This window comes from Halichoerus grypus, chromosome 3 (assembly GCF_964656455.1).
Source record: "Halichoerus grypus chromosome 3, mHalGry1.hap1.1, whole genome shotgun sequence".
In the NCBI taxonomy this organism is placed as follows: Eukaryota; Metazoa; Chordata; class Mammalia; order Carnivora; family Phocidae; genus Halichoerus; species Halichoerus grypus.
Genome location: NC_135714.1, coordinates 18103814 through 18175902, shown reverse-complemented (window position 1 = coordinate 18175902; position 72089 = coordinate 18103814).

The following is a 72089-nucleotide window of genomic DNA, read 5'->3' as shown; positions in this document are numbered from 1 at the left end:
TGTAAACAGGAGAAACAATGAAATGCTGAAATGCGGGGGTGATGGGTGGGGAGGTGGTCTCCCCGTGCAGACTCTGAACCATTTGCTAACCCATCAGTATGGTATTCTATCAGCTTCAAACTCTGCAGTGTATAGTTTGCTCTTCTGTTTCTGGGGTTACTCTTCTGTTTTGCTTCCTTTTGATCAATCTCAGGGTATTTTCTGCTGGCTAAGCTACCTGCCTATCAGCATGTCTGCTTTTTGAACAATATCAGCCCTTGAGACAAGAGCCTAAAAGAACTTAGGTTAAGTGTAATGGAAATCAGGCAACTGGCCTCAATATAGTGCTATGTTCTACTCCTCTCTTCTTTTTCTCTTTGCCTTGTTTTCTTGTGAATCTGTGTTTGGGGAAAAAAATCTATCTATATTTGCTTCAAGAAAATATTTGTGTTCTCTTAGCTTGTAGGACGCTGAGAAATGGAGTGATTCAGCAGGGACTCAAGGTGTGAAGGAAGATCTGGAAAAACAAGAGAGTACAAATCTCATTTGAGAAACCAATGGGTCTCCTGCCTTGATAAAACTATCTTAATTGATACTATTTTTTCAAATTATTGGAAATAAATAGCCTTAAAATTGTACGTTGTTCTGTATTAATAACATTTCTATTTCCCACCTATGCTTTCTTATATGTCACCTTGATTTTTACTGTGGATTAGTAGTCTCTCCGTGTTCCCATGGTTCTTTGCCTGATTCCCATTTTCTACCCTATCAGCCTTCATTGCAATGTTGTTTTGCTCAGAAAAACTTTGCTAGAGTATTTAATAATTGTCCTTCCTATGCCAGAAGTTATTATACTGATCACTTTGAGAGATAATATTTACTTTTTGGTCTGCATCTACTTGTTCAGTGCATTCCTAATTGCAGTCACAGCAATTATCAGAGCTAATTCTTGAAAGTTGAGCAATCCCGGTCCTTGGCTCCTATCTATAGGTTTTCCTTCACTTTTACAAATAATGATTTATGCAAAGTCACCAAGACAGCTATTGCTTCAATGCAAGGTTTATTATCTCCAAGATGAACAGACAAGTCATTAAGCACTCATGGAAGGATTAGTGTAGAGAAAGATCACCACATTGTGATTTTCTGGTTACATGGTTCAATACAATGATGGTTTAAGGAAGTAAAAGCCAATTTTAGCACTGCCATTATGGAACTGTGTATGTCATCAATGGGCAGTTATAAAAGCTGTGACTGATAGGAATTTCCCTACCATAATAGTTCCTTCCATCACATACCCACTAAGTGAGTCACGTAGAAGAACTTCTAAAGAGTGTGATTGATTCCTTGGGTTTTAGTTTATGATATATTTCTTATATGAGCCAAGGCTATCAAGTAATGAGATAGATTCCATGACAGCTTTGTGCAATTAGCCTCATTACTTTATAGCCACATTTTATGTGTACCTCTCTTAGTGTACAGGGTATGTGTTTGTGGGTCTGTGGTTGTATCCGTTGTCCACACAGAGCAGGCCATTTTAGTTGTACACCTAATGTGCCATAGAGTGGGCAAAGCACATGGGTAATAATTTGTGAATGAATGAACAAATGGATGAATGCACCATCATCCTCAAAAATGTCTAACTGGCTTCCTTGTTTCCTTCCCCTACCCATCCACTTTAATTTATTTGAAACAGTGATGCAAGTTAGTTTTTTTTCTTACCCAAAAGATTCAAATTCTTGCCCCATTTTCTTCAGAATAAATCTCTGTCTTACCAGTGTGATGCTAGAGATCTTCTGTGGCCTGATGTCAACCCCTCTCGCCAGCCTGGCTTCCTACTTCCTCTCCCCACAGCCCTCCACCTCAGTCAGGGCTCTCTCTCAGGCCAGATGGATCTCTACCTTTCTGTCTGTATTCACACTAGGATCACCCCTCTCCATCTTACCTTTGTCAGCCTTCCTAAAGTCCTAATGGCATATAGTAGGAATAACAACAACAACAACAAAAAGAGTAGTAGTTGTGGTAGTAGTAGTAGCAGTCATAGCAGCCGTCATAGTCATAGTTGTAGTAGTAGGGCTCATAGTAGAGCAGTCGGAGTAGTAGTCATAGCACAGTCATACTCATGGTTGTAGTACAAGCAGTTGCCATCACCGTAGTCATAGTAGCAATAGCAGCAGTCATAGTCGTAGTAGTAGTAGTACTCATGGTAGAGTAGTCGTCATAGTAGTAGTAGCAGTCATAGCAGCCATCATAGTGGTAGTATCAGTAGTTGCCATCTCTCTCATCACAGTAGTACTAGCAGCAGTCATAGTTGTAGTAGTAGTAGTACTCATAGTAGAGTAGTCATAGAAGCAGTAATAGTCATAGTTTTAGTAGTAGCACTCATTGTAGAGTAGTCATAGTAGTAGTAGTTGTCTTAGCAGCAGTCATAGTTGTAGTAGTAGTATAGTAGAGTGGTCATAGTAGTTGTAGTAGTAGTCATAACAGCCACTATAGTCATAGTTGTAGTAGCAGTAGTTGCCATCACTGTCGTCATACTAGTAATAGCAACAGTCACAGCTGTAGTAGTAGTACTCATAGTAGAGTAATCGTCATGTAGTAGCAGTCATAGCAGCCATCATAGTCATAGTTGTAGTAGTAGGGCTCATAGTAGAGCAGTCGGAGTAGTAGTCATAGCACAGTCATAGTCATGGTTGTAGTAGAAGCAGTTGCCATCACCGCAGTCATAGTAGCAATAGCATCATAGTCTTAGTAGTAGTAGTACTCATAGTAGAGTAGTCGTCATGTAGTAGCAGTCATAGCAGCCCTCATAGTCATAGTTGTAGTAGTAGGGCTCATAGTAGAGCAGTCGGAGTAGTAGTCATAGCACAGTCATAGTCATGGTTGTAGTAGAAGCAGTTGCCATCACCGTAGTCATAGTAGCAATAGCAGCAGTCATAGTCGTAGTAGTAGTAGTACTCATAGTACAGTAGTCGTCATAGTAGTAGCAGTCACAGCAGCCACCACATTCATAGTTGTGGTAGCAGTAGTTGTTGTCATGGTAGTATTAGTTGTCACAGTGGCAGTCATAGTTGTAGTAATAGTGGTTGTCGTAGTAATCATAGATGTCGTAGTCATGGTTGTAGTAGTAGTGGTACGCACTCATAGTAGTAGCAGAACTGGTATTTGTACAGTTGACATAGTTTAGTAAAGAACACAGGTCTGGGTTAGATGTCTGAGTGTTAATCAAACTTTTCACATTTCCTAAAATAAGGAAATCACTTAATCTCTCTGGACCTTCATAGCCTTATCTTTAAAAGTAAATGCTGAACAAAATCAGCTCTGACTACAGAGCATTTACCCCATACCAGAAAGGATACTCAGCATTTTGCATGTCTTACTTAATTCTTTCCATGTCTTTTGAGGTAGGACCTATTATTTTCTTGACAGTTTACTGAAGAGGAAACTAAGCTCAGAGTTACTTCTCAGGGTAACTGACCCAAGTTATTTAACCAAATTCACACAGCATGGGAGGGGTTGGGCCGTAATTCAAATCCAAGCAGCCAGACTCCAGACCCTGGCTTATGACCACTGTGAATTTACTCCTTTCCAAGAGCCACTAAAAATCTTGCCTCTTATACTGAGCTTTCCTTAACCACTAAAAACTTCAATATTCTATCGCATTTATTATTAAGACACTTGTTTGATAGTAACATTATTAAGTGTTCATTAGGTACTAAGCATCTAACAAAATGGCATTAATTCATTTAATTTTTGTAATTTGATATTTCACATCTCCTCTGTAATGTTGTTATTAAAATCATTTGTATGGCTTTGTTTCCCATATTCCTTTGTATGCCTAGTTTGTACACACAAAATATTCCTTAAACATAGTAAGTGCTTATCAGAAGCACTCCTATTGCTTGTTGTGGGTGATAATGGTGATGACATTGATCATAGATAAGTATATTATAAGCATATGTGATAACTTTAGTTTGAACATACATTATGTGAAGAAAGTCAGTGAATCTCTAGATTTTAGAAGGATAAAATGAAAACTATTTTGTTAGATGCATCTGCCACCAGACTAAGAAAGGGGATCCTTGGGTTGAGACACCTGCTTTGTCACAATGCTCTGTGTCATCTTGGGGTTGTCACTCGCTGCTATGTTTCTCACTTGAATTATCTATGAAAGTGAGAAATAGCAAAATATTGGGCTAGTTGGCCTCAGAGAGGTGACAAGACCCAAATAAGATAATGTAGGTAAAGCTGTTCCCTACATGCACACAACGAACTGCTGACATCAATGAGGGTTATATCTCAAGTGATAGCTTCTTAATCCCAAATTGTGAACATCACTGTAGCATATATTTTCTTCCTAAAATGCATTCAATTACAACTATAAATTTGTAAGTTGCCTGTTTAAAGCCTTAGTTAAAATTACTGGACGTGCAATAATAAAGGGAAAACAACAAGCTGCCTTGAGCTGTGATTCATGGATTGTTCATCAGATTCACTTGCCAACCTCACCACTTAAAGTGTGAAGGCAAGTTTCATCAGCACCCCCAAAATAAAATGCACAATTTCATGCCCCTCCCTGGACCTGGGGAGTCAGGATATGAGTTTTTGTAAGGTCCTCCGGTGATACGTGTTCACAGAAACTGTAAATCACCTGCCATAAGTGCTTCAATTACCCTACACATTTGTCTCAGTGACAGCTAATTTGAATTCTCACTTTAACAAAATAAACTAATACCAAATTCCAGGGATATCCAAGATCACACCCCCAACAGGTCAAAGCCACAGATTTTAAATCCCAGGAACCCCAAAGGTTGCAGGTAATGGGCTACATACCTAAAATATGCTGCCACTACCAATAACTGGAGCTATGCAAGTATCCTCTCCACCAACTGATGCTGCTTTATCGTGGGGGGGGGGGGCAGCGGGGGCGGCATTCTTAGATAAAAAATTGTACTCTCCTTGGACTAACTCACCTACTGGCACCTAAAGGCATGGAAAGGAGAAGAAACAATTAGCTGATGAATGCAGGATGGATAGGAGGCCAATTTTCCCTTTGAAAAAAACTGTTTCCCAAATGAAGATCATGGCATATCTTGGTGAGTTACTGATCTACCATGTCCACAGGGGCTCAGCTCATGCACACTGATGGTCTTTGAGGATGTTGTTCACACCTGTGGAATGTGGGTGAACTAATGAAGCAAATCTTTGGTTCGTTAAATCAATCACAAACTTTTGGGGCATAATTATTGTCAACAGTCCCCTAATTCTCATATAATATTTGGGCATAAAGCCTCATTACCATTTTACCAAAGTAGAAATTTTATTACTTCAATATAGTCCACTGAGAAACAGAACTGGGACTGAAAAAATAATTGAAAATATTTTGCTTTATCTTCCATTCTCCAAATTTAATTATTTTTCAAAGGAATGTTTATATGAAGTCCCAATGGGTATTTAAGACTGGTCAAGTACAGAGGAGCAGTGAAATGGAGTAGAGGCAATTATCCACATAATTTGGGATAATTTGCTTCCACCTGAATTGTAAATTGAGATAATAATGGGAATAAGAGTTCCATGAGAACATGGATTTTTGTCCACATTTTTCATTAATCATATAATTTATATAATAAGCAATGATTTTGTTCTCTTGTGCCCCAAGCTCAAAAAGCTAGCACACAGTAGGTGCTCAGTAAAAATTCTCTGAATACATAAATTCCAAAATTCCTTCAATCTCTAATTTCTTGTCAGAAAACCTAATATCTGGAGATTTATCATAGCACCTCACAGAATTTTCATAAGCCAAAGATGCAGGCAACTAAATCATGTTTCTGTGTACTGACCATTTACAATTGTCTCTTTATGTCACTGGATTTTCTGATTATTCGACTAATCTATTCCGTTTATGAAGATTTTAATATCATGAGAGATGACATGAAATAATCGGGAAGAACACAGATATCGAAGCTAGACTTTCATCTGAGTTCTAACGCTGACACCAACTGCAAAATCTCAAGCAAGTTTTTCACCTTCTAACTTTCTAATCTTTAAAAAAGAGGGACAATACTGTTTCCTTTACAAGAATATAGAACTTCCATGTGATAACTTAAATGAAAGCACTTAGGCTAGCGCTCAAATATATCAGTTATTATCATCGCTAATGTTAAAGTTATGTGTGTAAACACAACCGAGTAAATGTTACTACAAGTCAATGACTATTTGCCCCAAGTCTTAGAATATGGTGGAAGTTGGAAAGGATTAGAAGTGGAGAAAAGGCAGGGTAAAACATTCAAACCAGGCAAGGAAAAAGGATCCTACTAAAAGAGGTAAGATCTACCTCTCCACCTGAGAGTCAATTCATCCAGTCTTACAAGGAAGGTCATTAAACCTCACATTTCTTAGCCATCCTGAAAGACTTGCTCTAATACTTTCTCCTTACCCACACTGCATAATTTTACTGCATTTTCTGCTGAACTTCATTTGTGGCATTTTGATACAGATTTAAGAGACAAATCAATCTCAGGAGAAGATCTTTATGAGACTAAACTTTTCCACAAAATTCTACAAAATGAAGGCTATTTATGGTTGAAGTAAAGATTACAGCTATGCCTACAGCTTAACTGTGTGCTCAATATTATTATAACCTGGGTGAAATTGGAGACTGTGTATAACCATCAGACTTTCAGCAAAATGTGAATTCATTCACTCATTGATTCATTCATTCATGCATTCAACCAGCAAACCTTCATTAAGCGTTTACTACATTCCTAACTCTGTGCTGAGTGCTGGGGATAGATACATTACTAAGACTTCCTCCTCTCTTCAAAAAGTTGGCAGGACAACTAACCCATTACAATACACAGTTATATTTCTTACACTGGAGGTAAGTGTAGGTGCCTGTGAAACACAAAGGGAGGTCCTTTAAACCAAAATGAATCTGATAATACTGGGAATATTGGTTTTGAGTGGTCTATTAAGAAGAACAATGTTAACAACTCAAGCCATCAAGGAGAACAATTTGAGGAGATTTTGGTTTGAGAGTACCACAGTGCCAGACAATGATGTGCAGAGGAAACCAAAAGGCAAGGAGGTGAATGCCCCCAGGTAAGTTAAAACAGTCCCATGTCCTCTATCCCCATCTCTTATTGCCATGCTCTAGGCATCCCTCACAGAAGGGAAGTTAAAGTACTTAACCACTGGGGCCCCTGGGTGGTTAAGCAACTTACTCTTGGTTTCGGCTCAGGCCCTGATACCAGGGTCTTGAGATCAAGCCCTGCGTCAGGTTCCTGCTCAGCGTGGAGTCTGCTTAAAAGACTCTCTCTCCTTTTGCCCCTCTCTTTTGCTCACTCTCTCTCTCAAGTAAGTAAATCTTTTAAAAACAGAAGTACTTAACCACAAATCCCACTTCATTTATAGCTGAATAAATGAAAGCTCTAAATAATTAAGTGAGTGGTTAAGGTCACAGAGTCATTTGGTAGCGGAAAAAGTTAGAAGCCCCTGAGGTCTCTGGGACCTTTGCTAAATACCTTATTCCCAAGCTTATGGAATCCATGGACCCACCTTTCTGGCTCACCAGAATCTTGCAGAGAGAAGGGTGATTTCACATCACTCTAGCACACCCAACACCTGACCTTACTCCCACACTCCACCACCAATCTGGATTGATTAGCAGTTCCCACATCTTGTTCACATCCTATAATTATACCAAGAACAGGGCATTATAGCAGATTTTTATTTTGTTTTGTTTTTACATAGGCCTCTTTCCACCACGCTATAAACTCTTGGAGGGGAGAACAGCTTCTCTCTTATTCTTTTTTGCATGTACAGCATTTATGTTAGCTCAGTGTTCATTGAAAGAATCGATGAATCCATCCACCTATATTTGGTTACTGCTTTCCTCAGTTCCCTGAATTCAGTCCATGCTATAGAGCACCCTCAAAAATTCTAGAACAACCTTCCCCCAAATTTTCCACACCTTGGTTTGAACTCCCTCTACTGGTGAATCCAGTAAAATCTCTATGACTACTGATCGAGCTTACAATGTTCACTGAGAAAAAGAGAATGCTACCAAGCAGAAAAAAAGTCTAAAATGGACAGCATTTCCTGAGGGAGCATTAAACTTCATCTTTAAGACATCATTGCTTTGTGCAAGGAAACACTATAAAAAAGAGTGAACCTTATCATCCGTTCCACTGTAGTTGAGCCAAGGAGTAAAGAGCAGGGATTGAGAAACCTCCTTTGACGAGATAGGAAGATGACTAATGAACTAGAAGATATCTGGGGTGTGTGATCCTTAATTGTACATTTCATTGCTTTTACTATTTTCTATTACAACTTTATAGCTGGCTAACTGTGTTTTCCAAGAGCCAATACTTGGCAGTAAGAATTTGTTTAAGAAAATAAAAAGAACTGCTCAACTTCTTTAGAAACTTTTTTCCCTTTAATAGATTTTTTCTTTCTCTCCTGAAGAAGCAATTCTTTTAAGAACAAGCACACTAAGTTTATTTCCAAAATGAATAGGAAACTTAATGTCTCAGACTCATTTTCCCCTTACTTTTTTTTTTAAGATTTATTTATTTATTTTGGAGAGAGAGAGCCCATGTGAACAGGGCAAGGGACAGAGGAAGAGGGAAAGAGAGAATCCCAAGCAGACTCCCCACTGAGCATGGAGCCCAAGGTGGGGCTTGATCCTATGACCCTGAGATCATGACATGAGCTGAAATCAAGGGTCAGTCACTTAACTGACTGAGCCGCCCAGACGCCCCCCCCATTTTCCCCTTACCTTCTTAAGCATTCTCCTTCCTTGTACTTCAATATAGAGCAATATCATGAGTCATAAGACTGATCCCTAATTATTACAAATGAAATAATTGTGGGGCATGGAAATTTATTTCACTCTCAGACTACTGAGGAAATTCAAGCATTTTATATGTCATGAATAGTTACTGGCTTTGAATAGTGCAGAATTCCATGACTCTTCATTCCACCCAAGAAGTTTTCAGATGAGGCCAGTTAAAGTACAAAAGTTCTTAAGGCCAAATACTTATATAAACTTAAGTGGAAAAGAAAACAAAAGAGAAGGGCATAAACATTTAGCATTTACTATGCTTGAGAGTCTCATAAATGTGTCTAATTTTTATGCCAATTTATCTTCATGGAAACCCTGTGAATTAAGTATTTATATTTTTTGTTTTACGAAAGAGGGACTAGGCGTAGAGAGGTTAGGTTACTTGCCAAAGGTCACACAATGAGTAACAGAGCCAGTTTAGAAAGTCAGGTCTGTTGATCATAGAAAGGGAGAGTGGAATGGTGCTTGCCAAAGGCAAGGGGGTGGGGGGTACGGGAGAGGCATTAGTGGAAGGGTACAAAGGTACATTATGCAGACAAATTTGTTATCAACGACCTCTCATAAGTCTCAAATTAGTAATAATGGGTACTGTCGAAGTAATTTCTATTCATCCTTCCTTGCTCAATGGAAAATTTTCAGGATCTCCCTCCCCTGAAATTTCCAGCAGGTGCTTATAAATTTGTTCTTCATTCTGTAGATAACGTGCACACTAAAGTATTTTATCTCCTAAAAGAAAAAAGAGAGAGAAAGAGAATTCAGGTCTGTTGGACTCTAGTGCCTCTTGATAGTGATTAAAGGCATTTTTAGCATGGAATGTTAGAGCCAGAATGAATTTTAGATGTCCTCTCTTTTTCTGTCCTCTTAGTGATAGGAACAGTGAGGCCCAGAAGATCTTAAAACCTGTTTGTGTCAGATCTAGAGGAAACACATCCTGATCAATTCTTTGTGTAAAGCACAAATGACCCTTTGCATCATTTACCTGATATTTCAGTTGAAGTAGTTTGAATCTGAATCGCTTCAGACAGTGATCCAAATCTGTTTTGGCCTACACCTCCTATGTCCACATGTGCTAGCTGAATTGAACTAAGAATTTCCACAGAGTCAAGTTGGTGAGAACTGCCCCAAAGATCCATTTCACTGGTAAACACAACACACTCTAGTCATCCTTTAGTCCAATTCTTATTTTGAGGAGACAATATATCATTATACAATTTGAAAACATACATTAAAAAAATATATATTCTGGTCACTGATAAAATTTTCTTTCTGAGATTCTATTTGAAAAGTGTGCTGAACTTCTAAGTAAGTAATAGCAAAAAAAAAATGATTTCTTACATATTTAAATAAATGTATTATGTTCTCTGGCATTGCTATCTCATGTGGACCTCACAACCACCTTTTAGATGAGGAAAATTAAGCCTCAGAGGAGTTAAATGCCTTACCTTGCAAAGCCCAGTCTTTTGAGCCTAACCCTAGGACTCTTCCCATTGAGCTTGCTGCCAACTAGAAAATCGTACCTGGATGCCTACAGCCCTCACACACCTTCTCATTGCTCACATGCAGACAGGATCTTTTTAGACTAACACTCCTTCATCAATACTGACAAAGCTAATAAAGGAGAAAGAAAGGGCTGACATCAGAAAAGATGCCTTAGACTTTTCTTCTTCTCCTTCCGGGACCAAGCTCCCAGGAAGAAAAATGTCAGCTCTAGGAATCTGAAGTACAAAGGGTGTCATCACCCATAAAGGAAAGGAGAAATAGCCAAAGACACCCAAATTCTTATCTGAAGAGAATGAGGTTGAGTAGCGCTATCTCACCATTTCCCCTCTCATTGTGGGGTCAATGAACAAGTAGCGTCTTCCGTTTGGGGAACACTCACCTTACCACCTTCTCTTGGCCAATGAATACCTTCTTGTTCCTTCAGATCTCAGCTCCATAGCGGCTTCCACAGAAAAATGCTTTCCTGGTCTTCCAAGTTGGGTTAGACTTCACTTCTATAAGCTCTCCTGGCACCATACACCTTCTTAGCACTTGATTATAATTTTACATTTCTATTGGTATGACTTACAGATGAATGTCAGCCTCCTCTCCTGGATCTTAATTTCCATAAGGATAGAGACTATGTTTGGCCCACCATTGTTTTTCCAGCGCCTATGATAATATCTGTTGTCTAGCAGATGTCTATAAAGTATGTTCAACAAATGAACAAATCAATGACTCTGGAGCCAAAAGACTATGGAAGAAAAGACTATGATCAGATGCAGAGACAACTGGAAAATTTTCAATTACTCAATATGTTGAAACTTACCTGAATGAATGCAATGAGATATTTTAATTGTTGTTGTTATTATTTTGGTACATGTTTGGGCTTGTTTGGGGGTGGTGCAGAGAGGAGGTTAAGGAAGAGCTTAAGATAAGTAGAGAAAGAAATAAATTGGGAAATTATTTGATGTAATGCTTCTGGTTTTCTGCCCTAATAAATCAATAGTTGGGTGGTCAATACAATGAAGCATTCTTCGAGGACTGTATTTCTTATCCTCTCCCAAGAACAAAAAATCCAAATGGAGTATATTTCCAATTTACTCTTTGAATCCTTGAAATAGTATAAAACTTTGAACTCTGAAAGAATTTTCACAATCCAATCCCCTTTCATCATCATGCCCTATACTCAGTTTTTAAACATTTCATTCTCAATGTTATTATATTACAGTTCGCAACAGGAATGTTTAATTCCCCCAAACACCTGTTTTTGCTCAAACAAAGCAAAAACCATCAATGCAGTTCAAATTCGGTAAATCCCATCTACAATCCCCATTATTTTCATTGGAAAATAGTAAAGAATTTCTGAACCTGAGAACTGAATGCTCCATGCCGCCTCTGTGAAAGATTTTCCTCAGCAAAACCCAAAGCACTAGAGTGGACAATGATGAGATTAGAGTCTTCTAAAACTATTGTATTGTTTGAGCTATCAGATAGTGCTCATTTGACAATCTCTGTTTTAAGACCTAATGAAGATGTTTTAAGACCTAATGGCCAGGATATATGCAAATGAAACTCTGTTGAGAAAAACTGTATTGTCCGTATCATCAGAAGCCCTCATGTGGAAACAGATCATTTCTGTGGCTTGGGGTAGCTCATTATTCCTGCAAAGGGGAGAGGTGATAGAGTAGGAAGTGCAGTTGGAGAACATGGGCACCTGGAAGAAGCAGAGAGTCAACAAAGATAAAAGAGGGCACTTGACTGCTGAGATGGAGAGACAGAAAAGCCAAAGTCGCCTGAGCTTATCTCTGAGCTGTAAAATGAGCCCAGGATCAGATGAAAAACATCATTAATTTCAATGTAATTAATTATCATTAATAAGATGCTCTGGAGTGTGTGCTGCTTAGAGATAGTGGGAGCCCCTGGGCATGACCTATCGGGAGGCCGTATCTCAGGATCACATGGCTCTGGGTTCCTAGACAGAGCCAGGAAGGTAGAAGTTGCACTTAGCTAACTTTGTTTATTGACTTCACAGCTCTTTCAACAACACCACCTCCATTAAAAGAGATCAGAGAAGACAGTGCATGGCAGCCATAAAATTTATCTTTGTTGAATCAACAGAAAGGATTGCATTTCCTAAAGCCAATCCAGGCAACTAGTTCTCCTTAACAAACCCCCCTATGGATAAGTATGTGGTAGGAATGCCTTGATAAGTGGAAGAGCATCTTACAGGGTTTCAGTTCTACACTCAGCATGTAAAATCATGTATAGTCAAAACAGCTCTTGCTCTCACTGGTTTGGTGAGATGCTCCCACATGCTTGTGATGACTGTGCAATTGGTCCTCTTACTCCATGTGTGTGAGACTCAATTATGACACCCTTGGGCAGCATGAAGGCATAGACTGAAAGAGCAGAAGCAGCAACTGTTCAGGTTGAATTTTAAGTTTTTTCTCTCCAAGTCTCTCTCCTTCCCTCCCTCTCTTCACAAATAAATAAATTCAGGAAAATAAAATGTGCCTCTGATGCTATTACCCAAACTCTCCATTCTGTCTGGAAGATCATTTCTCATCTCTGTTCTCATACCTCACTGCCTTCACAGCCTGCTTATATCCCACACATCCTTTTGAGACTCCACTCAAGTCAATTCCCCTGACCCTCCAAGTCTAATGTAGTTGACCCACTTGTGGGTTCTCTTTGAATCTTTTGTGCCCCTCTATGCAATCACTTGTCATGCCTACAGTAATAATTGGCTTACATCGTTGCCGCTGCTCTAGACAAGGAGCTAGGCTGTGTGCCTTTTTGTATCATTAGCACTGAAAACAGTGCAGGGCATCTGGGAGTTATTCAGCAAATAAGGAAGAGAGGAAGGGAAGGAGAGAGGGAGGAAGAAGGAAAGGGAGGTAAAATGAGATATCTGTGTGACTTGAGCAAATTTTCATCCAAGTGGTGTCAATTTCCTCATCTGGAAAGTGATGGGGTGGCTACTTCCAATTTTGGAGAGTATTATTTTGTGATTCTAGACTTGGAATAACCTCACCAAGACCTAGCATCAGGCCAAAAAGAAGCAATTAAAGGAAATACTTCAGATAAGAAACAGGCTTTAAAAATAATCCAATCAGCAGAATGCATCTCAAAATATGTGCACAGCTCTGATCCACTATCTTGAACAGTTGGGAAGTAGCATGTTCAGCAGTGAAAAAATCTCTAGGGACTTGGCCAATATGAACTCACAGATGTTTCTATTGAAGTCAGCTGATGAGTTTCCTCCAAGCCATGCTTTAACCAGAGTCCTCAGTTCACCTCCAGGGCACAGACCACTCAGCCCCTGCACCCTTGGCTTATGAAACAGAAAATAGAAAAGAAAAGAAAAAAAGAGAGACGAAAGGAAAGACAGAATAATCTCTCCTAACACAGATATTACAACTCTCACCTAAGGGTACCAAGAGTTGGTGACCTCTCTCTTCCTAAAGAAAACTCTTCATTTGAAGTAAGAGGGCCAGAGAAATAGATTTACTCATTATTTTATGGTTTCTCTTCACTTATCATCCTTCTCTCTTTGTCAGAAAAGCCCTTCCACTATCCCCCGGCAGTGGATATAGAGACTGGAACGTGTATGGGTTTTTTTGTCAAGCGACATTTTTATTGAGGATATAGGGAGGCTGGAAGGATGTAGGGAAGAAATAAATAATCTGTTGAGTGTTGATTCTGCAGCTAATGCTGTATGTACAGTATGTCTTCAATGTTAAGCTTCACAAGATCCCTTCCAGGTATGATCAGCCTTTTACAAAGAGGAGGAACTGGAAGAAAAAGGATTTCAAAACAACTTGTCTAGGTTCTCCAATAGGTAAATGACAGAAGCAGAAGTTGAGCCTCAGCCTTGGGCAATGCAAAGCCACCAAAGCTCCCCCTGACCCAACTCCCACTTGCCCACTCAGCTCTTTCCTTGTTGCTGCAGAACTTCTCAACTGGAGTGCCAAGGGACATAAATCAGCAGGGGGCTGCACTCAGGTCTCTCAGGGCAACCTTTGGGGGCTGGGGAAGCAGGAGTCCCTGGGCCCATTGCTTCCAGTCACAAATGACTTCATCTGTTTAACCCAATGCTCCAAACAAATACGGTAGATGTGAAAAAGTTTGGGAAACACTCTATTCTTGTGTTCTGCCATGCTATTCATTGTGATGTTCCAGTCACACAGTTGTATAATACAAAAAGCTTAACACATACATATATGTGTATATTATGCCTGTGTGGATTTAGTCATGATGCATCCCCTCCACAGAATGCCTTGTCCTTTTTCTCTAGCTGGTTCATCCCTCCCACTTCCAGAGCAATTAGAATTTAACTTCAATGAAAGTCACATGTTCTTTTTTCTCAAGCACTTAGACTGTACCTCAGGTAGGGTACTCATCACATTGTGCTATAATTTACAGGTTTATATAGCTGTCTCACCCACTTAAAGCACAAGGGAGATATTCAGTAAAGATGTGTTAAATGAGGGCGCCTGGGTGGCTCAGTTGGTTAAGCGACTGCCTTCGGCTCAGGTCATGATCCTGGAGTCCCTGGATCGAGTCCCGCATCAGGCTCCCTGCTCGGCAAGGAGCCTGCTTCTCCCTCTAACCCTCCCCCCTCTCATGTACTCTCTCTCTCATTCTCGCTATCTCAAATAAATAAATAAATCTTTAAAAAAAAAAAAAAAAAAAAAAAAAAAAAGAAAAGATGTGTTAAATGAATAAATGCATGAAGTTGTGGAGGACAAAAATTGCATTGTAATCATTTTAGCCTTACCATGAGCTAGCTAAGGGGGTTAACAAACTATGGCCCCAGGATCAAATCTGGCCTGTGGTCTTTTTCTTTTCTTTCTTTCTTTCTTTTTTCTTTTTCTTTTTTTTGTTTTCTTTCCTCAATTAAGACTCTTTTTTTTTCAATTAAGACTACTTTTTTAGAGCAGTTTTAGGTTCACAGCAAAATTGAGGGAAAGATAAAGAGACTGCCTATATTTTCCTGGCCCCACCCATGCATGGTCTCCCCCATTAACAACCAGAGTGATACAGTTGTTACAACTGATGAATCTACATTGACATATCATAATCACTCCAAGTGGCCTGTTTTGTATAGCCAACAAGCTAAGAATGGTTTTTACATTTTTAAAGAGTGGTTAAAGGAAAAAAAAAAGAGAAAGAGAGAGAATATATGAAAGACATTTTATGTGGTCCACAAAGCCTAAAATAATGACATCTAGCCCTTTGCAGAAAAGTTTGCCAGCCCTCAATTGCTAAATCAAACAATCAAGATTCATCAATCAATTGATATAAAACACTGATGAAAGAAATTCAAGATGGTGCAAAGATGTGGAAAGACATTCCATGCTCATGGGTTGAAAGAACAAATATTGTTAAAATGTCTATACTACCAATCTATAGAGTTAATGCCATCCTTATCAAACTACCAACAGCATTTTCCACAAAACTAGATAGAACAAACAATCCTAAAATATGTATGGAACCACAAAAGACTTTGAATAGCCACAGCAATCGTGAAAAAGAAAAACAAAACTAGAGGTATCACAGTCCCAGATTTCAGGTTATATTACAAAGTGGTAGTAATTAAAACAGTAAGGTACTGGCATAAAAACAGATATTTGGATCAAAGGATTAGAATGGAAAACCCAGAAATAAACCCACAATTATATGGTTAATTAATCTTCTACAAAGGAGAAATGAATACACAGTGGGGAAAAGACAGTCTCTTCAACAAATGGTGTTGGGAAAACTGGACAGCCACAATGCAAAAGAATGAAACTGGACCACTTTCTTTCCCCATACACAAAAATAAAATCAAAATGGATTAAAGACCTAAATGTGAGACCTGAAACCATAAAAAATCCTTGAAGAGAGCCCAGGCAGTAATCTCTCTGACATCAGCTATAGCAACATTTTTCTAAATGGGTCTCCTGAGGCAAGGGAAATAAAAGCAAAAAATAAGCTATTGGGACTACATCACAATAAAAAGTTTCTGCACAGCAAAGGAAACAATCAATAAAGCTAAAAGATAACCGGGACGCATGGGTGGCTCAATTGGTTAAGCTTCTGCTTTCGGCTCGGGTCATGATCCCAGGGTTCTGGGATAGAGCTCCTGGTCTGGCTCCCTGCTCAGTGGGGAGTCTGCTTCTTCCTCTCCTGCCCCTCCCCCACTCATACATGCAAGCGTATGCTCTCACTCTCAAATAAATAAATATAATCTTTGAAAAAAAAACTAAAAGACAACCTACTGAATAGGAGAAGATATTTGCAAATGACATACCTGATAAAGGGTTAGTATACAAAATATATAAAGAACTGATACAATTCAATACCCAAAAAACAAATAATCCAATTTAAAAATGGGCAGAAGACATGAACAGACATTTCTCCAAAGAAGACATCCAAATGACCAACAGAGACACGAAAAGATGCTCAACATCACTCATCAACAGGGAAATGCAAATCAAAACTACAATGAGATACCTTCTCACACCTGTCAAAATGGTAAAATCAAAACATAAGAAACAGGTGTTGGCAAGAATGCGGAGAAAAAGGAACCCCCTTGCACTGTTGGTGGGAATGCAAATTGATGCAGCCACTGTGGAAAACAGTATGGAGGTCCTCAAAAAATTAAAAATGGAATTACCCTATGATCCAAGAACTGAACTAGTAGGTATTTACCCAAAAACACAAAAACAGTAATTCAAAGGGATACATGCACCCCAATGTTTATTGTACCATTATTTACAATAGCCAAACTATGAAAGAGGCCCAAGTGTCCATAGGTAGATGAATGGATAAAGAAGTAGTATATATATATGAAATATCATTCAGCCATAAAAAAGAATGAAATCTTGCCATTTGCAACAACATAGAGGGAGCTAGAGAGAATAATGCTAAGTGAAATAAGTCAGTCAGAGAAAGACACCATATGATCGCACTCATTTGTGGAAATTAAGAAACAAAATAAATGAGCAGAGGAAAAAGAGATTGAGAGATAGAGAGAGGAAAAAAAAAAAAAAAAACAAGAAACAGACTCTTAACTATAGAGAACAAACTGATAGTTACCAGAGGGGAGGTGGGTTGGGGGAATGAGGGAAATAGGGGATGCAGATTAAAGAGTACACTTATCATGATGAAAAAAATAAATGAGTAAAAGTACATCAAACAAAAAATAAAATAAATTTTGGAAAAGATTGATCAATTGATTTCATAAATATAGTATATATAAATAATTTTTCTTCTCAACTCTTTCCTTCTCAACTCTCAACTCTTCTTTCTCAGCCTAACCCTGCTTCTGGCCTCAATTATACCATGTTTTTTTCTTATTATTCCTCTATTTGATATTTCTTAACTTACTATTAAACTACAACACTACAACACACATACAAAAGAGGCAAAAGCCATAACTGCAGAGATCAATGAATTATCACTAAGTGAGCACACCCAGGTGACTACCATCCAGGTCAAGAAATAGAAGATTTCTAACAAATCAGAAGCCCCCATACCCCTTCCCAATTATTTCTTAAAGGTAACTATATCTATGATTTCTAACTCCATGGATTAGTTTTGCCATTTATATAAAAATTTTTATCTTTATATAAATGGAATAGAACAGCATATAACTATTTCTATCTCCATTTATTGCTCAATATTATGTTTGTGATATTTTCCTACTTGGTTATGGGTAACAGTTGTCTGTTCATTTTCATTGCTATATAATACTCCAATGTGCACACCAATGAGTGAGCTAGGGAGAGAGATTGAGAGATCTATTTTACTGTTGGTGGACATTGGTCTATTTTTCTAATTGAGGATGAACATGAATAATTCTGCTTTAAACATTCATATGCATGTAATTTGAAGATGTCTCTGACCATTCTTCAAACTCAATTGAGTTCCCATATGATCAAGACTCACTACTTCACCTCCTTCTGCTCAGCTCCTTCCTTAAAGTTATAGATCCTAGCATCATCTTAGGGAGGCAGAACAATGTGAGGTCAAGCTTAGAGTCTGGAGCTAGACCACCTCGATTTAAATCTGGATCTCCCATTACTACCTATGTCATCTTACATCAATTACTTAACCTTCTCTGCACCTTGGTTTTCATAGCTATAAATCAGGGTATTAGAGCTAATTGAGTTAATATTTGTAAACTGTTTAGAGCAGTATTTAGCACATTGTAAGTAACATATATGTGTCTCCTCAATATTCAAATAGTTACACGGAAACAATTGTTCCGAATGACACAAGTTGACTACTTTCTTCTATTTGAGGGATAAAAAAAAAAAAAAATCTAACTGTTCAGGAATTGGAAATCCAGATTAAACACTCACAAAAAATTACCATAGCCTCAAGTTTTTGTTTGGGAATATATTCTTTATGTACTCTACCCTTGATAGAGTAAAATTGAAAAGCCAGACATCTTACAGTTGCTCAATAAAAACTTCCTACTCTGAGTAAAATAAATCAATATTATGTCCCCAAAAAAGTAACAAAAAACTTTTGATCATTGTAGTATCAAAATTAAAATCAGCTAACGCAATAGCCAACTATTTCATTTAGCTAGTTTATTAAACTACCTGAGAAATATTCTCTAATTCAAGTTAAAAACCAAGTACGTATTTATTAAATCGTATTCTTAGTGCTGTACTGAACTCTCTGAAAGAACACAAGAGAAGTATAATATACCATATTTTCCCTCAAATGCTTGTGATTTTGTTATTCACTCATTTATGTTTGGCTATTGGGTTCTAGACACGTGTAAGGCTACCCTTCCACATATAAAACGATCAAAGAATATATGACGAGAACTAGTCAGATCCTAAAGCAGGGCTGTTTTTGTTCCCAAACCAAAACAAAATGCTTTTGTCAGAGTTGTACAAGCGAAAACAGCACCCCATGAACCTCATTTTAATTAGACCCATGTTTTACATGGATGAAATTAATGTTCAGATGAAATAATGCATTATGTTGATTTGGAGGCATTTTTATAAAATAAAAATTTTATTTTATCACATTTTTCCCAAGTTGGTGGAAAACCTCCATCTCTCTTGAGTCTGATGCAAGGCCAGCCTATTTAATAAGGGTAAGAAAATACCAGGTGGAAAGAGGAAAAGGAGTATAGGCAGTGATGTGGTAGTAAATGTTTAACAACTAGTTCTCTGAAGAAAAGGGCCTGATTTGTATCAATTGCCCACTTTCATGGTATAAATACTCCCAGCATGGCTGCTTTCAATAAGCCCCCAAGGGAGATGTCACTTAACATGGAGTTGGAAAGAGTCGCACACTATCAGCTATCATGAGCCAATGCAAGCTGGTTCCAGTGCACTAGTAAGTGCAGAGGAAAAGAATTTCAAATTCCCTCTGAAGAGCAACCTATCTTCCATTGCATGCCAGGCCTGACAATGAAGGTGTCCCACCGTTGTCTAGGGGAGTATACATAAGAACTAGGACTGATCAAATAGATTCTCTCTCCCAAGAATCAGAATCTTAAACAGGGCACAAATAAAGAACAAATGCTTTCTCCAATGCTTGGAAAAAGTCCTTGAAGGTTGTTGCTCTCCAAACCTAGTCAACCCCCCACCCTATGCGAAGGCTCTAGTCCATCTGATTTAGGACACCTGGGTCTTTCATGTTTTCCCATGGTTATATGAGCTTTCTTAAATCCTCCTAATCCTTGGTTCCCCTTAATCTGCCCAGAGTCCATCTCTGATTTATCCAAGAAGTAAAACAACAGATTTGGTATTTATTAGTTTATGATTACATGTGTTTAAATACTCGCTTCCCGATGGTCTTCTCCCAGACTCATTCTGAGTCTTACCAGGATGAAGGCAGCAAAAGAGTCAAATGTAATTTATTCACAAAGGCACAAGGTGACACGTGTTCTTTCCCACCTTTTCTCATTATGACGACTAATTATATCTAACAACAATCGAGAGTGGTTCAGGGTGATGGAGGGGTACTATATTAGAGTAAAAGCTAAGCCACTGTAACTGGGGGCTTGAAGCATAATGGAAGCTTAAAGTGAAAAGGACTTTATATTTCTGTCACATAACAGATCCAATGTGGGCAATCGAGGAAGGTGAGCTGCTCTGCTCTACTTGGTCATTCAAACACCCAGGCTTCTATCATCTTTCTGTTCCACATTTCCTGAGACACACTAGCCATGACTAAAGTTGGGTTTCTATCATAATCCATTTCCAGCCATCAGGAAGCAGATGGAGAACAGGGAGGAAGCATACTCACATTCCAAGGGCAAGAACTTTGCCATGTGAAAAAATGTATCTAACTGGTCATCCCCATATCTAGATACAACTCAGTTACAGTGCAAGAGAGAAAGAAAGCATTGCATTGAAAGAGCCTTCTAGAGCCATTTGCTGCTACTGTCTTTAAAAAAGAGTGCAAACACAAACCACAAATGTGAAAAGTGTTCCAAAAGATTAAAATAGAAATAGTCCAAGTCTATGTGTTTTCTGTGTAGTAAGTTCACATAGGCCAGCAGTTCTAAACCAGAAGTAGAATAATACACTAGAACATCTTAAATATTTATAAAATATATCATAATTTGTTACTAATAATCACCAAAGTATTAAAAGTTGAAAACAATTCATTTTTGAAAAATTAGGGCCAATTCAAGATTATTCCGATAGCAGCGTTTCCTAAACTTTGATCGTTCAAGAAATACTATCAGAATTTTCTCTCTAACTGTATTATTATGGTAGCATATCTGTACTATTATTTATTAGGGGACATTACTGTTATCTACTTAACATCTTTTCCTTTAAATGGACTCCTTTTTTTTTTTTAAAGATTTTCTTTATTTATTTGACAGAGAGAGAGAGACAGCGAGAGAGGGAACACAAGCAGGGGGAGTGGGAGAGGGAGAAGCAGGCTTCCCGCCGAGCAGGGAGCCCGATGTGGGGCTCGATCCCAGGACCCTGAGATCATGACCTGAGCCGAAGGCAGACGCTTAATGACTGAGCCACCCAGGGCTCCTCCTTTAAAGGGACTCATTTTTTACTTAGATAAATTTATTTATGAAAGAAACTTTCTCACTACTATAAATGAAAACCCAATATCACTTGCCAAAATAGAAAATAAACTTAAAAATAAATACAATTCGCAGACAATGTTGTTACATGTTAGCTATATACGGGTGCTAGCTGAGAACTCTGAGTCAGAGCTGGGCTTTGCTCTGTTCAAAAGGGAGATAGTAAGAGCTGAGATGTTTAAAGAAACACTGGTAACAAATTGAGTCTTCTCCCTTGATGTAATCTGAAGAATTGAAAGAGAATTTAAATAGGATTAAGTGACTATGTGCGTCAATGTTACTTGATTCCTATCTATGAACTACCTAAAACCACTCTTTGAGGAACCCTGCCCCAAGGAAAATGGTTTTTGCATATCCATTTGCACATGGATATGCTTTTTTTGGGGGGGGGGGGCGGTGAAGCTACAATTAGCACATTGAGAAGTTCTAATAATCATGCCAGGGCCATAGGCTTTGAATATCATCATTCATGTGTGCCCGGGTGGTAGAGGGGCAAGGAAATGCTGTCTAAATCCAGCTATTGTCTCACAGCCATGAACTGGGGGGAGAAAAAAAAAAAAAAGTCACAGTCACAGATGATTAGCCATCCATTACACGTGGGCCCCAAGTCTGAACCATCTCTCCCTCTTAGGTGCTGTTTATTTGGATGAGGTTGATTTCTAGACTTCAGAGGACTATTTTCTACTCCCAGATCTCTTTGACATGCTCTCTGGAATGTTTGTGTTAGATGCTGCCTCAAATGCTTTAATCAACACTCCTCCCATGAAAAGAAGATGATTTGAATATCTATTTGGTCAGCAAACCTAACCTATAATCACCTGGAGTCTCTGACTGCCTTTGAGATTCCTAAACTTAGTAGGAAAACATTTCCCTTTTAGAAAAAGACAGTTCCCTCAAGTGCCATCTGGCTATTAGAAGTCATAATGGCTACAAAGAGGAAGACTTCAACTCTCCCTAAAACTGGACCAGTGAAACTCTATGAAAGCAAAATAGCAGATCACGCCGTTCCAAACTATGGCACTTTGGCTTAAGTATTATTCTGAGCTGAAGGCAAGTGAGAAGAAGCAGATAGAAGAAAAAGTCTCTGCCCTCCCTCTACTTGCTGAAAAGCAGGATATAACTTGTAAAGGTGCCCATCTCCCCTCTCTACCAGGAAGGACAGAAGTTAATCACTGGAGACAACTTGAGACTTGTCAGCCCAGAGACTACACCAAAGGAATCTCTATAACAAACCTTGTGAAAACTTGCCCCTACCTGTCAGCGGTTGCCCATATAGTTACCTTCCCACAATGTACCCCCCCCCCCCGGAAGCTCAAAGTCCTTTCTCTTTGTCTTGTCACTTCTCTACAAAATTATTGTGCTACCCCCCCCCCCCGGAAGCTCAAAGTCCTTTCTCTTTGTCTTGTCACTTCTCTACAAAATTATTGTGCTTTATTAAGATGCCACCTAAGCTCAAGTTCTAACCACCCCCCTTGAATTACTCATTATGGAGTTCTCCCGTGTGTACCTGAGACACATATGTTAATAAACTTTTGTTTGTTTTTCTGTTGTTAATCTGTCTTTTGTCAGTCTAATTTACAGGGCGCCAGCCAATGAACCTATGATGGGAAAAGAAGAAAAAAATGTTTGTCTTCCCCTACCCAAGGATGCATAGACTAGATGTATAATTTCTTAGCAATAAAGATCAAGCTTTAACTTAAATATCTGGTTATCACAGTGAGGCACAAATTTAAATGTGAGTAAATTGCATTTGTCAAATGAGATGCACTCAGAGGTATCTGAAGAAACCGGTGTGATGATGGGGATAAAGGAATGATATCATTTATTGCATACCTACTCTGTTCCGGTCATTGTGCTATGTACATCATAAAGATTAGCTCATTTGTTTCTCTCAACTCTTTGAAGACTTGTAAAGTAATATGAAGATGTCTTATTCCATTTTTACTTCCCAATGTTAAGCCAATCACACACTCAGGGTCAGCATCCTCTGCAGGTTTCAGATACTGTCTTAATTTCAAACATCTAGCATTTGCCCCCTACACCACTTCCTTTCAAGTTGGAAGTGATAAGGTGCAATGAGGGAGTCATATCAAGATCATATATAACACTCTCCTCTGTACCCCCAACACCCGGATGTCTCCAAGGGCTCTCCTTCCTCACCATTGAGAATCATTGCCTTAGTAAATTGCTGTTACAAAGGGTAGTTTGAAATATTCTTCAGGTAAATACCACAGTTAAAATGGGAACCACTTCAAGACCTGGATCAGGAAATGGCCCATGAAGGTCTAATATCAGAGACCTCGGCTACATATCTAAGACTGCTCCTTACATTTAGAAATGGCACAAAAACCTTTTAAGATCATATTATGCTCTCTGCCTTTCTCTGAGTAGAGCCCAAGACTCCAAATGTTATGTGTCTCTCCATTCCATCTAAAGTAATTTTCCTGGTGTCCCAGGGACATATAGAGGAGGACATCTCAACATGCCCTCTGCCTTTAGAATTCTGTGATCCCATAATATAATCAGAATAGAAACCATCATTAATATCTGTCAGGTAACAGAACCCAAATATCTCAAAATGTGAAAGAATCCTATTATAGCCTTTCCAGTACTTCTCAAATGAGAAGAAATGACCTTATCTGGAGAATTATTTTCAGCTGCAATTTTTAGCCAACATAAACCAGGCTCAAAACCCAGAGCAATTGTATAAAGATCCTTAATTTACATTTAGAAAAATATATTTAAATCTCCTCACACATGTGTATGTATTTATTGTGTATAACTAAATTGCCTGATAACAGAAGGCTTAAAGAATGCTAGCAGTGGGGAAGAGTTGTAAGTGGGAAAATGTTGCATTAGTCTGGTTCTTTAATTACAAGCTGTTTGCACTGTGGGTTGCGTATCGATGTATTTTTGTTTGTGTATGTACAGGTTGATCCTGGATATTTGCAAATGAACTTGTGAATAGGAATAATAAAGAAGGTTTCATTATTCCTCCTAAAGAGAATCTTGTGATTTGATTCTTTTTCCAAAATCACAGAGACACAAAATTTCAGGGTTAGAAAGGAGGTTATGTAGTCCAATTATTTACTCAATTATTGAATCTTTCCTACAATGTGCTTGACAAATAGTCACTCAATTGCCATCTGAGTGCCAGGAGTCAAAGGGAATTTCTGGAAGAGTCTATGTGTTTGCAGTAGACAACTAATGCTTTAGCTCTCCATCTTGCATTCCATCTTCTGAAGAAGACACTTGGTTTTCCTTTGGGGAATTTTTCTTCCCCATTTAATGCTGTCTTAATAGGACCATCAGTTGAGATGTCCCCTTCTCGGTTAGCCAAGGAGTGCTCATGTGACCTGAACTATGACAGTCCAGATCCATCACCCAAGGATTTAAATTCTGAGTGAAAGAGGATATGAGAGAAAAGTGGTTGGAACCAATTTATCCTAATGGCAGCACCTTGAAGATCCTGGTTTCCTGAAAGATCAGATTCTTCAACTTTAATTTCAGATCGGTGAGCATCCAACACTTTCTCATAAATTCGATTTTTGCCTAGAACTAGGCAGAGCCAATTTATATTAATTGCAATCAAAAACTTTTATCCGATACCCCACTGGCCTTGTATTTATCCATCTGGGAGAAATAGAGACAGGCATAATTCCTCTTCAGTATTACAGTCCTTTGTATCTGTAACTACTTAGAATGCTCCTCTTCAATCATTCTTTCTTTCTTTATATGACCTTTTAAGAGACCAGTTCACTTTTCCTCCACTTCTGCTATGTGTCATACGTTTCTTTGTCCTCCCTCATTCTCCTTTTCTTCCACCACTGTCAAGGATTACTGAAAAATATCTGAAATATGGGACAATAAATGCTTGGCCAATTCTATTCCAGCATTTTTGTAACAGTTTGTTAGGGTTGTGCAGTAAGAACTATAAAACTATGTATACAATACCCAGGAAGTTGACATGTAGTGAGTAGAAGCTGGGATTTCCTGTGCCACTGAATGTCACTCTTCTGCACATCCTTTCTGTCACTCTTGGCAACTGAGGTATCTCAAGTCCCTTTGATCTGGCTTACACTTTGACTTCTAGTGTATACAATGTGGTGTTTCCGGCTCTCATCATCCTCGGGGCCTCAGTTACTGGCATTAGTTTCTAAGACCTACAGAATGTGTTTCCATTTCTGGCATATATTCCGTGTTTGGCTACCTGAATTTCTTTGAAAATATATGGACCTATGTTGCCATATAACTGGGAAGTAGAAGAAAACTCATAACTCCTTTCTTTGCATGTTATAATGATTTTCTCCTGTTATATATAACTCTCTTTCTTACTTTTTTTTAAAGATTTCTTTATTTTAGAGAAGGAGGAGGGGCAGAGGGAGAAGGAAAGAGAAACTTAAGCAGACTCTTAGCTGAGTGCAGAGCCTGATGAAGGGCTCAGTCTCACCATCCTGAGATCACAACCTGAGCTGAAACCAAGAGTCGGACGCTTAACCGACTGCACCATCCAGGTGCCCCTCTCTTTCTTACCTTTGAGACAAGGTAGAGAGTTGCTTCTGGCTTGCCTTGGAGTCTCTCTTTCCAGTCAATCCACAGACCCTTTCTGTGGTAAATCATCTGAGGGGATGAGCACCTCCCCTTGCCACTGGGAAGAAGCCCACTACTAGTCAACTTGCTCACTGTAGCATGTCCTGATTCCAGATGGATTTCAACATGATTTCAAGTCCTTTCAACACTTCTACTTGATCTTCTCTAAACATGTTCCAGCTGGTCTGTTCTACTCAATTCCATAAGTATGTACTGAGTACCTACTAAGTGCCAGGCTCTGTGGTTACAAAATTGAATTGGACATGGACCCTGCCCTTCAGGGCAGATGAACACATAAGCAATATGGCAACAAAAAGTGATGAATGCAATAGCACAATTGAACTTGCACAACATGGCCATGATTAAATCTGCTTGGTGAGCCTGGAGTGGAGAAAGGTGTCATAGAAGAAGTGACCTTGAGCTGGCTTTGGAAAGATGAATGGGAATATACCAGGTAGACAAGAGGGCATGCCACACATTTAAAAGTGAATGTGTCACCCCAGGTGTGCATAGAAAGGGGAATGCTCACTTTCTTCTATCCTCTATAATTGCAGACTATGATCATATTCATCTTTTTGGCAGCCACAACACACAGCTGGCTCACAGAGAACTAAAGCCACTATCTTTCTTGCATTGTTTTGCCACATTGATCCTCATCGTTCACGCCAGTGAGTCATTACTCTTTATCAAGGAAACAAAGGCAAGCCCTGAGCTCCTTCATCTGTCCCTCCTTGATCATGGCTCCTTGGTTCTGGAGAAGCAGCCTTGTATCTCTTGCACTGAGCAAGAGAACCCTTCCATCTTCACCAATTTCCCCTCCTCTCTCCTTCACTCATCTCCTTCTAAGACAACGTGCTCCCAACTTTGCAGGAGGCAAAAATCAGCTTTCGACAAGGTTTACGGAGGTTTAGATGCAGTTTCTACCCAGCTGTTGTCCCACGTTCTCCGAAACCAATCAAAAGAAAAGAAACCAAAAACATGTTTGCAAAAATCAAATTAAAGCCAAGCTCTGATGGAGTCACAGCTATCTACGCCCATACGGGCTGCCTGCCAAGAATGTTTTTAATATAATAATCGCTCATCCATAGACCCATAATAATTGATATTTGCAATTCGATAATGCTTCTTAACAATTTTTTATTTGTTTCCAATCTCCCCACTTCCCTCCTCACCTCATCCGCCCAACAACCTCCTGTGTCAGCACATTCGTGGCTCTTAATGACCCTCTCAGCAGCTACTGATCAAAGTCAAATTTTAATTACGATTCTAATTTTGGAAGTTTGCTTCCTTTTAATCTGAACTTTTAGAAGGGAGTCAAATGTGTGCTTGCAACGACTCACAGAAAACCCATCAAGCTCCAGGACTATTTAATTGGACGAGTTCAAGTAGTTTTGAGCTTCATGCTTCCTACCAGCTTATATCTACCAGGTGATGACACCTACAGAATGTAAAGTAGATGACTAATGACTGTAGTCCACCCTGAGGATGGGAGCATGAAAACGAGATGCAACCATAGGACCACAGAACTTTACTGTCATCATTTCAGAATGTTGGCTTTTCCTCCAATCTTCTCTTCTTCCCACAGTTTGGCCTGAGCCAAACCTCAAGCCTTCTCTGCTCCTTTGTGCTAATCCCATGATCCCTTCAAGAATATCCTGATTTAGCCTTTGGAAATTCTTAACAAGACCACCTCTAAAACTCCACCTTCTCTGCAGCCTTTCCTGGTCCTTCCTGATAAAAAAGACCTCTCCCCGGAAATCCTGGAGCACTTACTGTTGTCATAATTAATATCAAATAGCAATCATCATAATAGCATCCACTGAGTACATACTGTGTTGGCACATGAGAAGCGTTATCTTATTTTATCTTCCAATAACCCTACTGTGTACTACTATTGTCCCCATTTTATAGATGTAGAAATTGAGTCTCAGACATATTAAAATGTGTTCAAAGTCAAGTAACTACTTAATGGTAGAGAATTTGAATGCTATGTCTATTCACTGCAAACCACAAGGATTTATATTCCTCCCACATGCACACAAATAATCTCAATTAGAATGTAAGCCTGTGCAAGAAAGAAGTTATATCTCAGACTTCTTTGAATTTCCTAATGTTCACAAAGTTGTCATTCAATAAATATTTTTGGATGGAATGACTCCATCTTAGAATAAATGCAAACATATTTAGAAACTTGCTTATGAGGGGAAATAAGTGACTTTTTAAAAATTAGTTCTCTGCTTCTTAACAACTTCTTTAGAAATCTGGCATTTCAAAAAGACAGCTAAGGTGGTGCCTATCCAGCACTCCAAACCTTTAATGGAAAGACAAAAATATAGACATACACATCAACAGTATCATGATTAGCCAGCCTTTATTAAGTACCTAATATGTGGGAGGTGCTATAGAGGACATGAAGATGAAAATAACTGCTCTTGCCATCAAAGTAGCTTACCATCCAGTTTAGGGGCACGATGAAAAACCAGTATTTGCTTTGCTAACCCTGATTGCCTTCTGAAAAGGTAAGGTAATGATAATGGCAGAGTTTTTGTTCTGGAGAGTATTTGGATGAATAAGTGTGTGCATTTAGAGTAGGAGCCAGAGGGAGAACTCAATTGTTATGAATAACAATTTATAACACGGAGAGGAATTACAGATAGACTCTAGAATGAGAGGAGAAGGCAAGAGAGATCAACTGTCAGTAACAACGTTTGAGGAGGGAAAAAAATGTATGCTGTGAATTCTAAATTGTTTGCTGTAGGGTGCAAAGTGTAAAGCCTTCCTCTATGAAATCATCAGTAAAGTTTACATTGACTGCTCATAATTTTATGTCTGTGAATTTTTCTGGGAAATAAAAATATGTTTAATTGTACATCTGTGTCAAAGCAACACAGTCCAGGGACATCATGAAAGATGTAGGGGGCCTCATAGATTCACCAAAGCTAACAGGAAAGAACAGCTTCTGTTCAAGATAATCATAGGATCTATGCCCAACCCCTTCCCTCCCCTTCCTATGGAGATGCTTGTGTTTACTCTCTTCTGCTTGGCTTGGACTTCCTAGTTCTTTATCACAGGCCCAGAACCCTGGCCCTGGACCCCATTGTTTTGATGTAATTCTCTTCTAGCTTCTTGGGCCCTGTACTGGGCTGAATAGTGTACTCCAAATATTTGTTTTCACCTAGAACCTCAAAATGTGACCATTTTGGGAAATAGGGTTTTTGCAGATGTAATCAAGTAAAGATGAGGTCATACTGGATTTGGGTGGACCCTAATCTCATGACTGGTATCCTTTTAAGAAGAGAGGAATTTGGACACAGACACTCAGGGAGAGCTCCACATAATGATGCAGGCAAAGATTGAAGTGATGTGTCTACAAGCCAAGCAATACCAAGATTGCCAGCAACCACCAGAAGCTAGGAGAGAGGCACAGAACAGATTCTCTCTCAGTGCTACCAGAAGAAAATACACCTGCCAACACCTAGATTTTAGACTTCTGACCTCCAGAATGATAAGAGAATACATTCCTGTTGATTTAAGTCACCCAGTTACAGCAGCCCTAGAAAACTAATGCAGACCCTTATTTTCCTAACTCATGGTCTGGCATCCTCCAATACTCAACGAGACAATCTTCCACTGACCCAGACCATAGAACCCAATTCTAGTCAGACCTGCCCAGGGAACTGTGAACATTCCGTTGATATCCCAATAGGACATTATTTAGTTTGCCCAAGACGCTGACGAGGAAAACAATGAGGTATGTTTTCTTTTTTTTCTATCACAACACTTCCTAATTCTCTATAAAATAATAGCACACAGGACTCTTCAGGGGTTTAGAGCTGCTGCATGATAAAACCACTGTAGGAATTTAGTAGCCCTGTCATGTTGACAGACGGTAAGTACAATGTGGCAAACTTCATTTATACTTGAAAACACAGATGATAGGACTGTCACTGTCCATGAGCTCCTATGTACTTACTCCATACACCGTAGAGACAATAAATACACACTTGATTAGACTTAGGATGTTGCTCTGTCACATGGGCATTTCTTTAAATGACCTCGTCCAAGAATCGTCACATGTGACACGCTCAAGATGAATGCCATGCAGCTTGATAAATGACCATTCAGTCATTTGAAAAATATTTACTGTGTGCATATTATAGGCCATAGTATTTGGGAATTAATTTCTTTGAAGACATGGACTAGGGGTACAGTTGAGGAGAGAGACGTGAACACTCACTTATAATTCATGGAGATGAGTGTTATGGTATTGAGCCTCAAGAACTCATAGATTTAACTGAAGCTTTGCATATCCAGGAATGAGCTCAAGACCCTTCTACAAATTTGGATTGCCCAGTTCCATTGTTGATTTGGTGTGAGAGTGTAGCTAACTGCCCAGCGTTAACATCAGCACATGGCTTTGTTGTTCTCCATCCATCTTGTGTACACACTTACTCCAGTGAGTGATAAAACCTGTTTCTTTGTGGAAAATGATCCTCAAGTGAGAAATAAAACTTTAGTGTGAGAAGAACAAGGCGATAACTTGCTTTGTGCTACTAAGCGCTTGGAAACACCAACAGACATGGAATTCAAGAGAAAACAAGTCACTTCTTCCAATATTGTCATTGTAGAAACTGGAGATTTCAGAAGATGCCATGATGGGCCACAGATAAATGGGAAAGGTCTACTTTAGTAAAAATGAGAGGGAGAGAGCAACAGAAGATCCTTTGAGTTCTTTGAGCACAGTTAAGTGATAAAGGTCTAATTGCTCCTTTGTTTTGGGGTGAGAAGTTTGGAAAAGGTTTGGAAGAGAATCCCTGTCTTTCTGTCCATGTAATTCCATGAGAAATCTTCAATTAGAGTAAAAATGCTGGCCTCTCTTTAAGATGTACATCTGCTACTCTGTAAGACACAGCAGGACTGAAGCTCCTGCCTTTGCCTTCAACTTGGTGGCTATGTTTAATTCAGTAAAAGCAAGTCCTATGGAACTCAACTGAGTTCCAAGCTGCACTTGAGCCCAAGTTTCCTTTCCCAATCAGCTTAATCAGTCACAAAGCTTCTACTTCTTCATTGGCTCTAAACTCAGGAGAGAAAACATGTGGTATTATCTATCTACCCCTCAGACAGTCACTCCTTGCTGACTCCCCTCTGCACTGTCTACCAGGACTATTCCACACCTCTTCTTACCTCCTTAACTCCACACCCCTCCCTGCCAGCTTGGTACATTATGAAAAAAATTATAGGCTATTTCAAATGCTGGGAATCTGTGCCTAACCACGTGGGCTCTCCTCTTCCACTGATTATCCATGGCAGGGTATGTATGTGACTCTGTGGCAATGTTCATTCTGCCTTGAGTTGTAGTTATTTGAGTATTTGTTTCAACTGTCCTGCTAAACTCACCACACCATCACACCATCTGCTCTAACCTCATCCCTTCCTCTGTACTACTGAACTCCAAGCTCCAATAGTAGGGATTTAAGTCAAATCATGCGATGCAACACCTAGCTGTCAGATGGTCTCTGTCACTCATCTGTCCTCTTCTCTTTTGGAAAACATGATCCCTTTGGGGACCTGGGAATTCTTTCCCACCAGTTACTTGGAACCATCTCAATCCATCAAAGAGATTTGAGCTGGATCCTGTTTTTCTAGATCCCTTGGTCCCTGTGCAAATTTGCCTGTCCCTACTCTTGTGCAATCAACTCTGCATTCTGAGTGGCTTAGGAGGGGCAACTTCAGTCAGGGCTGAGAATGTTTGGTCCTATACTAAACGCATCCACATTCATCTTACAATTGCAAAACTGAGTAACTCTGCCCTGAAAATACAATTGTTAGCAAAACCCAACTCAGTTTTTTTAGTTTTCTCAGTAAATTTAAAGATCTAATTGGATTTGTTCAAGGATTCATGAATCAGGCAGCACACCACCTAGCAAATAGAAGGGAGCTCCAAAGAGTTGTACAACATGGAAGGTTTTTAGAGAGAGATGGAGGGTATGACAAGGAAGTTAAAAGAGTGTATTATTTCAGGCAAGGTTATCTTCCCTTAGGAGAAGGCAGGGGGTCTTGTCAGGCAGATTACCTCATTAGTGCTGACCACGAAATTCCAGACTGATTGGTTTAAAATTCCACCCCTGGGAGAGGCTGAAACTGCAATTAGGTTAGGTATTAAGTCTTACTGGGGCTTAGCAAAAGTGACTCCATTTTGGGCCTGTTGTTTCTTTGTAACACAATGATGCTCTAAACTCACTAGCTGGGTTCACCTAACAAAGTGACTCATAGCCTCTATAGCTAAAATATAGTTAGGTAAAATAAAATAAATTCCACCTCACCAGGCACCTCAGTAAAATTCCTTATGCCCAGAAAATATGTGTGTATGTACGATCTGTTCGCCGGCCAACACCGAGTTCAGAAATTTTTTTAATACAAATGCCTTTAGGAAGGATATATAGACTCCAATTCTCCACAGAATCCACCTAAACATAGTGGCTCAGCTTTCTGCCTGTCCTCTGTAGGCATTTGAGTTTGAGCACTCTGATTAGCTATACCCCTGAAGATATGGGGATAAAGACAGACAGACACACACACACACACACACACACACACACACACACACGAAGCCACGTGAGCTGATAAAAAGCATAACCTTCACAATATCTGTATGTTTCTATGATTGACCTAAAGCTCTTTGCAGCAACTTGTCCTCTGAACAACCACAGATAAAGAGATAGAAATTGAATATAATCTACATAGGAAGAGACAAAACCACAATCGCCTCCAGGAATGAGACTTTTCCCAGTCCTGCATGTTACCTTGATGGTCAGATTGTTGAATGGTTAAAAAAAATGTACTCCATGGGGATGTATTGAAGTGAGTCAGTCATTGTCTTGTGGGTGTCCACAGTGTCCATCCACAAGAGATGAGGTGGGCTGAGAGGTGATAAAGAAGGAGAGCCAGACCACCATCACCACCACCAGGTACCATCTTCAATGAAGGAAGTTCTGCTTCCATCTATTGTATATACTGGTGGTCCCACTAGGAGAAAATGAAGCAGTTGAGAAAACCACTGGGATAAGTTAAAATAATTTTAAGAAAGTCCTCTTTTTAGAGAACTCTAAACTTCATTTATTTTTCTTAAGAGAAGTTGAAGAGTAGTGGTCCTCAACCCTAGATGTGCATTATAATCATCTGGGAGAGATTTAAAAATACTGTTGGTTCAACCTCCAGAGATTCTATTTATAATTTCTTTAGTGCATGACCTGAGCATTGAAGTTTTTTAAAACTGGCAGATCCCAATGTTTACCCAGGGTTGAGAATTCCTGCAAGAGAGGGGAAAGGATAGATTTTGGAGTCAGGAAGATGGGGTGGACATCTGACTCATTCCTAACTGTCCATAATATAAGTTAATTACATAGACTCCAAAGCATCCATTTTATGCATTTATAGAGTTGGTAAAATTTGTGAATATATGTTCTGTTGCTCATTTACACCCTTTTTTTGCCCTCAAAATAGTTTCAGGTGCTTTAAAGAAATGAATGTAGTATAGCAAGGAAATTTTGAAAAAGAAAAATGAAGCTAGAGTAGAATATTCCCCAGTGGTTGTCAGACAGACTTCTACACTCCCTGGAGCTTCTTAGCTCTGAGTAGAAGTGAAGAGGAACATAAAACTGCTTGCACAATCTACAGCTTCTATAAGCTATTGACTACTCAGAGAATTACTACAAATAGGGTTTTTGTCCTGAAGATCCTCCATTGAGGTCAGTGTGCAATGTGATAAACAAAATCCTCAAAAGCCAAAAAATAAGGAGCTCTGCAGAGCTGAGCTTCAGTTTCCTACATCCATAAAATGGGGACCATGACAGAGATTGCTAGTACGTACCCTATAACTGGTCTCACTTTCCTCCTTAACAACAGAAACATGCTTTTGTTGGGAGCAACAAAGTGACCAGGTAAGAAGGTGGAAGAGGAAGAGAATGAGGGAGTAAAGAAGGACAAAGAAGAGGAAGTGGCAACAGAAGAGGGAAAGAAAAAGAGAAAGGAGAAGGAGCTGCCTACACCATTGGCTTACAAATAGTGGTGGTCAATGGGATGTAAATAGAAGTCCTTAAACACAAGATTCTCAAGGAAATCTCTTTAAATGGAACTGCTCTAGGCAGGAAAACTGTTCTTATTCTTTTTCTTTTCCCATTTATAACAAGGATGTGATGGCTGGAGCTGCAGCAACCACCTTAGAGCCACAAGGAAAAGCAGACAGAATTGCAGATATCTTGGTCCTGAACAACCAGCATCTAAACTATAACCAGTGACACTTGGACTCCTGATTACATTAGGTGTTAAAATTAAGCTTTTATTGTTTATAGTCAGATTTTAAAAACTTGCATCCAAATTCAGTGGTTAAGAAATACAGGGACAAGTCTTACAGTATTATGAGACTGAAATTAACATAGGCAGGATTTCTGGCATTTCTCAGTGATAATTATATTCATCCATTCCATCAGAACTTATGAAATGCCTACTCTGTGCCAAGCACCATTCTTGGTGCTAGAGAACATGACCCTGCTTTCACAGGGATTACATTCTAATAAAACATTGCTGCTGTTTGCTCAAATGTTTCTTATTTTTATCTCTATATATATTTTTGAGAACTTTTTGGTTTATGCAAAATCAGGATTTATATATCACCACTGTCTACAACCCATTTTTATTTATTTTTATTTTTTTAAGATTTTTTTATTTGAGAGAGAGAGAGAGAGAGAGCACAAGCAGAGGGAGGGGCAGAGGGAGAGGAACAAGCAGACTCCACACAGGGAGCCCAATGCAGGGCTCGATCCCAGCACCCTTAGATCATGACCCGAGCTGAAGGCAGATGCTTAATGGACTGAGCCACCCAGGTGCCCCTACAACCCATTTTTAGATCCATACATCTATCTATTGGTCAGATAGGATTTACACGTATGCATATGTATTTGCTTTGCAAGTACCAAGTATATCATGAATTTCTCCTAAGAGAGATAAGACTCAGCTGGATAACAAAAGCCGGGAAAGCCAGACAGACCATAATGCTAGCAACTAATATCTACTGATCTAACTTATGGGTCATGCATTTTTCAAGCACGTCACAGGAAGTATCTCCTTTATTCCCCACATCTCTTAAGAGAGTGGATAATATTTTCTTCATTTGTACCCTGAGTAATCCGCCCCAAATCATACTCCTAAGTGGTAGTGCCAGGATTCAAACCCACCAAGTCCTATACCAGAGCCCCTGTACTTCATGACTCCTCCAAACAAACTCCAGGTAACTGAGAGCTGCCAAGGAAAGAAAATGGCAGCCATCAATGGGGAAGTTTGTTCAAAAACTATTCATGGAGCTCCTTCTATATGCCAAACATTGATCAGGATACAACAACTCCATAAGAAAACAAACAAACAAAAATAGAAAGGTAGCAAGGACAACTGTCCATCCAAGGGGTCATGACTTAAATGGTTATGATATCAGTAATCGCTGTGCCTTAGGTGAAGGTTCTGCCTTGGGAACAAATTGTTTTTGATATTGTTTTAAGTATTCTGAATACCTGCAAAGAACTTAGACCACATTCCTCAATAGCCCACACCAGTCACCAGGAAATCTCACTGTTAGTGACCCTATCCCCCTGCTCTTCCCAAATCACTTGTGGAACAATTAGGCTTCTGTTCTCTTTCTCATTCCCTGGAAGCCCAGTGATGACTGATTTTTTTTTTAAACATTTATTTACTTGAGAGAGAAAGAGAGAGCACGTACAAGCTGGGGGAGGAGCAGAGGAAGAGGAAGAGGGAGAATCACAAGCAGACTCCCTGCTGAGTGAGGAGCATGACAGGGCTCAATCTCACTACCCTGAGATCATGACCTGAGCCAAAACCAAGAGTAAGACTTCTTAACCAACTGAACCACCCAGGCGAACCCACTACTGATTTTTTAAATCTCCTAACACTTCCTTTCCCCACCCCCTTAAAAAAAATAGATGTCAAAATGAGAGTCTGTGAGAGTCTGCCCCAATTTGGTAAGATGTGAGAGGCGGTGACCAGCATAGGAAACTAGAGTAGTATTTCAAAGGCTGCCCTGCTAGGGGGGAATCATTTGCAGAGACACTGGTCATTAGCGAGAGAAGGGCCCACAAGCTCATCCCCAGTAGAAACCCACAGACACAATGTGATCATGCTTTTAATCCCGAGGGCTCTTTGCTTTCACAAACTACAGCAAGCCAAGTCAAAATAGGGTCCATTTGTCTTTAAGAATAAAGAATATTCTTAATTTCATATCTTCACTGTCTAGGAAAAAAAAAATCCATGAAGCTGTAATACTTTTTTGGGAAAGTCAGTCAGTCTGTTGGGTAAACACACAGTATCCGTTACAAATAATAATATCATTTTGAAGTATTTACTTCTGCTCTGTGCCTGCCACTGTGCTCAGTGCTCCACATTTTCTCCTTGACTCTACAACTATCCTATGAGGTGGAGTCTTTTGTGTACTCCATATTCTAGATGAGAGAAATAAAACTCATGAGCTGGGGAAAGTAGGCTGGTGGTTCCTGAAAAAGGTAAACAGAGAGTTACCTTATAACCCAGCAATTTCACTACTAGATATATACCCCAAAGACTTGAAAATGGATCCCAAAACAAATATGTATACACAGATGGCTATAGCAGCATCTGTTACAATAGCCAAAAAGTGAAAATAACCCAGATTTCCATCAATAAATAAATGGATAAATGAAATGTGGTGTAACTATATAATGGAATATTATTCAGCCATAAAAATATACAAAGTACTAATAATACATGCTACAGTATGGATGAACCTCAAAAACATTATGCTAAACAAATCAGATTCAAAATATCCCATATTGTATGATTCCATTTATATGAAATGTCCGTAATGAGAAAATCCATAAAGACAGAAAGTACATTAGTGGTTGCCAGGGGCTGGGGGGAAGGGGAAATGGGGAGTAACTGCTAAATGGGTACAGGGTCTCCTTTGTGGGTGATGAAACTGTTTGGGAACTAGACAGAAGTGGTGGTTGCACAACATTGTGAATGTTCTAAATGGCACTAAATTACACACTTTAAAATGGTTAATTATATGTTATGTGAATTTCACCTCAATTTTAAAAGTTCTTGAATTTCAAATGAGACAGAATCTATAGTGGCCATGGAGGTACACCACTCATACCTCTCTGGAGAAAGGTAGTCGGCTGACAGCCTCCAGCCACCAAACTGTTGGACCCCCACTCCCCATCTTCCCCCACACACAGTATTTATGGCCCAGTGCCATGCTCCCCGTGAGCTCCCCCAGTCAGCAGGGGCACTTGAGCTGCCCATGCCTGCCCAGTGCAGGACTCACCGAGCACAAAGTGTTTGCTTACCACTGAACTGCAACCCGAGCTTCTTTCCACAGGCTTCCACGATCTCCTCTTCTTTCCCACGTCACTTGTCCCCAGTAAATCTCTGGCACAACTAACCCCATCTTAGTGTCTGCTTCTTAGAGAAGCCAAACGGACACAAAGTCAAATCAGTTGCCCAGAGTGATACAGACAGCGGGTGGCAGAGCCAAGACTCGGTATCCGTATTACTAACCCTCATCAACTGAACATAAGTACAAAATCACATTTATTTGATGATGAGAGCCACCTAAATAGGATTTTCATGTATTCCTGGTAGAGTGGGTCTGATTTGCTCATTAAATAGCTGTGATTTTGAGCAAATCACTTACTTTTCATATTTCTGTTTTCAAAATTGTAAAAATGAAAGGTTGCCCACTTATAACTTGTAAATCACTTCTCCCTCATGTGTCCATGGCTGACCTCATTAATCTATCCTCAGTCCTTCCTTACCCTAAGACACCATACACACACACACACACACACACACACACACATACACACACACACACACACACATATATATATATATATATATATATATATCTTGGATTTCATGACACCAGATGCCCCATCTCCCAGGTCACCTTTCATCACCTTATAATTCTGCATATTCTCCTCTCTGACCTCATCTCCCATTCCTCACCATGAACCTTCTAGAATTCATGGTCCATTGTCAGCAAACCCCTCCTTTGATCAACATTCCTTTCTGTTTCTCTTACTTACTCTAACTGAAATCTTGTTCTATGCTGAAGACACTGGATCTCCTAAGCTCTCTTAAGTAATGGTTTCTTTCTTTCCCCTATCCCTTTGACCACTGAAACTAGAGGTAGGGTGCCATCCTCGTACCTCCTAGTCATTTCTAGATCATTGTCTCCTTCTGTCATTGAAACTACCAGCTTTGAACTTAACTCAATTACACTATACTACCAGTACCACCCTCCTTCTTAATCTAGCTCTTAGTCACCCCTCATTTCTTACCAAATGTAGCACCTGGCTCATTAGTAGTCTCTAGTATTATTCCTGTCATGATTCTTGGTGAGTTTTAATATCCACAGCAACAGTGCTTTGATCACTCTGGCCTCTTGGTGGGAAATTTCTTGTTCTCCCCCATCCATGATACTGTCTACTCAATGTCAGCCACCCAATCCTCAGGACATTTCCTGAACTTTGTCATCACCATAATCTCCACTTCAAGTATCTTCACCTCATACCACACCTCCTTTCTGTACAGCTCACTCACTCTTGTGTCATGATTCAAACATTAATAAACCTCACAGGGTCCAGAAAACCATCAATGCTAGCACTCACTCTTCTCTTGTCCTCATTTCCCTCCATATTCAAATTGGATTTCATGGCTCCTTACAAATAGGCTCATGTCCCTTCATGTCCCTTCCTCCATCATGATTCCCTGGTCAACCCCCAACCTTGACCAAAGTAAGTCTCCACTTTCTCCATGCCTGCACCAGGGTACTTGAACTTGGTTGAAGAAAAACATACACGAATCCTCACTCATGTCACTTAAAACCATTACCATGACTCTCAAGAGGGTCCTTAAGGCTGCCTAACAATCTTACTACCATTCCCAATCCTGTTTTCTCTCCCATGATTCTAGGTGACAAGTCACACCTTTCCAATTCCAACACCTTCTGCCCCCTCCTCACTCCCCTCAATGATGTCACTTCCAAGTGCACTGAAAAAATAGAAACAATCAGAAGAGAACTTTCTTGTGCTGCCCCTGCCACATTTCCCTCTCCTCACTCCTCTTCTCTTATCCCATGTTTTCTTGCTAGCCCTTACCCTACCCCAGACCTATTATTTATGCAATCAATTCTTTACTGGTTTGCCATCCATTTCTTCCTGTAGAATCTAATTTCCAAGATAGTAGAGATGTGTCTTTGTTCATTACTATATCCAGAGCAGTGCCTGGCATGTAGTAGCATCCGATAAATATCTGCTAATTATGTAGCCATTATGTTGAACAGGCACAACTCACAGTACGCAATCACAAAGTAAACTTAACTTTGTCTCCTATGTCCCTTTAAAACTGCTCTCGTGGTGGTAGTTCTGCCAGGAACTTCTGCCGAACTCATGATTTTTTTGGACATCCTTCAGGATACAAAGAGTTTTTCTTGTCACTTTAACACTTGTCTTGATTCAGTAAAATGTGTAGTTCCATGTAACAGTATATCTTCAATTAAAATTAAAGTGTCTCCCTCTCTTCCAGCTCAGAGTGATCCATAAAGAAAAAAAGAAAAAAAAAAAGCCTATGTCAGAAGGGGTTAGATTGCCCTCTTGCCACTTACCTTTTCCCTCTTCCCCAATTTGCAGTTCAAAGTTTCTGATGGCTTCCCCTAAAACCCAATGTTGAAGAAAATGAGAGAAGAGAGTAAAGGCAGAAGGACATTTATTAGCTAACACTACCATGTTGATTTGTCATTGACTTTCTGAAGTTGTCAGATGTTCACAACTAACTCTCTTGTGATGTTTTCAAGAGTCATTCAGTGTCCTTCCATCACTGGGGACCTCACCTGTGATTTCATAGACAATGTGAATGTATCTCTATTTTGGCTAACTCTTAGTCCTTTCCTCCAATCCTAAGAGCCCAGCAATATCTCCAGCTTCTCTTTGCTTAGATCTGCTCACCTCTTTTGGACAAGATCTAAGACCACTCCACAGACAGGTCTCTCTTGTGTATAGCCAAATTCTTATAAATTTACAAGAAATATTCACTCTTCCTTTGCTCTGACAAACTCTTAAGTGCCCCCTGCCCAGTGCAGCAAACTCACCTTTGTTCTACTAGTTGAGCATTCAGCCAGCCCATCCATGCTGTAACTTCACAGCAAACCTGAGTCTCCAAATAGCCATGTCATAATAGGTAACACTTAATTTGGCACTTAATATGTACCAGCAGCATTTGAAGTGCTTCAAATATATTAATTTACTTAATCTTCAAACAGCCTTTAGAGCTATACACTATAATTATTTCCATCTTACAGATGGGGACCTGGGGCACCGCCTTTGTGGCAAGTCCTACATGATGGGTTCTAGCTCCACACTTTGGGACATGGTTTCTGTTATCTTTAGCCTCAGCCAAAACCACCAAACTCATTTAACTAATAAGTCTAGAGTAGATGATTTCTAGGTCCTTTCCGGTGTTTATAATTTTGAAATTTAAAATGATATCACTGCCCCATCCATCCATGGTAAGGCACAGGAATGGTTTTAATTGGTGATGGGGGTGACAAGAGAAGGCTGGACATGGATTTTCCTGGCCTAAATTCCTAGAAGTTCCCCAATGTGATTCTAACTATGACTTTGGAGTTCAGCAGGAGACTAGCAAAACTAGCCTAGATGGTATGTACTCATGGAACCGTGAACTCTTCCCTGGTCCTATTAACAGATGTTTAATTGACCATTCAGACTTGCACCAAATTGCATGCAGCAAATGAAAGCATGGTGCCAGGGAACTGGACATGAAGACCTGCTTTTTTTTTTTTTTTAAGTATATACTTAAAAACCAAACTCCCAACTGTTTAAGTATCTCTGCCCCCATACAACTCCAACATTCTTTTATTGAAAATATCTCAGAAGAGTGGGAAGCAAAATTAACTCCATGATAACTAGTTGGAGGTTTTCTGATATGGGAAAAAGAGGCAATAAACATGAATTTTATGACAGTACTTTGGTACTCCCTGCTGAGGCATCTCTGCTCTGAAAGGGAAAGAGCTAGGGACTCATCTATGATTTCAGAGGATATTTAAATTGGCTTCCTCATCTGTGATCTGTGATGATCGTAGAGTTTTGGTACCATTTGTTAATGTCCAGCTGAAAAGCACAACCATGATGTAGGAATAAGTACAGCAAGGGAATATTAAAAAGTTAGAAGGATCCTATGTCTCAAGTCTTGGATTTTGAAGGCTCTGCAGTGCACCTGGAGCACAAGAGTCCCCTGTCTACCAGTCTGCAGCTGTGACTGGGGAGGCATCTGTTAACCCAGAATTAAAAGCCAAGGAGAATCCATAAAAGTAAGTATGTAATAATAAGATGGATCTAGAAAGAAAATGATACCAGGCCCTTGCCTCTCTAGCCCTCCTATGGTGATCTTTATTTCATTCCATCGTAGTTATCTCTTAACTCTTTTCTCTGCTTTCAGACTTTGCTACTCCTATCCAAACTCAACTCCACAGCCAGAGTCATATTTCTAAAATGCAAATCTGATCATGTCACTTCTCTGCTCAAAAACTGTTGCTCCCCACTGCCTACAGGCTAGAGTCCAAACTCATTAAAATGGAAGTCAATGCCCTTGAAAGGCTGGCACTGACCCACCTTCTGGCCTCATTTCTCAATGTAATATTTCCAAACCCATCATGCTATCTCCTTTCTCTCTGGGAGCCTTTGCACATGCAGCCCTCCTATCCAGAATTCCCTGCAGTTGGGAGGGGGATCCATTGCAAGTAACAGAAAACTCAGCTCAAATGGGCTTTAACAGTGAAGCCTATGTATTTGTTCACAGATTGGGAAGTCAAGAGGTTGACAGGATTCATATTTGATTGAACCAATGGCTCATTGGCATTAGCCAGGGCCTGTTTCATGCCATTTCTCTTCTCTGTTTTCTGTAGTATCTATTTCGGTATCTGGGACGCTCGTGTTGAGGTAATAGGATGAATATTAGCAGCAAACAGGTCTACATGGGAGGGAGCGTACATATTTTGAGGAAGGAGTGGTTCTCAGGAAAAATCTGGATGCTAATAAGTGAAATGGAGGAATAAAATTATAGGACATCTTTCAGCCTAAATAATTCTCAGACATCTTTCCAGTCCCAGCTCAAGGGTTCCATGAGCTGTGGGGAGCACACCCTTTCCCTCATGCTAGGTTAATAGTTTTTTTTTTTCATGCTATCTGTTACCTTATGCATGGCTCTTTCATTAATACTCCTACAAATCATAAAAGTTTTCATATTGGCCTACTGTGTGCTGACTATCTGATACACATTAATCTACTCAACACCAACAGTAAAACTTTGAAATAGATATTTGGTATCCATGTTTTATTTATGAGGAAAATGTAATGAAAAGTTAAATAACTCTCCCAAGGTAAATACAGTTAACAAAACTCTCTAACTTCTGCCTTTATATTGTTTGCTCTGTCCTCTGTAAATGAAAACACATTACAAAATAGCCACTTGAAAGCAGTCACTGGAAAGATATGTTGAATGGATCATAATACTTATCACACGGTCTTGTATTTATGGGTCTCCCTCACACACCAACTGTAAGACCCTTGTAAAAAGGGATTGTACTCTATTTCAACTGGGAATCCTGGAATATCATGATTAAAATCATGGGCCGTAGAGACAAAGTGACTAGGTTGATACCTGAGTTCCTCCACTTCCTGTGAGACTGTGCAAATTTCTTAACCTCCTTATGCCTGAGTCCCCTTATCTATAAAATGGGGATATTAATAGTACATCACAGAGTCGTTGTGAGGATTGAATAAGGAACAGAAAAAAATCCAAGCACCTATGCTTGAAACATTGAAAGACCTCAAGAGATTTTACCTAAAAAGTATCATTGTGTATCTCTCATCACCTTACGATAGTGCCTGATACAAGGCAAGATAAAGTCAATGAAATATGATCAGAGTAATGGGTAAGATCCTTATCCTCCAATTTTCCCCACTGTCTTCTAGCTCTATGGACGCAGAAATATTTTGTGTATCTGCAAAGCAACCAGGGTCTGGTCAGCACTGAACAGTGACCTTTTGGTGTCCTGGATAGGACACTCGGGAGAGGAAAAAAAGTCATGTGACAGTGAGATGTAAATTAAAGATGGTCAAAGAATCAGGAGCTTAGGTTCCTAGAGTTGTTCTTAACTGTGTGGGACATTGAAATGATATCAATAGAATTTGATGACTGTCTAAATGTGCTGATTGAGTAAGAAAGAGAAATTCAGGATCTTTCTCGGTTATTCTGATATTGGCCAAACCTATCAATGCAATAGGCCTTGATTTCCCATCTGTAAAATGGGGAACAACATCATCAGCCTTTTTCACTGCGTTGCTCTAAACATCAAATGAGCTTCCCATTTAAAGACTGACACTCTTTGAGAAAGAGCCAACATGACCATATAAGCTGAAGAAAGAACAGCAGCTGCTGCAGTGTCCAAGAAGGTCATGCCTTGTACTTCATTTTAAGGACTCGGGGCTTTATCCTAATGGATGGGAAAACACTGAACACCTGGTGCAGTAGAGTGGCATTATATTTGCATTTTAGAAATATTTCTCTGATTATAGTTTGCATAAAAATTGTGGAAAAGCAAAACTTGCAAAACCAGGAAGGGGTTATTGCAGGAATCTAGGCAAGAATTAAAGGGAGATTGGACTGGGGTTGCAGCCATGGGAAAGAAGAAAATGCATGAATTAAACATGTTCAGTAGAACTTGGTGATGGACTTAATGTGGGCCTTAATGAAGAAAGAGGAATTAAGGATAATTCCTAGATATTCTGATTTATCCAACAGGGCGAAGGCAGTGTCACTTTTTCGATGAGAAAACTAGTAGATCAAAGTTAAAAATAATCATTCTTTTCAGAAATTAAAACAAGATACAGAAGAGATTCTTACCTGTCACATGTTATAATGCAGACTCATAGATTTCATTATAATGATTTTATAACAATCATTATGGGATCTAGTCTGGAAAATAAATATGTGAAATTAAAAGAAATGACAGGAGAAGAATTTACCAAGTCCATTTATTCATTCAGCCAATATGTCAGGTACTATTCTAAGCACCTGTTTGACAATAGTAAAGAAGAGAGAAGGTCCTTGCTCTTAGAAAGCTGATATTTTAATGGGGGCAAATATATAATAAACAAACAAACAGGAAAAAGTCAGATAGCAATGAGGATTCTTCAGAACATTAAGATAAGTTGATGTGATGGAAATGCCAGGGTATGTTTTTTAGAGGCACTAGGAAGAGAAGGCCACTCTGATGGAGAAGACATTGAAGCTGAGGCTTAAATAAAAAGAAGAGTCAGTGATCCTTATAATCAAGAGAAAGACATGCTAAATAGAGAGAACAGCCAATGCAAAGGCCCTGTGGCAGGAAAAAGCTCATTCTGTTCAGACCAACCTTAGAAAGTGATGAAGAGAGTGGCAGAAGAAGTTGGAGATGTAAGCAGTTCATTGTAAACCAGAGCTTAGAGTTGCATTTTATTGTACATGTGAAGGGCCCTATAAGAGATCAAACCAACTTGCACGTTTAAAGGTATCCTGTTTGCTGTGTAGAGAAAGGGTTGTGGGACCCAGGAGGAAAATGTGGTCTGGGTAAGAAATGTTTGGGGCTTGGTGATTAAGGATCTGCAATTTTTTTAGTATAATCATTGGTACAGTGAGTAAAGGGTCCCTGCACGGAGAAACTTACGATGAGAAAAGGAAGCATGCACAGTGCAGTAGGGAGAGAGAAGGTCAGCAGGGTGAAGGCTGCCTTCACTGAACTGAAGGACAGCTCCTCGCCTATAAAGGCAGGGAGAGTGCCAGATTCGCACCGGGCAAAGGGCAGACAACAGAGAAGAGGCAACCATTTGGGGGAGGAAAGGAAAAAGGGAGAGAGAGTCAGAGAATCTATGCAGCGCATATGTTACTTTAAGGATATAATTATGTTTGGTTTCATTTTGAAATATATGCCTTGTTTATAAATCTTTTATTTTGAATTATGTGTAGCGAGAGCTAGGTATTGGGACATCATTGTCTTTGAGGGTGTAGTGTAAAGTCTCTGATGGTCTGAATTTATCTCTGAGAAGTGAATGTGGCAAGAAATCATGAGAGACAAGGGGGAAAATAAAAAGAAGACACATTACAGGCTTTGTTGGGGGCCGGAGCACAAAGAAAGGGGCCTTGAAATAAAGAAGTAGGAGATGCTCAAGGCACGGAAGGAAAAACATGCTGACTCTTTAACAGTGAAGCAAAAGCCCGGAAAAGCCAATTTTGTGCAAGATATCCAGAAAAGGAAAAGAAAAATTAGGAGGGACACTCAGAACAGTTGGAGGAAAGTGTTAATGATGTCAAGGAAGGAAGGAAGGAAGGAAAAAGGAAGGAAGGAATGAAGAAAGGGGCCAAAACAAAAACCCTAAATGCAGAAGTGATACACTCAGGGAAAAGTTGCCAAATACTTGAGATAATGGGGAAAGAAAGACTGAGGAATAAGGGTACTTTCAAGAAAGACTCTGAGTAAGGGCATCCTGCATTCTGGAGGCAGGTATGAAACCGGATTCTGCTTCTTTTTGTGTGAGACAGTGAGAAGTTCCTTTAACTTTTCTGAACCTCATTTCCTTTATCTATAGATAGGGATGATGGAAAGAGAAAGTGACAATATGTTGGGGTGCCTGGGTGGCTCAGTCAGTTAAGTGCCTGACTCGTGATTTCAGCTCAGGTCATGATCTCAGGCTCCAAGGATCGAGCCCCTTGAGTCGGGCTCCACACTCAGCAGGGAGTCTGCTTGAGATTCTCTCTCCCACTCCCCTACTGCCCCTCCCCCTCCCCTACTGCCCCTCCCCCCCCTCAAATAAATAAATCTTTAAAAGAAAAAGAAAGTGACAATATGTATATGGGAAGTTTTTATAAACATTAAGAAATGACAGGGAGGAAATAATTCCAAAGAAGTCTTGAATGACACATGCACACATATATAAGTACAAATATATCTACACATGTGCACACACACATCCACACATGCATTTTAAAGATCACCCCAGCTTCTGGGTGGTGAATAATTTGAACAAGATATGAAACTAGGGAGACCTAGTTAAAACGTCAGTTAAACCCGGTGGCACAGAGTACAGCGCCCAGAATCAGACCCATTGCATGCTTGGAAATTTGATAAAGGAGTGGATGTTGCTGGCCAGTGAGAAAAGGGAGGACTATCCAATAAGAGGTGTCAGGGCAACTGGTTATCTATATGGGAAAAAATAAAAACAAAATGTACCTTAGACTATGTGCAAAAGTTAAAGTATAAAGAAATATTTAAAACTTAAAAAATTACTCAGAAAAGCATTCTCATTTTTAAAGAAAGATTTTAAAAATAAGACACAAGGTGAGCAACCTGTAGAAAAAAGGAATGACCAATCTGACTATGAAAATTTTAAACTTTCATTCATCAGAAGAATTTTCAAACAGGGGGAAAGATAAATCCCAAACTTGAGTAAGATACACACACATATCCTCGACTGACTGTACCTCCTACCAAGAAAACTACTATTCTGTAATTTGTTAATTATCCCCTTGTTTTTCTTTATAGTTTTATCACATATGTGTGTTTATACATAGTATATTCTAGTTTTGAAATTTAAACAAATGGAATCATAATATTTTCTTTGGGGCCATGAAAACCATACTATTATCATTTCTAGTTCTCTTCTTGCTGATTTAGGTAGCTACTTGATCATCATAGTTGTATTGTAGTTCATGGAACACATATACCTCAATACAGTTATTTATTTCTCCTGTTGTTCACCTTTGAGTTGTTTCAAGGGTTTTACTCTTAGAAACAAACTTGTGAATGTTCTTGTACATGCCTCCCAATGCTCATGGGCAAGATCTCTTTACAGCAGGGGTTAGCAAACATTTTCCACAAAGAGCCAGATATGAAATATTTTAGGCTTTGCAGACAACATGGCATCAGTTGCAATTCTTCAATATCATTGCAGCATGAAAGCAGCCACAGATAATATGGCTTTAAATAAAACTTAATTTTAAATGTTTTAAATAAAACTTTATTTATATAAGCAGACAAGGGGCCACATTTGGAACATGGGCTATAGTTTGCCAACCCTTGTATAGATAATAATTTTTAAATAATGAGAAATATTAATGCTGAGGAAGAGACCAAGCTGCAATAAAACATGTTACGATTCTGTTTGTTTACATTTCAAAACCAAGCAAAATTATAATATATTACAACATAATTTAGAGATGCATATACATGTGGCAAAACTATACAGAAAGCAAGGAGGTCATTTACAAAATGCAAGATAGTCGTTTTTTTCAGGGAATGGGAATGAATGCAATCAAGGATTCTTCAAAGATACTGGTGATATTCTAAAGGTTAAACTGGTTGTTGGATAAAAGGATGTCATTTCATTATTATTTTTTTAAACAATACTTTTAGGGCGCCTGGGTGGCTCAGTTGGTTAAGCGACTGCCTTCGGCTCAGGTCATGATCCTGGAGTCCCGGGATCGAGTCCCGCATCGGGCTCCCTGCTCGGCAGGGTGTCTGCTTCTCCCTCTGACCCTCCTCCCTCTCATGCTCTCTGTCTCTCATTCTCTCTCTCTCAAATAAATAAATAAAATCTTTAAAAAAAAACAAAAAACAAAAAAAATAAACAATACTTTTAAGTCCTCTAGAATCCTCTATTATATAAAATAAAATACGTGTGTGTGCATGCATGCATGCGTGTGCATGTGTGTGTGTACATTTTATTTCACAATAAAAACAAAGAATTTTAAAAAGACTATTATAGTGGTCCCCCTGATGGTGGCTTGGTCTAAGCTGGTGGGAACAACAACATGGGGTCAGATTTGTTACACATATGGAATCAGAGGCGACAGGACTTTGTGATTATTTGCTCGTGAGTGTTGGCAGGGGACCAAGGCCGGTGCTCAAGGATGACTCCTGAGTATTCGCATCTGGCCTGGGTAGACATGGCATTATTTCTTGACACGGGAGGACTTGAGTGAGGTGAGGCAGAGTTTAGTCTTGAGTGAACTGGTGATGGTGATGAGCTACCCAGGAGGAGATGGCGTTAGGGAGCTGAGTGGACAGGTCTTGTTCAGGAGAGGCTGAGACTGAGCCTCATCAGGGAGTCATCAGCACCACGATGGCATATCATGCTGGGGAGTGGTTGGGATAAGCAGGTACTGAGCACAGAGGAAGGCCATACATTTAGTGGTGAGTGCTTCAGTGATCAAGTCAAATCCATAGTCTGTCACCCACCCACCAAAATGACGTGGGAAAGTTACTAACTCCTCTTTGTTCTCGTTTCTTCATTATGTGAAGACAAATGCAATTAAGGTACAAGGTCATAGCATATAGTAGGTGCTTGATAAAAGGTAGCTCGTTATTAACTAATATTATATCATCAAGGTCACAGAAAATGTTGACCCAGTGAATGGGAAGAGAGACATGAGGAAGGTTTCCAATTAAATTCTGCCTTTTTTATTCTTGATGGGGAGAAATCTCCACCCTTCTCCCAAAACTGTATCTTTTATTCCAAGCCCGAGGCAAGTGGAAAGCAGTGGGGAGAAGCCAAGGAAGGAGGAAGAAGGGAGGGAATACTGGCTCACCAGATTACACTGCATTTTAACACAACATAAATCTCCCCGAACTCGTTTCCTGCCCATTAGCATCACATCCTGCTCTCTCTCTAAGTAGTCTGCCCAAGTCCCTAAATGTATCTGGACCATGCCTAAACTTCATTTTCCCTTCCTTTTTTCTCTACTTTTCATTAAGCTCATCCACCCACATCATTTTCCCTCGATGAAAACCACCATGCTCATCTGGAAAAACATTAAGCTCTCAGTTTTGTCTGTCGCTGGGAAACATTTTCAGATATTTGGTAGGAAGGTTGCTGAAGAAAAACAAATTGTGTTCTCTCCTACCTGCTGCTGTACCAAATTTAATGAAAGATTGCCATCAGGTGTCTAAATGCTTAAGCGACCCAAAGGTCAGAGGACGCCTTCTCTGCTCTTGTACAACCCAATGTGACTCACAGGCTGCTACTGCCGAAGCGGGGAGAGGAAATAACAGGGATAATCACGAAACTCCTTTTCCAGTGTCTCGTCCAGATTTTTAGGTAAAAATTTTAAAATATGAAATGATTTAGATACTTTCAATGAGCAAATGTGACAGCAAAAACTCACCTTTTCCATAACTCACTGCTACGTGTTGTTACATCCTCGGAAATTCCAGTCATTTTTCTAAGAATTATTAGAAATGATCACTTTAATTGTAAACTTGTTAACCAAGAGTATCATTCCTTTTGAGTGAAAGTGAAATGCTATGAAACACAGAAGTGGTTTCAACTTTCAGAAAATTGCAAAGCTATACTTCAGTTTCAAACATAGTCATTCATTCATTTATCCAACTGCTATTTCCTGAGCACCTGCTATGTGCTGGAGACTGCGGGACTCCAGGGAGAAGCAGTAGAAGGAAACAGACAAGGTCCCTATACCGAGTTAGCTTAAGAGCTGGGGAGACGAACCATGAGAGACTATGGACTCTGAGAAACAAACTGAGGGTTCTAGAGGGGAGGGGGCGTGGGGGGATGGGTTAGCCTGGTGATGGGTATTAAGGAGGGCACATATTGAATGGAGCACTGGGTGTTATACGCAAACAGTGAATCATGGAATGCTACATCAAAAACTAATGATGTAATGTATGGTGATTAACATAACATAATAAAATTAAATTAAAAAAAAAAAAACAGTTGGGGATGTGAAGTTGAAGTGAGTTGACAGTAAACACAAGAGAAAAAACCAATCGGATTACCGGGCAGAAGAGCTATGAAGAACAATAAACAGGGTGGGGTCTCAAGGGACACAAGAGGCAGAGTGTTGGGGAAAGGGGGCAACCCTTCTAAGGAGGCGATATGGGTACCGATGCGAAAAAGGTGGGAGTGACTCACTCACGGGGTGCTGATGAGAAAGGGTGGGCATGGGAGAGTCTCCCAGACAGTGAGATTAGCAAAGGCAGAGGCCGTGGCTGGGAAAGAATTTGGCATGTTCACTGATGGATCACAAAGGAAGCCCCTGACAGTGCACGGAGGAGGAAGGGCAAGAGCACATCGGCAAAGTCTTAGGGGCCATGGGAGAGTTATAGCCCCTGTCCTTGAACCCAGGCATTCTTACCCACTTGTGCTCAATCTCAGCAGAAAATGGCAACGAATCTGGTGGCTGTTTTGATTTCACCTTCTTCGTTAGCTATGTTCTGTTGTTGCTTAGGTTTGCCAAGGCAACGTGCTGCAAACCCCACCCAAAGCTCCTGAACTAATTTAGGCCCTTGATCTATTTCACCTGGCCCATTAAGGAAGCCACCCCCACTGCCCCCCGGCCCTGGCTTCCTGCAGCCTCCCTCTCCTCCTTCAACCTAAAGTTGCCCCACTCTGCTGCAGTTAGCCTGTTAACATACCTCCAACCAGGCTGCTCCATCTCAGATGACTTCAGAAGCACCCCACTGCTCAGACTGCTGAACACAGGATTGCAGGGCCCTCAACGTCTAGCCTTAGTTGACATTCCTGCTTCACTCCTGTATTGGGTTCCTAGCGCTGCCCGAACAACTACCACATGCATGCATGGCTCACACCTCAGAAATCTACTGTCCCGCAGTTCTGAAAGCTGGAAGTCCTAAGTCAAGGTGCTCACAGTGTTGGCTCCTTTTGAGGGCTGAGAGAAGGATCTGTTGCAGGCCTCTCTCCTTAGCTAATAAGTGGCTGTCTTCTTCCTGTGTTCTCTTTATGTTACCTCTTTGTGTCTGTGTCCAAATCTCCTTTTCTTATAAGGACACGAGTCATATTGGATTAGACTGACCTCGTTTTCACTTGATTACTCTGTAAAAACCCTATCTCCAAGTAAGGTTGCAATCTGAGATCTTGGAGGTTAGGACTTCAACGTATGAATTTTATAGGGCGGCACAGTTCAACCCAGAACATCTCCCATCCCCCATACCACACTCATCCTGGGCTCTGATCCCATTTAACGCCGTATCACCCAAATCAAATCATCCCTGAATCTCTGACACTCCCAGGTCTTCCCTCATTTTTTGCACTCTGTAGTATGGAACTCCCTTCATGTCTTACTCAATTTGGTGAAGTCTTACTTACCAATGGAGACAGTCTCAAAAGTTATGACCTCTGTAAATAAAGTCCCTCAGCCCTGCAATTCTACAGTTGGAAGAAATGGCCTCACTTGCTCAGGTTTTTGTACCAATTTGTTGATAACTGGGCAAGACTTGTGATGGATTATATGACTTAGTTTGGGGCATGGCCATCTCCCCAGGTAGAGGGTGACGAGCTCTGCATGCCCTGCCTGCAAGAGACCCTCAATTAATGGTTGGTGGGTCAGGCTCACATGGCACTGCTTCTGCTCTTAGTCTGTTGGTTTTCTTTTTAGAAACATTTTTGTTGGAGACCTTTGACAATGACAAATGGTATTATCAGAATAATGATGGAGACAATGTAATGGATCATGTTGTCAGACTCTGCAGTTTCTTTTCTACATGAAGTATTGACCAGCTACGTGATTGAAGGAAAATAAAAGTATTATCCATTGGATGAGTGGTTGCACTTGACAACCTTTAAGCTGCCTTCCACCTCTTGGGAGTTTTACAAAACTATCAGTTGAATTTGAATAGCTGCTTCACTCCCATCCCCCACCTCATAAAGAATATTTATTACACAGATTCTAAAGGTGCATTGGAATGAATAATAATCCAAAGAGCTAGCCCATGAATAAAGGTGTCCCATGGTCAAATGAGTTTGTCTGGAGCTAACTTCCAGATCTCACTCTTGAAGATGACAATGATGTCAACATACCGAAGATTCTGAAAAATCAAGTAGCAAAGACTTTTAAAGTTTGCTCCAACATTTTCCCCATGCATTTGACTACAGAAACTTTTATATATGTAAATATACATATATGATAATACATAAATTTATAAAATACGTATTTGCATATAAAAGTATCTACATATATTTACATGTTATAAAATGTTTGTATATAAATGCATATATAAATGCAGATAGATATATAGATAATGATAGTGCAAACAGGCATTTCATCTTAAGAAACTACATTCTGTGGACCTGCTTTAGGAACAGCAGAACCAGTAACGTTTAGTAAACCTAATAACAAAAGAGTGTGTTTTATTAGAAGAGGGCATTTATATTTCTTATATTTTTTAATATTATATACTTGTATTTTTCTCCTACTCTACACTCATGGATTAGAGGGAGCAATATAAAACTCATTTCTCCACCTAATTCCTATCTAGAGACATAATAGCAGCAAGTCCTGAACCTCTGAAGATATGGTAAAACTAGTGATTATCATTTCAAGGTAAAATTGTTAGCACTTTAGGTAACAGATCCTCGAAATATTTGCTCTACAGAAGTTGTCTGATTTTTGGAAGAGCTCTACATTAGATCTCTGACTCATGAGGATTTTGCAAATGATGATTGTGATGATCGGTTTTATGTGTCAATTTGGCTGATGCTAGCCTGAGGTTATTCAATCCAACACTAATCTAGGTGTTGCTCTGAAAGTATTATGTAAATGGAATGAAAGTCCATAATCAGTTGACTTTGAGTAAGAGAATTTGTTTTAGATAATTTGGGTGGACCTGACTCAGTCCATTGAAAGGCCTGCATTGCCACTGGGACCTCCCTGATGAAAGAGAAAGTTCCACCTGTGCCCAGCAGCTTTGTCTGGGATATGTGAATTCCAGCGGCCCATCCTGATGACATCCTACAGATTTAGGTCTTGCCTAGACAGTCCCCATAATTGTATAAGCCAATTCCTTGCAATAAATCTCTTACTGTATATCTCCTACTAGTTCCGCTTCTCTAATTGAGCACGAACTAATACCAAGGTGATATGTTTTCTGCAGCCATCTACACTTTCTTTTACTTTTTTTGATCAGAAGCATTGTAAGGGCAGGGAACAAACCTCATTCATCTCCATGGCCCCCGTATCTGTTGGACTTGGTAGAGTTGAGCTCAATAAATGTGAACTGAATGAAATAATTAATCAATACAGGCCTAACCCAAGACAATGGCATATTTAAATAGACTTCTTTGTGCTTCTGTGTGGTTTTATAATAACCCACTGAGGTCATATTTTTTTGTGGTTTTGCTGATGAAGGAAAATAATTCTGTTTTTTTCTATTCTTATATAGAATGAAAGAAAAATATAAAAGCACTATAAACACAAGCCTTGGCTAATTATTAAGGAAATTATGTGAAGGAAGCACACCAAACAAAATAGTTTCAAGGGCAATAACGCTGTGGCACTTTTCTATAACTATAGAACTTTGTAACAAAAAGTTTTTTACCAATTTTATGATACAATCCCATAATTCTACAAATAAGAAGACTAGATTGTGTTTAATCATTTTTGTCACACTCTAAAATGCAGGTACACCATAAGGAAAAAGCCAGGGTTTCAATGGGGCTGTCTGTTAAGGAAAATATAAACCAGCATAATTTTCATTGAGTGTATATATGATAGATGTTGTACTAGATCGTTTGCATTCCCAACAAACATGTCCCTCCTTTAACAATAGGTCAGGTGAGTATGATGAAGTGAAATAGGGTTATGAATGTACAGAAGATGTGTATATATGGAAGTGGAGAGGGGGAAAGATAAATGTTACTTGTTCAAGAGTAGAGAAATGAGGAAAATAACTTATAGTAGAGTTCTACTATATGCCAACCTTAGTGATACAGAGACATAATGAAGTAGGTTATATATTTTATATCATTTAATCTTTACAATCCTGTGAGATACATTTTGTTATTGATATTTTACAGAGGAGGCTCAGATAGGTTGAATAATGGGGTCAATAACTACTTAGCCAAAGAAGCAGGATTTGAATTCAGGGCTGACTCCAAAGTTGGTGATGTTTTTCACTACATAAATGTTTCCCCTGTACTGTTATCACACTTTATAGTAGATAAACTCTTTACTATATATTTGGTTTTGGGGTCATAAATAAATAACATCTATTTCCAGCACCTCTTAGGAATGGAGAAGGAAGGAAGGAAGGAAGGAAGGAAGGAAGGAAGGAAGGAAGGAAGGAAGGAAGGAAGGAAGGAAGGAAGGAAGGAAGGAAAGAAAAGAGAAAAAGAAAATAAGAACAGAGCAGAAAAGTTAGATAGATGGAGGACAAGAATTTCATTTATTGTAGGTAAAAGTGGAAGGGAGAAGCTGGTTTCAATGTGAAGACACATTAAAACTTCTCAATACTACCCACCCCCCTACCCCCCACCAAATCTAGATCTTGGAAAACCTACCTGAGGGAAAACGTAGGTATGCAGATTAGACCCCGTTACTCAGAAACTTTGAACTACATGACTTTTTCATTATTAGTAGGAAAAGCTATAACTCAAGGCCATCCTTTAGAAACCAAGCTTACACCCTGACCCACATGCACTAAGTATATGGAAGACCAAAGCAGAAAACACCCATGCTGTAGGCAATCCAAAAGGAGAAATTGGAAATGGATTTATCTACACACGTTCAGCACCCTGTTCCCAATCTCAGCGGTCAGAAAAGTCACACTTCTCCAAAGGAAAGGAGTGGGTGAGTGGTGGAGAAAGATCAGAAACATACCTTCTAAAATGTTCCCTCTGGAAAGTGTGGTGAGACCCCACCCGCCAGTGCTCCTCACTTTGCTGGTCATGGAGATTTAAGGAATGGAGAACCCTTTCTAATATTTTTCCAACTGTGACAATCAGAATGCAACTAACTTCCTCTCTGGATGGAAATAGGGGAAGCTTATCATTTTATCTGGGGCAATCTTACTCCCATGTTCATGAGGTGGTTCCCCCATACCACTACCTCTTTGGAGGAGCTGGAGGGAAACTGAGCTTTTCCTAAGAGAAGGCTCTGAAATTATCAGAACAATAAATTAATTAAATATGAAGACCAAGTTCCACCACAGTTGCAAATTCACTTCCTAGTCCATTTACCATCCAATATATTGCCCAGTAAATTATCCTACAGAGTTTACCAGAGTTATACAAAGTGTATCGGTTTTCTAGGGCTGCTGTCACAAATTACCACAAACTGGTTGGCCTAAAACAACAGGAATTTATTTTCCCATAGTTCTGGAAGATAGGAGTCTGAAATCAAGGTGTTGGCCATACTCCCTCTAAACCTATAGGGGAGATTTCGTCTTCCTTGCTTCTAGCTTCAGGTGTTTGCTGGCAATCCTTTAATTCTTTGGCATAAATGCCGCATTGTAATCTCTGTCTCCATCATCAGATGGCTGTCTTCTCCCCTTCTCCCTTTAGGTGTCTGTGTCTTCACATGCTGATCTCTTTCCTGTTGTTCCTCCCTCTTCTTTCTATAAGGACATCAGTCATAGAAGATTGTGTCCACCCTGCTGCAGTATGACTTCTTTTTATTTTAACTAATTACTTCTTCAACAACCCTATTTCCAAATGAGGTCTCATTCTGAAGTACTGGGTGTTAGAACTCCAATGTATATTTTGGGGGACGCAATTCAACCCATAACACAAAGTCATCATGAAACTACATACAACTACTAAAACAATACAATGTCAACAGCCTAAAAGAGCTCCGACTTGAACTAAATCTTTATACTCCTAGAAAAACATTAAGGTCCAAGGATTAAATTCTTTTTCCTTTTAAGTTAGTGTCCAATAATATTAAAATCCAAAAATTCTGAGATCAGGATCTCAAATTTATCTCATTCGGCTGCATTTCATCCAGATACATCTCTCTCTGATGCATTCCTCCAAGAGCTGCACTCCCTGGAAAGGAGATGATTCCTTCAGGAGTTAGTTCAATACAAAGAATTTGTTCAATACAGTCTCCTTTGTGCCCTTTTCTCTCAAAAGTCTGAGAAGTCAATAGGACGCACAAGATCATCACAGCAATACCCCCACATTCACACAATTTAGAGAACAAGCCAATGCCCAGCCTCAAGAGTAAAGTTACACACACTCCCCTAACCAGCAGTGGGTACAATCCAAGGGAAGCAGAAGAGATAGTACTGAGATAGTAAGATGGAACTTATAGATTATATGCTTTCCATCATGCCCACCACTAACAATTGTGGGGTCTGGAGCAAGATTACAAATGGATGTCTTCATACCATTGTCTAAGCATTCAGAAGTTAACAAGCTGAAAGAAAGTATATTCTTATTCTCCTACCTAGACAAAAATACTAATCTGGAAGTCAAGTTAGAATTTCAAATTCTCAAACTCTTCTGTGCTTTTTTCTAATGATACTTTTAAGAACAGTTAGACCCTGGGGAGCCTCCTGTGCTCTGTGATTACAGAGCTCTTCTCAGCCATTCCTGCCACTTTTCTTTCTTCAATTTTTGGTTCTACCTCAGTTATCTTTCTGCTGTTTCCAGATATAAACCCATTTCCTGAGTTCTGGTTCTCTGTTCATCGAACACATCTTGAATTCCGTTTATCTGCTCTCCCAGGTCTTTGCACTCTTCCCACTTTCACCTGATTTCTAAGAGAAGGCATTCTATTTTTTTTAATTTTATTTATTTATTTGACAGAGAGAGAGAGACAGTGAGAGAGGGAACACAAGCAGGGGGAGAGGGACAGGGAGAAACAGGCTTCCCACTGAGCAGGGAGCCCGATGTGGGGCTCAATCCCAGGACCCTGGGGTCATGACCCAAGCCTAAGGCAGACGCTTAACAACTGAGCCACCCAGGCACCCCAAGAGAAGGCATTCTAGATAAAAGCCATCTCTTGTGAGTCTGTAGCCTTTGGGTTTGTGATGATCTCATACAACTTCTCCGGCTATGTTCATGGAAGATTTTCCAATGGATCAAGAGCACCATTAATCTCTGTTTATTAGGCAAACATGCTAGTCTTCCATGATTGGAGCCAGTGTCCAGGAATCTGTAATAAGAAACGATTGTCAGACCTTCCATAACTGATTAAGTCTAGAACTAAAGTGCAACAATGGGATGGGGGAAGGGGGAAAATTAATGACTCTGGTACTCTGTGAATAAACCACATAGAACCAAGAGGTTGGTCCTTCCAGAGTCCTACCATTGACCTTCTCCATAGGTAGTTCAGGGAAGAGAGGAAAGAGAAGCAAAGAAAGAGAAAAGAAACACAATTGGAGCCACAAATCTGTGACTTTTTATACCCAGCAGAAACAACTTAAAGGCTCAAATCTAAAACATAGTTCTTTGTGTTCCAGTAGAACTTACTTGCCCCATCCATTTTCAAGCCCTGTTCTGAAATTCTAGGTGAGAACACAACAAAGAAACAATAAAGATACTGTTACAAATACTGTGAGGTAAAAAGTCAGCATACTGTAGATCTGCTTATTCTGAAGTGAGCTTTAACTAGAAATAAAAATAGCCCTTCCTTAAAAAAAAAAAGTTTAAAAATTAAAAAGAGAGAGAGAGAGAAGCAAACCATTAGAGGCTCTTAACTACAGAAAACAAACCAAGGGTTGCTGGAGGAGAGGTGTGTGAGGGATGGGCTACATGGGAGATGCGGATTAAGGAGGGCACTTGTTGCGTTGAGCACTGGGTGTTCTATGTAAGTGATGAACCACTAAATTCTATTCCTGAAACCAATATTACACTATATGTTAACTAACGAGAATTTAAATAAAAATTTGGGGAAAAAAATAGCCCTTTTCTTATAATCTAATCAGTACCTGGTTGAGCCTGTGAGGTCAAAGTCAGTTTTAGAAATCCTTTCACTCAATCCCATATTGACTAGGCTCAGCACAGCCCAGGTGAGTTTCAACAACAAAAACATCAACAAAGCTCCCGATGGGGAGCAGAATATGCCACCCCAAAAACATGCCACTTTGACATAGTGATTATTTTGAATTAAAATCACCTGAGAAACACCCAGTGTAAGAAGGACACTCTGACCTTCCTTTGTCCCCCGGAAAACAGGCGATAAATCTCCCACATGAAAGGTACCCTCCCTACACGAGGAAGAAGAGAAACATCCTTATCATCAGAGACAGGGAATTTAGGACTGAGAGGGCTGTATAAACAAACTTGGTTACTTCTTCACTAATTTACTACCTTAAGCCCAAATTTCTTTTCATTGCCAATTCTTCACAAACTTAGCATTTCTTTGTCTAAAAGGTATAAAAGCTGCCTTTGGTCACTTCCGTGAGTCTCATATTTTTAATGGGGCTCCCATATGTCCAAAATTAAATTTGTTTTCTCTTGCTAATCTGTCTTATGTCAATTAATTGTTAGACTAACCAAAGAACCTAGAAGGGAGAAAGGGAAAAGTTTTCCTACCCCACACTACACAATTTAAAAATTTTGCTTTTTGTTCTCCCTGGTCCTTACCATCACCAAGAAGGGTGAATTACTTCCAAAGGAATTAAGGTAAGTTGAAGGAAGAGTCAATATTGTCCACTTGTAAGAGATATTGTTTCTATTCTACCCGTGAGAAAACCACATACGTTTGTATCATGTGCCAAACACACACTGATTATACAAACCTAGGATGATCAAAGATCTGCACTGGTACTTTGAGCTAAATAAAAACAAAGGAAGTATTTTTCTTCCCTCAAGGATTGCATTATCTTGTGGGAGGGAAAATATAGTTTTAGATGATGGCCTTTGGATCCTTTTTGATTCTGTTAATCCTATAAATTAGCAATTTTTATGAGACAAGGCAATTAAAAGTAGGTTATATTGGAAAGTTCTTTATGAGTAGGAGAAAACATTCAGCTGAGGGAATGGAAAAGATTTCAGGGAGGAAGTCACATTTGAAATAGGACAGGGTGGGTTGAAGTTTACATAATGACTCATATAACTATTTTTCTATGACTCAACTCAATTTGCTCAGGAGCCCTGATTTCTACCTTTAGGGGGCCAACAGACTCAATCATGCTATTTCAAGGTTGCTCTATCATTTTTTATGGAATCTTAATCTCCTGCAGTTTAACTCTCTTGTGCTTTAAACAAATTTGCAGGGTGTTTTATTTTGTTGTTCATTGTTTTATTTTGTTTTCAGATCTCTGCCCACCCTCTTCCTTTCTTACTCCCCCTAGACCTGATCTAAAATCCCAGAGGGTGCTGCTAACATGGTATTACTAGGAGCAGTTGTCAGGTCTGTTTTCCCCCACAGGCTGCCCTGGTCTTCACTGTGATCTAACTGTTCCATGAGGGCACAGGATGTCCTGTACCAGAATCCACTAAGGTGTGGCTGGATACACCAGAATCCTTTGGGTATGGCCCTAATGGGCACCATTGTGGCCTGTGGTATCTTTTGTGACCTATGCGCACAGACTGCCCATCTTCATACCTGCCCCAAACCCCTCCTGCTCAACCAGTTTTTTCAGTGTTTCCCTACAACCTGATGGGGCCTGGGAATTCTAAACTGCTATCTCTAGACTTCACTGAAATTTGGGGGACTCCATGAGGCTGCCTCAAGTCCTACTCCTTAAGCATTTTCATGAGCCACAACTGTGGTACTGCCCCCAGAAGGAAAGCCAACACATTCTGAACTCATGTCTGCAGTTCACTATCTTTTTCCTCACCTTTCCTCCCCTCCCTTCCTCTACTTCCCCTTCTCCTCCTTTCTCTCACTGTCTCCCTCCCTCTTCTCCTCTTCCCCTCTCCTTTCTTTTCCCTTTTTTCTCTCCCTCTCTCTTTTTCTCTCTCTGATTTGAAAAACCGTAGAGTCCAGAGGTCTTTGTTTTCCTAGACAACAGAAACTTCTCTTAGTCTCTATGTGATGGCCTACCTTCTCTCCAAACTAGAGCTTTGATGACCTCTGAAGGGCAGACTTGCCTCTTCACATGTCAAACTCATCCTTGGAAAGAGCCAGGCTCTTGGAGACATTGGCCTTCATTGGTGGCAGGAGGACCAGGAAAACAAATCCAGCTATTGTAGTTGTGTGGCTATGTGGGGCTGTGCAGGGGTTAGGAAGCTTGGAAGTACGTGGGTCTCCGTGAATGACTGGCCTAACAGACTTAGTTGAGACAAGGATTAGTTACAGAAGACATTTTCATTCCAGTTAAGGCTCACCTCAAAATGGGCAAAACTGCTGTATGTTGACATTTTTTTAATGCTGGTTACCTTACAAAAATGTCACTTTTATTACACTCCTCAGACCTTACTTAAGCCCAGCACTTTAAAATGCAAAGGGTAAAAAGTTCCCCTGGGCCACAGACCACCAGCGTTTGAGGTTTGAGCATTTAGTTGTTTGTTGTAGCTATACAGTGTTGTTAGACTTGCTACCTAAAATTCTGGGACTTTTCCATTTCTTTTGAACTCCCTCTATACAGGTTCAATGAGAGGGCTGTGGAGGGGCTACCTGTTCTTTCTATGTCACTGATCCACTCCCCTCCTTGTTCCTAATCACCACATGACTTCAAGTTGGTTCTGACTAGTCTTTCAAAACCACACTATTAAAGCACTTATTCTAGGCAGAAAGAATGAGAGCAGTAACAATGAATATATAGCATGTGGGACAGGAGGGAAGGATAGAAAGTACTGGAATTTGATTTAAGTTTAGGTTCGGACCATACTGCGAGGGGCCATGATTGTAGAGTTTATTCAATAGACAAGGAGGAACCATTAAAATGTTTAAGTTTGTGAGTAATGTAACTGAACCAAGTCTAGAAAAAACTTAATGGTCTGAAACAGCCCTCGGTAGGAGCTCAGAATAGATGTGACTTTGGGGGGAAAAAAATCATAATTTACAGACACAATATATGGACAAAGGGGCACTGCGTCCTAGAAAAATGTCTTTCTCAAAAACTAGAACCAATAACTTTTACCCAAAAGACCATAGAACTCTCTCAGTAAAAATGGTTATTTATATCATTAGGGCATAGACATAGTCTTGCGAAGTACAAAACACATGAAGACAATTTTTTAAAAGAACATTAAATATAGGTCACTCACAAATCCCCTGGCTGATCACACCAAATGCATTCAAATTATGCTCCAATGACTTATACTGCGCCAGTCTGGCGTGACTTCCTAGTGGCAGCAGCTGAGATGTGCTTTAAAAATAGGTTTTCTTTAATTGGATTCAAAATCAATTAAAATCCCATTAGAAACATAATTGTAGTGATACAAATCATAAAATGGTATCTTTTAAAATAAACGAAAAGGGGGGGCTGCTTGCATAATTAATACTAGGTACCACACAGACTCTATCGTACTTTTCAGTCACCGCCTGCCCCGATGTGGGTAGATGCTTCAATGACTAGAGTAGGAACAACTGGTAGAGAATATCAAATGTGGGTGGAGACACCAGTAAGACATACAGATCCCCGCTGGTTCTCTTCTAAGAGAGTCAAAAGCCCCATATATGTTCCAGCACGGTTTAGGAAATATTCTACATCTTTTCTAAAAACAAATTAACCTCCAAGAACATACCAAGCAACCCTCCTTTCCACTTACTTTTACCCGTTATTCAAGGCCCAACTCAAATGGAATTCTTTCGACACAGCAAACCCTGACTTCCTCAGTTGCAGTTACTAATTGACTCTTCAGAACGATGATGACATAGTCCTTTGGCTTTTATCCCTTCAAAATTGCTTTAAGTATAGACCCTGTCCTTGTTCTCAAAGGGTGGTCCTCAAACTCCGTAGCCATCACCTGGGAGCTTATGAGAAATGCAGAATCCCAGGCCACACCCAGACCGACTGAATCAGAATCCACAATGTGACAAGATGCTCAGGGGGTTTGTTTAGACATTCAGGTTTGAGAAGCAGTGCACTTGGTCTTGTTTTTAGGAGAGTGCCTTGGAAAGAACCCATTTTCAACATATATTTTTTAAATAAATGCTTTTTAAAATTCTGAGGTATTAGCAAAATTATATTTAAAAAGTGTGCACACTTTTCTATATTGGGGACCCCTTTGCTTCCGAGTGGTAAGATTTAAATGAGACAATTATATATAAAGTGCTTATCCAAGGCAATTACATGTACAGCACTTAAAGTAGCTATCATCTAGTGGGCTTATTAAATGTTAGTTATACCATCATTATTGAGATTGTTATGGCACTGGTTTCTTTACCCATATAGGCATGACTTCCTTGTTTCGGCCAGAGTATTCCCGTATAACTTGGTTGAATTTTGCCACCATTGTGGCAGGAAAATAACCCAATATCATCCAGCCATTATTAAAACACAGTAGGAAAGGCGATGGAAAATGTGAGCTTTTTCTCTTGGAGCAGAATGACTGTGAGCCTTAATGTAGGGAATATAACCATTCTGGTCATCGTCTAGAACATTTCTTAAGTAGCCACTGGGTATCTGGGAAAATGCAGAGCCCACAGGAGATAGAGGTCGTATTCGTCACCATTACGTGAGGATGAAATTTGGTGCAAGGGGTGAGGGGTGAGGGGAATCTTCTTTTAGCCAAAGTAAATTCCAATTTTCAGCGATTTCCTTGTCAACCTTGCTTTTAAAAATCTCTTTAAAAGAAGATACTTTAAAAAAAAAAAAAATCCTTTGTGTTGAAAAAAGTAGACCTTCCCAGCTTTTGAACTGATACTTGAAGTAAGGGCCTATATAAAAACGAAGTACATAGCTTAATTGTCCTTTTATCAGATTGGGGGTGGGGGCACATGATAAGATTCCCCTTCAGCAGCCTACTGACTCTTTCAACCTTGCCTCTTGAAACCTTTCTGAACACAGGAGCTGATACTGCAGGTTTTATATTTATAATGATTAATTAATTCTGCACTAAGCAATGTTCTTGACTGCAAGAACAAAATCCACTTTAGAAAGCCTAAATGACAGCTTGCCTAAAATAATTAACACCCATACTGATAGAATTGAAATGTTCTTACTCTATGCAGGCAGATTTCAGCAATTTAATTACTAGTATTTCTAATTGTTCTAGAATTATAATAAAAATAAGGAGAGTTTGATAAAGCAATAGTGCAGATGAAAAAATCAAGTGAGGAATGTGAAATGAGGAAATGATATTTATATAGGGACACACCTGAAGTTATTACATACAACCTAGGCACAAATGTATGTTTTTGGTCAGCTGAGCTATGAACATAAAAATGGAGCTGATTTTGGTCCAGGTTTGGGGTGGAAGCTCCTAGAACCCCCTTGTGGCTCTCTGGAACTGTTAAACCCTCCAGTGAAGAATTACATAACTGTGTTCCCAAATGTCAGAGCTTTAGCATTTTCTTGAAACTCCTTGGCCCTCACTGTCAATTTTAACTATTATCCAGTTTGTTGTGGGACTTAAAAATTTCCAAATCGAAGAGTTCTGACATCTGGTTCATGTGACATTAAGTAAATAAAAGAGGCAGAAGCATGTGATATTGTCTCTTACTTTTTTCCATGAATTTCTGAGTCAAGTTCATAAAATTACCTTAGAAGTGGATGCTCTCAAGCAAAGCAAACTCAGCATAGTGCCTGTCAGATTATGTGTCTATAAAGTGACAGCTTTGCTGATAAAAGACTTTGATGACATCCTCCCAGTCCTCATTCTCCCATCTCCCTGTTTTGTATCCCCTAAATATCTGGTAAATGAATTCTAAATATTTTTTTTTCTGTCCCATATGAAATCCTAACTACCTCTTAAAAATTTTGCTTATAAAAACGTAAAAGCATCCTGAGTTCCTACTTTGAGTGAACAAAACATTTTTTTTTTCCTTAGGGGCAAAAGAAGTTAGACTCTTCTTTGTGGGTTTAGCAAGTGTCGTCCAAAATTCACTGACAGGGTTAATTCATAAAATCTTTGATCACATTTGTCCTCTTTTTGACATGCTGTGGCAACCTTGCTGTGGCTACCAACCCTGAGGCCTTCCAGAGCTTGGAGAATCATCTAAATTGAAAGAGCAATAGTCTAAGTCTACACTCTCCAAGATGGTAGCCACTAGGCACTTGTGGATTTCAAGCACTTGAAATGTGGCTAGTTCCAGTTGAGATGTGTTATATGTGTAAAATGCATACAGGATTTCAAAGACTGAGCACAAGGGAAAAAAAAAAAAAAAGAATGTAAAATACCTCATTAATTGTTTTTATATTGATTACATGTTTAAGTGAAAGTATTTGGGGTATACTGGGTTCAGTAAAATATACTATTAAAATGAATTTCACTGTTTCATTTTGCTTTTTTTAATGTGGCTACTGGAGAATTTTAAATCACAGACGTCTCATATTCTTAGCTGGCATTATATTTCCATCGGGCAGGGGTGGTTTGCAGAAAGCTACACACATAACAGTTTACAACATGCTCATCTGGGGATGCCTGGGTGGCTCAGTCGGTTAAGCATCTGCCTTCGGCTCAGGTCATGGATCCCAGGGTCCTGGGATGGAGCCCGCATGGGGCTCCCTGCTCCGCGGGGAGACTGCTTCTCCCTCTGCCTCTTCCTCACCCTCCCTCTCCCTCTGCCGTCTGCTCCCCCTGCTTGTGCTCTCTCTCTCTCTCTCTGACAAATAAATAAAATCTTTAAAAACAAGTGCTCAAAAAAATAAAAAAATAAAAAATAAAAACAAATGCTCATCTGTATGTTCTTGGGGTGGAAAGAGAGTGGGGTTTTGGAATCTGAGAATTATGGGCCTAGATCCTCTCTCTGGGATTTTTTATAAATGAAAAGCAGAATATTTACCTCTCAGAGTTACAACTAAACTCCAGCAGAACAGAATTGCGTCTCTGAATGCACTCCCCTTCCCAGCTGCAGAATTGTGGGGCAGTACCCTATGAGCGTCAGAGTTTTCTTGACCCATAAAGGGAAAGGGATGGTTCGACCAGGTGACTGTCCCTCCACCACTACCATTAAGGGTCATGGTGGTGACAGCATTGTGCTCAACAAGCAGAGGCCATTAAAATACATTCTCAAATGTTAACCATATTCCTTTCGCTTTCCACCATGTACTGCTTACCAGGTGCCAGTTCTAAAGAATTCCAGATACATTTTACCAGTTAATCCTCACCACCACGACCACCATAATAACAGCTAAATCTATTAGAGATTTGACCAAGTGTCTCACCTGTGTTATCTTACAACATCATGATGAAGTAGGCACTCTGGAAAGAAATTGAGATGCCAAGCATCATTAGCTACATTTTATGGATGAGGACACTGAGGCTCAGAGAGGCTGAGCAACCACCGGAAGTCACAGAATTAGTAGGAGACAGAGCTGAGAGTTAACTCATTGTTTCCAAAGCTGTTCTCTTAGGCACCACATCAGAGTTTGTCTGTACCTCCTTCCCTTCATGGCTTCATCCCTTCCTATCTTCTTCCCTTTCCTGTTTTTCCTTCCTCTCCCCATCCTTTTCCTCATTCCTGTATGTCGCCTTTTTTTTTTATTCTCTCTTCTCTCCAACCACTTGTAACTTGCCAGCTTATTATATATGTGAATATGATGTTTTTTTCCCCCTCTCTTTGCAATGTCTAGTTCACTGCATTAAAGAACCCTATTTTTAAACTTTTTAAAAAAAGTATCTCTACCAACATTTTCCCTGCCTGGGATGTTGCATTTGCATTTCCAGTGGTGGATTAAGGTCTGGCATCCTCCCCCTTTCGGTTACTGCTCCTTTGATATAGTAATCAGTGGGTCAGTGCCCCCACAGAGGTGCTTCTTGGGAAATGCAGAATCCGAAGATTGTCAGATGTCTCGGCAAAACAGAACAGTGCGGCTGCTGGGTTCCAAGCTGACAAGAATATGTATGAAGTCCCATTAGGAATCGTGGAATTCGGTACGAACCATCACCTTGGACATCACCTACTCCATCTCTCCACGTTCAACACATATGGAAATTCTACCCCAGAGACAGTCCGACTTGATTTTGATTTTCACATAGCTATTTAGTCATTAAGGACTCGATTCAATCCACTGTTCTTTATGCTACACTAGTCTAAACTCCAAACTTATTTATCTTTAATAAAACTCTACTGTCAAATACAGAGCTCCATTTGAGAAAAGAAAATTCAGAGAAAGCATAGCGGTATTAAAATATTTGTGGTTGAATCCCATGACTACTTTTTTTTTTTTATCTGTTTATCTATGTCTTGACCCTGTTTTAAACTGTACCCCTGGCCCCATAATCAAGCCTTAGGGCTTCAGTGTAGCAGAAAGCAACTTGCTTTTTCCCACACTTGACCTTCCAGCATCCAATGGAATGCCAAATGCTTAGTTTCAGAGCTGCAAGTCCAGCCTGGTTAATGTTATACAACATTAGAAACAACAAAGATACCAAGTTTTTGGTTAATCTTGGTTCCCCCACGCCCCTCCTTCCCCAGATCTAAGCCCTCAGAATAGGTTAGGTCTGTTCTACTCAAGGACCAGAACTCTGTTATTTTCAAAATCACTCTGGGAACGCATGCAAAGCTGCATGAAACCCTCCAAGCATTTCTGATCCAACCTCACTAATCATTTCTCTGTATAGCTCTCATAAAGGTTTTCAAACTTCAGAGCATCCCTTCCTGTTCATAACAGTGAGATATCGTGCAACACAAGGGAAGGGTAACTATTTGAAAATGCCTTCACTTTGGGGCCCCTGGGTGGCTCAGTCGTTAAGCATCTCCTTCGGCTCAGGTCATGACACCGGGGTCCTGGGATGGAGCCCTGCATCGGACTCCCTGCTCGGCGGGAAGCCTGCTTCTCCCTCTCCCACTCCCCCTGCTTGTGTTCGCTCTCTTGCTGTGTCTCTCTCTGTCAAATAAATAAATAAAATCTTTTAAAAAAAAGAAAGAAAGAAAGAACGAAAATGCCTTCACAAGTAGTCTTCTTGATCTGAGAGAACATTTACCAACTTCTGTGGCAGCTTACCCTCATCATGTGTCATATAACAGCCCCCCCCCAACACCATTACTTGTCACATTCCAGAATCAATTATTGCTATTATATCTACTAAAGAAGGTGGTAGAAATGATTGTTTATTGTTCTACATCTTTAGTATGCCACTGAGAAATGAACTACAAATTTATTAACCTTGACCAGCCTATAATAAATTTGACAGAAATCATGTTAATTCGTAGCAACCACAGTACACACAGGCATCCCTCTAATCTCTGAGGCTGGTTACCCGATCCATGTCTCCAGCAGGAGAATCTAAATCTTTCCCATTTCATAAGGTCATTTGTTCTTAGGAGAGCTAGCTATATTTTGCAACTGTGCTTTCTGGTGAGTGAGCAGAAAGAAATTACCGGCATCGGTATCTTCAAAGAACATCAATAGAGTATCCGTCTATACCCAGCAGGGCTCTAGGCATCATATAAAACCAGGTAGGCAGATGCAGTCCTGCCCTCCAGGACCTTTTATAGATACCCATACTCTGGATGCATATAGACTTCAAGCATACACTTCTGCCCCATGTGGTGGACTTTTACTCAGTTATAGAACATACTAATACTGAGTTTTTACAACACTTATTTCAATAGTCTCTATTCATGTAGCATATTCTGTAGAGAGGCATTACATCCTTTCCTAAGAGAGTATGTTTTTAAAACTTGTGTTGACTACAATTTGGCTTCAAGACTGAGCCATAAATTGAACTTGAATTATAACTTGGTGCCTGTCTATAGCTTCTACCTCTCGCATCAATCAAACCGTGATTCCAGGATGCAGATTTCTGAGGGACGTGGGGAAGATGTCCTAGGGAATAAATACTGTACAATAACAGGCATATCCTTTTGGTAATACAGAGTTTAATGAAAAGGAAATCGATCCCTATTTCTCCTATAACCCCAAACCGAATAGACCGAGTTTGATTTGTCCCCGCTGAGAGTAATCACTCTTGGGTGCCTATTGACCTCACCTGTATGTTAAAGGTATCTGATCTCCTTCCTCTTAATTCTCCCTCAGTTATTTCAAAAGTTCTCCGGGATGTGTAACATGTCCTTATGAAGATCAGACATGCTGTTTCACTCCAGACCATGGGTTTAAATTCTGTTCTTCTAGAAGCTTCTCCCACTCTTGTTGCCTCCAGGGTCCTCAGTGGGATAAAAGATGTTCACTTGGGAGTCAGAGGCAGGGTGTCCATCCTACCCACATCGTGAGCTAAGAGGCTGAGGGGCGCCTCAAGAGCTCTGTGACCCTTGGGCCTCACAAGACGCAGGTGCTACACCATGTTTCACACAGGAATGAAGAAAAGTCCCACTCCCCTGGGCTGTCCACACAAAGAAACATTGCGCTTAGACCCCAGACCTCCCAGAATCCTCTCACAAATCAACAAAAAACAGTCCATGAAGCGGATCCTACAGGCATCAGAGTTTTTCCCCTGCTGCCCTTCACCCCTTCCCTACCTCCTCTCGCACAAAATCACACCCTGAAAAATATATGCCTGGCTCCTGAGCCACCATACACGGCCAGGCAGGGGCTTCCTGGTAAATAGAATATCTAACCCTCTGGGAGCACCTAATTTGAACAAGCATTGTTCTAAGTGCCTGGTGGGTTCAAATCCTGACTCTGGCCACATCTAGCTGTGTGACTTCCGGCAAGTTTCTAAACCTCTCTATGCATCCGTTTCCTCAGCTGTGACAGGAATAATCCTAATAATGACAATAGTATCTATGTCAAAGGGGTGCTGTGAGAACTGAAGGACCCAGATGTAAAGCCCTTAGAATAACACCTGACATATAAAAGGCACAGTACCGTTTTTACTTGTGAATTCTCACCATAACACTTCTAGGACTAATATTATTCTCAACGGCAGATGAGGAGACCAAGGCACAGAGAAATAATGTCGCGTGTCCAAAGTAGCCCAATTAGGAGGTGATAAATCTGGGAGTCAAAGTTAGAGATTCTAGAACCATAGTCCGAGCTTTTTACCACCACCCTCTTGATAGGCGCAGCAAAATTCAAATCTGCGCATTACCTGTCGAGAGTCGTAAAATTCCCATTTGAGCCTCTACTTGATTATCTCCACTGTTCTTGTGGTGGGGGCAACAAGGGGTAGTAAGCAAAGACCCCCGAGCATCAAAGCCTCTAGCAGAGCCCCCTGCAAAGATATCTTTTCCTCTCAAGAACTTTCACTAATAAATTTTAAACTAGTGCTGTATCCCTTCAACATCTGCGATCGCCAACGACTGTTCCTCTCTGATTTCTTTGTCTTGGCTTTGTTTGACTTTGTTATCCTCCAGCATTAACGCTGCCTTCACTTCCCACCTCTCCCCTGCAGCTGGGCATCCGCCCTTCACTTTCTCTTCGGAACTCCATTCCATCCAGGAACCTAAACTCAAAGCGCTGAAGCAGAAAACTTGGGCAGTGCAGCTCTCCCCCTAGTGGTGATGCAGGGAATATCCTAAAACTGCCTGGGTTGCAAATGAACCACTTTTTGTTAAAACCGACCTGTTCCTCTGAAAGTTATTACAAAAAGAAGAAGCAGATGAGTGCAGAATGTCCAAAGATGAGGATGAAACAGGTTTCCGGTGCCAGCTAAAAGCTTAGGCACTTCAGTCATCTGGAGGATGAGTGGAATTAATAAGATGGAGGAAGGGGTGGGGCAAGAAAAATCCACGTTTACCCCGGAGGCCGTTGCGTTCAAGATCCCTGAGGGAAAAGGGAGCCCACGAGTCTTGTTGGGAAGGGAGCGGGAAATAAAAGAAGGCCAGGGAGGCCAGAATGCAGAGGAGAGAGAGAATTAGCAGGGCCAGCACATGCAAGCTCTTCTAGGCCAAGTTTAGAATTAAGGGTGTTTTTTTGCCTAAAAGCAGTGGGAAGCAATTAAAGGTCTTTAATCAAGGAAGTACCATGATCAGACTAGAATTTTTAGTAAATTCCTCAAATCAAGTGACAGGGAGGAGCCATTCCCAACCCAGTGATTTTATTTTCTCCATTTTCTTCATTTTATTTTCCTGGACATGATGAGGCTCACCCAATAGCAGGGACAGTAAGAGAGGTGCTTTTATTGGGAAGCAACAGACATATCTAAGTCTGTGTTTCACCAGGTGACATGTCAGCTCCATCTGGAAATGGCTAGTTATTTATCAGAAGAAGTTTAACCATTCTTTGGCCATCTTTCCCTCTGTGAAGCGAGAAACAATACATGCTTCTCTGGGGTTATAATAGATTTGCTTATCCATGTAGTATCCAAATGGCAATGGGAGTGCCAGGGAAGCCTGGAATTTAATGTTGCTCAAACTCTATCCATCCTTTAGGCCCTTCCCCATGAAAGCCCCCAGCTGTGACCTGCCTCTTTTTCCTCTGCTCTCCTACTTGGACTCTAATAGTTAAGCCTTGTTTAACATAGTCAATAGAGCAACTCTGAGCTCCCCTCCCTGTCTCCAACCTGCTCAGGCCTTGTGGAGATAGATGCAGAAATGGGATTGATAGTCCACAAGCCAAGGAATTCCAAGGATCTCCAGCAAACCACCAGCAGATAGGGGAGGGGCATGGGACAGATGCTCCCTCGCAGCTGTCGGAAGTAACCATCCCTCCCAGCACCCTTGATTGTGGACTTCTCATCTCCTTAATAAATGTCTGTGGTTTAAGCCACCTGGTATAGAGTACTTTGTTAAGGCAGCCCTAGCAAACTAAATACGGTTCTGGTCTCTCTTCCATAGCTGAGGAAACATCACCACCATTTCCTAAAAAAAACAAGGTCAGAAAGTTAAGAGTCATCCTCAATTTATCAACTTTGTTTGACACCCCCTCCCATACTCAAACCATGAATAAGCAGTCTGTCAATGAGTAACATTGCCCCCTTCTCTCCATTTCTACTACTATTCCCTAATCTAAGCCTCCATTACTTCTTGCCTGGACTGTGGCAAAAGACTGTGTCATTTTCTTGGTTTCCTATTTAAAACCTTCCAGTGGCTTCTATTGCATTTAAAATACAATCCACACTCTACCTGATGACCTCATGACCTTGCCCTACTCATCTCTCTGGCCTCCTCTTTTCCACCTTATTTCCTGTGCTTCAGCACACTCCTCTCTTTTCTGTTGCTAAAAACCACCAAGGCTGTTCCCACCTCAGGGCCTTTGCACCAGCAGTTCATTTCTGTCCAGAATGCTCTTCATCCAGATATCTGTTTGGCTGGTTTCTTGTCTTTCACACCTTGGCTCTTCAGGGAGCCATTCCCTGATGACCTAATCTGAAGTGATCCCTCAGTCCCTCTCTATCACATCATCATTTTATCTTCTACTTGGTACATTCTATTACTTGCTATTTTATTTTTGGTCAATTGCAAATATTGATTGAACTCTGACTCTGTGCTGAGAACTCTTCTGGGCACTGTGGAATACAGTGGTGAATGACAAAGTCTTTGTTCTCCAGGAGTTTGCATTCCAGTGAGGTAAGACAGATGAATCACTTGTCCCTACCTGATATTTTATTCTGGTTTATTCTTTTTTTTAATTGCCCAACCCACCCCTCTTCCTCTCACGAGAATAGAAACCATAAGTCCTCAGGGCACTCTCTACCTAGTTCATCTCTGTATCTCTGAGGCCTTAAATAGATCCTGGACCAGTTTTATTTAAATAAAAATAGAATTAAAAGAAAAAAATAAGTGATATTGTACAGACAATACAACACTGCAAACATATCTCAGCTCTACCATTAATGAATAGCTGAATCTCATCAAACTCATCTGCAAATATGGGAGTAATAATAACTACCTTCAGGGTTATTAGGTGCATAAAAGAAGATTCTGTTTGTAATATTTTGCACAGTGCCTCACACAGAGGGGGCATAGAGTAAATGCTTAATGAATTAAAATTTATGAAAGTGAAAAAAATAAAGTAAAATAAAATAAAATTTATGAAAGTGATTAGGAGCCTTTCTCTGAAACCTAAAAACTGTGACTGGGTTCTCAGGTCGATTTTTAGGTGTAGCTAGTCCCTGAATTCTGCAGGCATCTTCCCTTCCCCTGCACTCCTGTACAACCTCTTTCATGCAGGACCTGCGACTTTCCAGTTTAAATGATAGGTATTAAGATGTATGCTTCATCTGTAATAGGCAAGATCTGCTTGTTTTACAAAGAATTACATACAGGCTTGTATTAATTAACTATTTCTGCTGCTTATAGGCCAGCTCTTCA